Source organism: Zosterops lateralis (genome assembly GCF_965231275.1).
Source record: "Zosterops lateralis genome assembly, chromosome: 27".
Classification (NCBI taxonomy): Eukaryota; Metazoa; Chordata; class Aves; order Passeriformes; family Zosteropidae; genus Zosterops; species Zosterops lateralis.
The window spans coordinates 2,414,991-2,484,470 of record NC_139787.1 but is presented as its reverse complement, the minus strand read 5'-3'; the positions used below and the strand labels follow the sequence as shown (position 1 = coordinate 2,484,470).

Here is a 69,480-nt window from a genome sequence, read left to right as displayed (position 1 = left end):
CTGGCCATGTCCCTGGCTGTGTCTGTGTGCCTGCCGTGTCCCATGGCCCTGCTGTGTCCCACCTGCCTGTTGGGTGTCCTCCCTGTCCCTGCCATGTCCCCCCATGTCCCTGCCACATCCTCCTGCTCCTGTGCCGTGTCCCGTGCCCCTGTCCCTGTCACGTCCCTGCTGTGTCACCCCTGTCCCAGCCACATCCTCCTGCTCCCGTGCCCTGTCCCCATGCCCGTGTCCCTACCACATCCCTGTTGTGTCCCTTCTGTCTCTGCCATGTTATGTCCCCATGTCCCTGCAGTGCCCCTGTCCCTGCTGTGTCCACTGTCTCTGCCATGTCCCCCTGCCCATGTCCCCCCTCTCTGTGCCAAATCCCTCTGTCCCTGTCACATCCCCCTGTCCCTGCCACATCTCCCAAATCCCTTCCCACACCTGTCCCCTCCCGTGTTCCTGCCTACACCTGTCCCCTATGTTCCTACCTGTCCCCCATGTTCCTACCTGTCCCCCCTGTCCCTGCCCACTCCTGTGCCCCCATGTCCCTGCCCCTGCCTGTCCCCCGTGTCCCCACCCATGCCTGTCCCCGTGTCCCTGCCCCTGCCCGTCCCGGTGCCGCCGTGGCGGGGCCCGGCAGTGCCACATGCCCGGACAGGCCCCGCGGGGCCCGGCTGGGCGTCACCCGTGGGAACCGGCACCGCCGCCTTTGATGCCACCGCCGCCACCGCCACCCGCCCGCGCCCGCACGGGCAGGCCGGGGGCTGGCACCGGGGGTGGCACCGGGGCTGGCACGGGGGGTGGCACTGAGACTGTCACCGGAGGCTGGCACCGGGGCTGGCACTGGGGGGTGTTCACTGGGGGCTGGCACCGGGGGCTGTCCTCAGAGTCTGACACCGGGGCTCACACTGGGACTGTCGCTGGGGCTGACACTGGGGGCTGGCACCAGGAGATGTCACCAGGGGGTGTTCACTGGGAGTTGTCACCAGGGGCTGTCCCTGGGGCTGTCCTCAGGGTCTGACACCGGGGCTGTCCCCAGGGCTGACCCCGCGGTGTCCCCGGGGCTGTCCTCAGAGTTGTCCCCAGGGCTGACCACACAGTGTCCCCAGGACTGTCACTGGGACTGTCCCCAGAGCTGTCCCCAGGGCTGTCACTGGAGCTGTCACTGGGGGCTGTCACCGGGACTGTCCCCAGGACTGACCCCAGGGCTGACCCCACAGTGTCCCCGGGACTGTCACCGGGGCTGACCCCAGGGCTGTCACTGGAGCTGTCACTGGGGCTGTCACTGTGGCTGTCCCCAGGGCTGTCCCCAGGGCTGACCCCGCAGTGTCTCTGGGACTGTCACTGGGCTGTCCCCAGGGCTGTTACTGGAGCTGTCCCCAGGGCTGTCCCCAGGCTGACCCCGTGGTGTCCCCGCAGGGTGGACGCTCCGCTGCCCGCAGGTGTCCGGGCCAAGGGGGACACGCTGCTGTTCCAGCGTCCCCTGGCCGTGGCCGACGCCGGCGACTACGTGTGCCGAGTGTCCAACCGCGTGGCCGCCAAGGAGGCCCGGGCCAACGTCAGCATCCGGGGACGGGCCACAGGTGGGGACACGGCCAGGGGGACACGGCCAGTGGGGGGGGGAAAGAGGGGACAGGGTGAGGGGAGTGATGGGCCTGGTTCCTCCATCTGTCTGTGTCTGTTCATCTGACCTGTACACTTTCCACCCATCCATCTGTCTGTCCATCCGTCCATCCATCCATCCATCCATCCATCCATCCATCACTCATACACCCATCCATCCGTCTGTTCATCTGACCATCCCCTTGTCCACCCATCCATCTGTGTATCCATCCGTCCATCTGTCCACTCATTCATGCACTCATCTCTCCATCTGTCATCGACCCATCCCTCTGTCCATCCACCTATCTGTCCACTCATCTGTCCATCCGTCTGTCCATTCATTCATCTACTCATCCACCCACCCGTCCATCCATTCATCTGTCTGTCCATTCATCCACCCACCCATCTGTATGTCCACCTATCTGCCCATTCATCCACCTGTCCAACCACCCATCTGTCCGTCTGTCCATGTACCCACTCGTCCATCTGTCCATCCACCCACCCAACCCTTCATCCTCCCGTCTGTCCGTCCCTCCACTCCTCCCATCCTGTGCCCGTCCCACCCCCGTCCATCCCTCTTCCACGCCCGTCCACTCATCGTGTGCTCATCCACCTGTTTTACTCACGGCTGCTCACCCGCCCTTCCGGCCACTCATCCACCTCTCTGTCACCTCACCCGCCCTTCTGTCCCCTCCCCAGCCCTTCCGTCACCTCACCCGCCCTTCCGTCCCCTCAGCCACCTTCCTGTCCACTCATCTACCTGTCTGTCACCTCACCTGTCCCTCTGTGCCCTCACCTGTCCCTCTGTCCCCTCACCTGCCCTTCTGTGCCCTCACCTGCCCTTCTGTGCCCTCATCCACCCTTCTGTCCCCTCACCTGCCCTTCTGTCCTCTCACCCATCTGGTCATGCCTCTAAATTCCTGCTTATCCATCCGTCCATCCATCCATCCATCCATCCATCCATCCATCCATCCATCCATCCATCCATCCATCTGGCACTTCTCGTTGTCCTTCCCCACCCACTGTCCATGGACTTGTCCATCCATAGACTTGTCCCTCTGTCCATCTGTCCATCTGCCCACCCCTGGATGTATTTATCAGTCCATCCATCCATGGATTCATCGTCCATCTGTCCATCCATGGATTCATCCATGTATGGATGCCATTGTCCGCCTGTCCATCCATGGACTTGTCCATCCATCTATCCATCTGTCCATCCATCCATCATCCATCTGTCCGTCCATCCGTCCATCCATGTCCACCCACGTCCTATCTCCCCCACTGCTTCCCTTCTCCCCTTGGGTTGTCCCTCTCTTTGGGTTGTCCCCCCAACCCCCTTGGGGTGTCTCCCTGACCCTCTTTGGGGTGTATCCCCCTTTTGGGTGTCCCCCTGACCCTTTTTGAGGTCTGCTGTCTCCTTGGGGTGTCCCCCTGACCCTCTTTGGGGTGTCTCCCACTTTAGGGTGACCCTCTGACCCTTTTTGAGGTCTCCCTCATCTTTGGGATGTCCCCTGACCCCTTTGAAGTATCTCCTGTCTTTGTGGTGTCCTCCTGACCCTCTTTGGGAGGTTTCCCCCACTTTGGGGTGTCCCCCTGATCCTTTTTGGAATTTTCCCCTGCTTTGGGGGTCCCCTGACCCTCTTTGGGAGGTTTCTCCCTTTTGAGGTCTCCCCCTCTCTTTGAGGTGTCCCCTGACCCCTTTGGGATGTTCCCCAATCCCTTTGGGGTCTCCTCCTTTTGGGGTATCCCCTAACCCCTGTGTGTTGTCCCCCCAGTTTGGGGTGTCCCACTGACCGCTTTGGGATCTCCCCTTGTTTGGGGTGTCCCCTGACCCCGTGGGGTGTCCCCTCCTTTTTGGGGTGTCCTCTGACCCCTTTGGGGTGTCCCCTGACCCCCACGGGGCGCCCCCTGACCCCTTTGGGGTGCCCCTGGCAGAGGACACGGTGCGCCGCGTGGACCTGGTGTCGGCCTCGGTGGTGGTGGTCGGGGTCATCGCCGCCGTCCTGCTCTGCGTCCTCGTCATCGTCGTGGTGGTCATGACCCTGTACCACAAACGCAAGACACAGCGCATCTCCGAGAAGTAGTAAGGGAGGGGACACGGGGGCACGGGGACACTGGGGACATGGGGACCACTGGGGGACATGGGGGGACATTGGGGGACACAGGTACGTGGAGGGACATGGGGACACAAGGGACATGGTGGCATGCAGACATGGTGGGACATAGTAGGCATGGGGATATGGAGGTATATGGGGACAGGGGGACATGAGGGACGTGGGGATCATGGGGGTACATGGGGGACATTGGGGCATGGGGTATGGGGGACATGGGAACATGGGGAACATGGCAGACATGGGGATATGGGGGACACAGGGCATGGAGGACATGGGGGGCATGGGAGGATACAGGGGACATGAGTGACGTGGGGACATGGGGTGACATGGGGGCCATGGGGACATCAGGGACAAGGGGGGACATGGGGGATATAGGGGGACATGGAGGACATGGGGACAGGAGTGGATGTGAGGGACACAGGAGATATGGGGACATTGGGGACATGGGGGACAGGAGGACATAGGGGAGATGGGGACATGGGGGACATAGGGGACATGGGGACACGGGGATATGGGGACATGGGGATATGGGGGACACAGGGACATGAAAGGATATGGGGGACATGGGGAGACATGAGAGATATGGGGATATAGGGACATATGGGACTTGGTGGATATAGGGGATATGGGGGGACATGGGGACATGAGGGACATGGGCGACAGGGGTCAACGGGAGACAGGATGGACACAGGGACATGGAGGATGCAGGGGGACACATGGGGATGTAGGGGACACGAGGGGGACAAGGGACAGGCGCGCCGAACATGAGGGACACAGGGAGACAAGGAAGGACACAGGGGACACAGGGATAGGAGTGACACAGGGGATGTGGGAGATGGAGGGGGACATGGGGAGGACACAGAAGGACATGAGGGGACACAAAAGGACACAGGGGAACATGTGGGGCCACAGCAGGGGATGTGGGGCTGAGTGTTCCCTGTGTCCCCAGCGAGGAGGAGCTGACGCTGACCCGGGAGAATTCCATCCGGAGGCTCCACTCCAGCCACAGCAGCGACCCCCGGGCACAGGTGGGGACACGGAGATGGGGGTCCTGGGGGGGGGGCGTGGGATGGGCTTGGGGTGCCCATTAGGGAGGCTTGGAGGGCTGGGGGTGGTGGGTGCCTGTGAGAGGGGCTCAGGGGGCCCGTGGGAGGGGGCTTGGGGGGCTCACAGGGTCAGACTTTGGGGTGTCCATGGCGTGTCCATGGGGTGCCCATATCATGGCCGTGGTCTGTCTGTGGGGTGTCCATGGGGTGAAACTGGGGGATATCCATGGAGCATCCATGGGACGTCCATGCAGTGTCCATTGGATGTCCATGGGGTCAGACTGTGGGGTGTCCATAGGGCTGGATTTTGGGATATCCCTGGGGTGTCCATGGGGTGTCTATGGGGTGTCTATGGGGTCAGACCATGGGGTGTCCATGGAGTGTCTGTGGAGCATCCAGGCAGTGTCCAGGGGTGTCCATGGGGTGCCTGTGGAGTGTCCAGGGGTGTCTGGGCAGTGTCCGGGGGTGTCCAGGAGTGTCCAGGGGTGTCCAGGGGTGTCCAGGGGCGTCCTTGGGGTGCCCTGGGCGCTGACCAGTCTGTTCCAGCTGGAGGAGACGCTGCAGCTGCGGACGGAGAGTCGCCAGGGCAGCCTGAGGGGGGACAGCCTGAGGGGGGACAGCCTCAGGGCAGACAGCCTCAGGGCAGACAGCCTGCGAGGGGACAGCCTGCGTGGCACCAGCATCTGCTCCGCCATGGTGAGACACGGGGGACACAGGGGACATCACAGGGGTCACCACGTTCCTGGGGGTGTCCGTGTCTCCAGTGACACTCCTGTCCCCAGCAGCACCCATGTCCCCACAGTGCCCATGTCACTGGTGATGTCCATGTCCCTGGTGATGTCCACGTCACCTGGTCACCCCCATGACCCCATAGGTGTCCCTGTCCATGCCCTTACTGTGACCAGTGGCCATGTCCCAAGTGATGTCCATGTCCCATGGTGTCCATGTCCCTGCTGGTCCCTGTGTCCCTGTTGATGCCCAGGTTCCCATTGGTGGCCCAAGGTCCTTGGTGACACTCATGTCCCCAGCAGTGCCATGTCCCCAAGGTGCTGCCCATGTCCCTGATGGCACCTGTGTCCCCATCAGCGCCTCTGTCCCCACCAGCACTGTGTCCTCATGGTCCCCATGTCCCCACTGATCTCTGTGTCCCCGCTGATCCCCATGTTCCCATTGGACCCCATGTCCCCCTGGTGCCCATGTCCCCAGCAGTGCCTGTGTCCCTATTGGTCTCCATGTCCCCATTGGTCCCCATGACCCCATTGGTCTCGATGTCCCACTGGTCCCCACGTCTCCATCAGTCCCTATGTCTCCATGGTCCCCACGGTGCCCGTGTCCCCACTGGTTCCCATATTCCCATGTCCCTACTGCTCCCTGTGTCCTGAGTGGTCCCCACATCCCCATGGTCCCTATGTCCCCACAGTCCCCACGGTGCCCATGTCCCCATGGTCCCTATGTCCCCACAGTCCCCATGGTACCCACGTCCCCACTGGTCCCCACGGTTCCCACGTCCCCACTGGTCCCCATGTCCCCACGTCCACGTGTCCCCACCCACCTGTGGGGTGGCAGCCCCGTGATGTGTCCCTTGTCCCCAGAGCGAGGAGCCCGAGGGCCGCAGTTACTCCACGCTCTCCACGGTGCGGGAGATCGAGACGCAGACCGACGTCCCCGTTGTCCCCGTTGTCCCCACACCACCACCGGCGCCCGGCGGGAAGGAGGCCAAGGAGGAGGAGGAGGAGGGGGGCGGCGGGGGGGACCCCATCAAGCAGGCCATGACCCACTTCGTGCAGGAGAACGGCATGCTGCAGGCCAAGCCCAGCTCCAACGGCATCTACATCAACGGCCGCGGCCACCTGGTGTGAGCCGGGCACACCTGGGGACACCTGGGGACACCTGGGGACAGCCAGCCCCACCCCGCGCCCGCCCGGCTCCGCCCCCGCCGCTCCAGTCCCCGGGTGTCACCTCCCTGCTGGTGTGGGGTCAAGGATGGACTTCCCCAGGTGTCACCTCCTCACTGGTGTGGGGCTGGGGACAAGGACAGTGCCCCAGGACTGGCTGCTGTTCCCTGGTGTCACCTGTGTCACCTCCCTGCTGGTGTGGGACTGGGGACAAGGACAGTGCCCCAGGACTGGCTGCTGTCCCCTGGTGTCACCTCCCTGCTGGTGTGGGACTGGGGACAAGGACAGTGCCCCAGGACTGGCTGCGGTCCCCTGGTGTCACCTCCCTGCTGGTGTGGGGTCAAGATGGACTCTGGTCCCCAAGTGTCACCTCCCTGCTGGTGACAAGGACAGTGCCCCAGGACTGTGTCACCTCCCTGCTGGTGTGGGGTCAAGCAAAGACTCTGGTCCTCAGGTGTCACCTCGCTGCTGGTGACAAGGACAGTGCCCCAGGGCTGGCTGCGGTCCCCAAGTGTCACCTCCCTGCTGGTGTGGGGTCAAGGATGGACTTCAGTCCCCAGGTGTCACCTCCCCAGGTGTGGGGCTGGGGACAAGGACAGTGTCCCAGGACTCTGTCACCTCCCTGCTGGTGTGGGGCTGGGGACAAGGACAGAGCCCCAGGACTGGCTGCTGTCCCCTGGTGTCACCTCCCTGCTGGTGTGGGGTCAAGCAAAGACTCTGGTCCCCAAGTGTCACCTCCCTGCTGGCACATGGAGTTGGGGACATCACCAAGCCCCAGGACATTCTTCGGTCCCCAGTTGTCACCTTGCTGCTGGCACAGGCTTGGGGACACACATGGCACCCCTGGACGTGCTCTGGTCCCCAAGTGCCACCTCCCTGCTGGCACAAGGCTGGGGACACCACCGAGCCCCAGGACACTCTCCTGTCCCCAGGTGTCACCTCCCTGCTGGTGTGGGGTCAGGGATGGACTCTGGTCCCCAGGTGCCACCTCGCTGCCATCACAAGCTTGGGGACAAGCCCCAGGACAAGCTCCTGTCCCCAGATGCCACTTCCCTGCTGTCACAGGCCTGGGGACACCACCGAGCCCCAGGACATTCTCTGGTCCCCAAGTGTCCCCTCCCTGCTGGTGTGGGGTCAGGGATGGACTCTGGTCCCCAAGTGCCACCTCCCTGCTTGGGGACAACCCCCAGGACATTCTCCTGTCCCCAGGTGCCACCTAACCCCGGGCTGGGGACACTCGTGGTGACACCGGGGACCCTCCAGGACTCCCCAGACTCCCCAGGACCAAGTGGGGCAGGAGCCCCCGTGTTCCCCAACCCTCCTGGGACTGTGGTGGCCCTGGGGACAGCCGTGTCCCCTCCCCGGGCTGGGTGAGGGGCTGTACAGCCGTGTCCCCTCTGTCCCTGGGCCATGGTGGCCCTGGTGACAGCCGTGTCCCCTGTCTCCCCCAGGCTGTGGTGGCACTGGGGACAGTGGTGTCCCCTCCCTGCGCTGGGTGAGGGGCTGTACAGCCGTGTCCCCTCTGTCCCTGGCTATGGTGGCACTGGTGACAGCCATGTCCCCTCTCCTGGGCTGTGGTGGCCCTGGGGACAGTGGTGGTGGCCCTAGTGGCAGCCATGTCCCCTCTCCTGGGCTGTGGTGGCCCTAGGGACAGCTGTGTCCCCTCTCCCAGGCTGTGGTGGCCCTGGGGACAGTGGTGGTGGCCCTGGTGACAGCCGTGTCCCCTCCCGCCCGGGGGGGGCTGTACAGCCGTGTATAGACCCTGTAAATAAACGACCCGCGGGACTGGGCCCGAGTGTGACAGCCTGGGGACACCGCGGGGGGGACACCGTGGGGACACCGCGGGGACACCGCGGGGACACCGAGACACACAGGGGATACAGTGGTGACATGGGTGATACAGGGGTGACACTGAGACACAGAGGGGACATGGGTAACGTGGGTGATAAGGAGGTGACATGCGGTGACACAGACACATGGGTGACATGGGTGACACGGTGACATGGGTGACGCAGTAACACGGGAGGAACACCAAGACACGTGGGTGACACGGGTAACACAGATGACACATGGGTGACACAGTGACACTTGGGTATCACTGAGACATGTGGGTGACACGGATAACGTGGGTGACATGGGGGTGACATGGGGGTGACATGGAGGTGACACAGACGTGCAGGTGGCACGGGCAGCATGCAGCTGACACAGTGACACATGGGTGGCAGAGGGGTGACACTGAGACATGGCAGTGACAGGGGTGACACAGACACGCAGGTGGCACACAGGTGACCCTGAGATACAGGGGTGACACGGGGTGACACGGAGGTGACACAAGGTGGCGCTGTGGGCACAAGGGAGGAGGGGGCGGGGCTGGGGGGAGCAGGGGAGTGTGCAAGGGTGGGGGAAAGTGTGCAAACCACCACAGGAGTGTGCAAGTGGATGTGCAAAGGAGTGTTCAAGGGAGTGCAAACTGCCACAGCAGTGTGCAAGAGTGTTCAAGGATGTGCAAATTACCACCAGAGTGTGCAAAGGAGTGTGCAAAAGTGTGCAAACCACCACATGAGTGTGCAAGGGGTGTGAACTGCCACAGGAGTGTGCAAGGCTGTGTGAAGAAGGGTGTGAAAGTGTGTGAGAGTGTGCAAGGCCCTGTGGAAGTGTGTGCAAAGGTGTGTGCCAGAGCCTGTGAGTGTGTTATGAGTGTGCAAGTGTGCGTACAAGCCTGGGTGTGCAGGGGCGTGTGCAAGAGCGAGGTGTGAGCATGGTGTGAGCATGCGTGAGGGTGTGTCAGCCTTGCACACGTGTGTGTGTGTCCAGCCCCATCTCCCATGGGCGTGTCCCTTTGCACACTCGTGGTCCCCATGTCCCCTGGCCGTGTCCCTTGCACACACATGTGTTCCCATGTCCCATGGGTGTTCCCTTACACACTCATGTGCCCTCAGGGTGTGTCCTTCCCATGCTCACACATCCTCGGGGCGTGTCCCTTACACACTCACACATCCCCGGGCCATGTTCCTTGCACACTGGCACATCCCCAGGGTGTGTCCCTCGCACACTCACACATCCCCATGGCCTTTCCCTTGCACACTCACACATCCCCAGGCCATGTCCCTTACACACTCACACATCCCCAGGGCGTGTCCCTCACACACCCACATGTCCCTGTGCCCCCAGGGCGTGCCTCTCACACACTCGCACATCCCCAGGGTGCGTCCCTTGCACACTCAGATGTCCCCATGGCCTGTCCCTTGCACACTCGCACATCCCCAGGGCGTGCCCCTTGCACACTCGTGTGCGCAGGCGTCCCCGCCCTCGTCGCGGTTTCGCGGCCACGGGGAGCAGGAAGCGCCTCGAGCGCGGCCTCCGCCTTCCTGCCACCCCGGTGGGGACAGCGCCGGGACCCCCCTGGCGCGGTCCCCGTGTCCCCTCGGCCTCCCCTCATCCCCTGGGCATCCCCTGGGTGTCCCCTGGGTGTCCCCTGGGTGTCCCCATGTCCCTGGCGCTCAAGGCCCGGCAGCGGGCGAGGCGCAAGGGCGGCTCCCGGGAGCGTCTCTTCGGCTGCGACCTCCGCGAGCACCTGCAGCGCTCGGGGCACGACGGTGAGTGCCACCACCACCCTGCCCGGGCCCCCCGAGCCCCCCGGGGACAGCGGGGCCACCCACGGAAGCGGGGAAGGGGCCCCCGGAGGGGACTCGAGGGGGGACTTGCGCCACGCGTTGCGTCACCGGGGCTGCAGGAAGCGCCGCGGCCGCCGAGGCTCGGCCAGGATTTGGGGGGGTTGGAGATTGCTGGGGCTCCAATCTGGGGGGGTGGGCCCGGAGGGGTTGGGGGGTTCTGTTTTTTGGAGTTGGTGAACTCATCTCCGTGGATTTGGTGGCTTCATCCCCATGGATTTGGTGGCCCTGTTCCTTGGGATTTGGTGGCCTCATCCCTGAGGAGTTGGTGGCTTTATCCTTTGGGATTTGGTGGCCTCATCCTTTGGGATTTGGTAGCCCTGTTCCTTGGGATTTGTTGGCCTCATCCCTGTGGATTTGGTGGCTCCATCCTGAGGGATTTGGTGGCCTCATCCCCGAGGATCTGGTGGCCTCATCCCTGTGGATTTGGTGGCCCTGTTCCTCGGGATTTGGTGGCCTCATCCCTACAGATTTTAGCGGCTCCATCCTTTCGGATTTGGTGGCTCTGTCCTTCTGGAGCTGGTGGCTCCATCCTTTGGGATTTAGTGGCCTCATCCCGGTGGAGTTGGTGTCCTCACTTCTTGGGATTTGGTGCTCTAATCCTGTGGGGTTGGTCGCTCCATCCCTTGGGATTTTGTGGCTCCATCCTTTGGCCTTTATGGCCTCATTCCTGTGGAACCGGTGATCCCGATGTGGAGTTGGTGCCCCCATCCCTGGCTGCTCTGTGGCCTTGTCCCGAGGAGCCGATGGCCCCACTGCGGCTCCACCCCTGTGGAATTGGTGGCCCCAGCCCTGGAGTTGGTGGCCCAAGACCAATGCAGGGACCCTGTGGAGACATCTGGGGAGGGGTTGGCTGAGGTTCTCCCCATCCCGGGGGCTGGTGGGGCCGAGGCTGGGCCCAGGTGGGAGATGCTGGATTCGGGATTTGGGTTTGGGCCCAGGTGGGTGATGCTGGATTCAGGATTTAGGCCGGGCCCAGGTGGGCGATGCCAGATCCAGGCTTTGGGTTTGGGCCCAGGTGGGTGTTGGTGGATCAGGGCCAGGCCCAGGTGGGAGATGCTGGATCCAGGATTTAGGCCAGGCTTGGGTGGGTGATGCTGGGTCTGGGATCTGGGCTGGGCTCAGCTGGGCGATGCTGGATCCAGGATTTGGGCTGAGCTCCGGTGGGCAATGCCAGATCCAGGATTTGGATCCAGGCCCAAGTGGGTGTTGGTGGATCCGAGTCTGGGGCTGGGTCCAGTGGGCTCTGGTGGCTCCAGGACCAGCTGAGCTTTGTCAGATCTGGGCTCAGTTGGATGCTCTTGTATCTGGGATCAGATTCTGTCGGATCCAGGCTCAGCTGGGCTGTTAGATCCAGGATCAGTTGGGCTCTGGAATCCAGGCTCAGTTGGGCTCTGGTGGATCCAGGATCAGTTGGGTCCTGTCAGATCCAGGCTCAGTGGAACCCTGTCAGGTCTGGGCTCAGTCAGGCTCTGCTTGTTCTGAGCCTGGTCAGCCCCTGTGGGATCTGGGATCAGTGGGACCCTGATGGATCCAGGATCACTGGAACTCTGTGGGATCTGGGCTCACTCAGACCCTGGTGGATCTGGGATCACTCGGACCCCTGGGATTTGGGGTCACTCAGGCTCTGGTGGATCCAGGATCACTGGGACCCTGTGGGAGCCAGCATCACTCAGACCCCATAGGATCTGGGATCACTGGGGCCCTGTGGGATCCAGGCTCAGTGGGACCCTGTGGGATCTGGGTTCTGATGGATCTGGACTGGGTCAGACCCCATGGGATCTGGGCTCAGTGGGACCCTGGCAGATCCAGGACCCTCACGGTGACCCTGGTGGATCTGGGACCCTCCCCGGGCCCCCGGTGGGTCCGGGATGCTCAGTGGGACCCCGGTGGATCCGGGATGCTCACTGTGACCCCGGTGGATCGGGACCCTCTCTGGGCCCCCGGTGGATCCGGACCCTCACTGGGACCCTGGTGGGTCTGGACCCTCACTGTGACCCCGGTGGGTCCGGGATGCTCAGTGGGACCCCGGTGGATCGGGACCCTCCCCGGGCCCCCGTGGTCACTCCGGGGCTGTCCCGCAGTGCCGCAGGTTCTCCGCAGCTGTACCGAGTTCGTGGAGCAGCACGGGGTGGTCGATGGCATCTACCGCCTGTCCGGGGTCTCCTCCAACATCCAGCGGCTCCGGTCAGCGGGAACGGGAACGGGGATGGGAACGGGAATGGGAACGGGAATGGGAACGGGAACGGGAATGGGGATGGGGATGGGGCTGGGAACGGGGATGGGGATGGGGATGGGAATGGGAATGGGAATGGGAATGGGAATGGGAACGGGAACGGGAATGGGAACGGGAACGGGAATGGGAACGGCAGCGGGATGGGGCAGGGGGCGGGAATGGGAACAGGAACGGGAACGGGAATGGGAACCGGGGAGGGAACGGGAATGGGAATGGGAGCGGGGGTGGGAACGGGAACGGGAACGGGGGTGGGAATGGGAATGGGAACAGGAATGGGGCAGGGGGTGGGAATGGGAATGGCAGCGGGATGAGGCAGGGAGTGGGAAGGGGAACGGGAAGGGGAACGGGAATGGCAGTGGGATGGGGCGGGGATCGCGATCGGGAACGGGAACGGGCATGGGCAGGGATCGGGATGGGGCAGGGATTGGGATCGGAAACGGGAATGGGCGGGGATCGGGATGGGCAAGGATCGGGATCAGGAACGGGAACGGGGATGGGGCAGGAATTTGGATGGGGCAGGGATAAGAATCGGGATGGAGCCGGGATCGAGAACAGGGATGAGGCAGGGATCGGGATCAGGGATGGGCGGGGATCGGGAGCGGGATGGGAATGGGGCAGGGATTGGGGCGGGACTGGGGTCGGATGGGAATACGGCAGAATCGGGACAGGGACGGAGCGGGGATCAGGACTGGGATTGGGGCGGAAGTCGGAATGGGGACGAGGCAGGGATTGGGGCGGGAACGGGGACAGGGCAGGGATCGGGATAGAGATGGGCCGGGGATTGGGGTGGGAATGGAGATGGGGCAGGGATCAGGATCGGAATCGGGATAGGCACGGGAACGGGAATGGGCAGGGATTGGGGCGGGACTGGGGTCGGATGGGAACAGGGCGGGATCGGGACAGGGATGGAGCGGGGGGTCAGGACTGGGATGGGAACGGGGTTGGGAATCGGGATCAGCATCGGGGCGGAGCGGGGAACGGGGCGGGATGGGGCCGAGGTCGGGATTGGGGTGGGAATGGGGTGGAGACTGGGATGGAGAGATGGGATCAGTGGGGTCAGTGGGATCAGTGGGATCAGTGGGATCAATGGGGTCAATGGGGTCAGTGGGATCAATGGGGTCAATGGGGTCAATGGGATCAGTGGGATCAGTGGGGTCAGTGGGATCAGTGGGATCAGTGGGATCAATGGGGTCAGTGGGATCAGTGGGGTCAATGGGATCAGTGGGGTCAGTGGGATCAGTGGGATCAGTGGGAGCAGTGGGATCAGTGGGATCAATGGGGTCAGTGGGATCAGTGGGGTCAATGGGATCAGTGGGATCAGTGGGGTCAGTGGGATGGGGGTGGAGACTGGAGCATTCCGGGACTGGAAGGGAGAGGAGGGAGGGGACAGCAGTGGGATGGGGAAAGGTGGCAGCGGGGACGGGACCGGACTCGGGTGACAGGGCCGGGGGGGGGGGGGGGGAGGGGCCACAGGACCCCCCCCAAGTCCTCCCCTCCCCCCCCCTGCCGGGCCGCCGGATCCAGACCCCTCCCCCCTCCCCGGCCCCTTCCCCCGCTCCTTTCCTTCCCTTTTCCCCCCTTTTTTTTGGTTTTGGGGTTTTCCTGCCTGTTCCCTTTCACTCTCCCGGGTTTGGGGCAGTTTTTTCCCTCTTTTGCTCCTTTCCCTGAGTCCTGAGGGAACCCAGAACTGCCGGTGTCCCCCGTGTCCCCAACATCTCAATGTCCCCAACACCCCCAATGTCCCCAGTGTCCCCCTGTCCCCAGGATCCCCCTACCCCATCATTCCCCACATCCTCGGTGTCCCTGGCACATCCCCCTTTTCCTGTCACCTGGGGTCCCCCCCCCTTTTCCTGTCACCGGGGTGTCCCCTCATCCCTGTCCCACTGGCCCCATCCTCCAGGGAGGGTGGCCCTGCCATCCCCATGTCCCCCTGTCCCGTGTCTCATTTGTTCACATGTCCCCCTTGTCCCAGTGTTCCCATATCCCTGTGTCCCTGTGTCCCTAAATCCCCATGACTGCCCATCCCAGTGTCCCACAGCCCCATATCCCACAGCCCTTATCCCACACCCCATATCCCACAGCCCTTATCCCACACCCCATATTCCATATCCCACATCCCACATTCTATATCCCATGTCCCACATCCCATATCCCCAATCACATATCCTAATCCCATATGACATAATCCCAATTCCAATTGCAGTCAACAGTTTGAGGTGCAGCACAGCCCAGGCCCCAATCCCAATGCCAAATCCCTGATCCCAAATCTCGTATCCCATTCCAGTCAGGAGTTCGAGGCGCAGCACAGCCCAGACCCCAGTCCCATGTTCCCAATCCCATATCCCCAATCCCAATCCCAGTCAGGAGTCTGAGTCCCAGTGCAGCCCGGACCTTGATCCCATATTCCACATCCCATACCCTATACCCCATATCCCACACCCCAATCCCATATCCCCCCGCAGTCAGGAGTTCGAGTCTCAGTGGAGCCCGGACCCTAGTCCCATATTCCCATATTCCCATATTCCATATTCCATATCCCATACCCCATACCCCATATCCCCCCACAGTCAGGAGTTTGAGTTGCAGCGCAGCCCGGACCCCAATCCCATATCCCATACCCCAATCCCATATCCCGTACCCCAATCCCACACCCCATACCCCAATCCCATATCCCACACTCCAATCCCATATCCCCCCACAGTCAGGAGTTCGAGTCCCAGCGCAGCCCGGACCCCAATCCCATATCCTGTTACCCCAATCCCAATCCCATATCCCACACTCCAATCCCATATCCCAATCCCCCCGCAGTCAGGAGTTCAAGTCTCAGCGCAGCCCAGACCCCGATCCCATACCCCATACTCCAATCCCATATCTCATACCCCATACCCCAATCCCAATTGCATACCGCATACCCCAATCCCCTATTCCCCCCTCAGTCAGGAGTTCGAGTCCCAGCGCAGCCCGGACCTGTCTCGGGACGTTTACCTGCAGGACGTTCACTGTGTCAGCTCCCTGTGCAAGGCCTACTGCCGGGAGCTGCCCAACCCGCTGCTCACATACCAGCTCTACGACAAGTTCGCCGTGAGTGCCCGCCCCGGGTGTCCCCGGGTGTCCCCGGGTGTCCCCAGTGTCCCCGGGTGTCCTCAGGTGTCCCCGGGTGTCCCCAGTGTCCCCAGGTGTCCCCAAGTGTCCCCAGTGTCCCCAGTGTCCCCGGGTGTCCCCAGAGCCTCGCGGGTGGCCGTGTCACCGTGCTGTCCCCGCAGGACGCGGTGGCGCTGCAGATGGAGGAGGCTCGGCTGGTGAAGATCAAGGAGGTGCTCAAGGAGCTGCCGGTGCCCCACTACAGGTGACGGGTGGGGACATCCCCGCGGGTGGCGGTGTCCCCTCCACGGGTGGCGGTGTCTTCTCGGTGGGTGGCGCTGTCCCCGCGGTGCCGGCGGTGTCCCCTCGGCAGGTGGAGGTGTCCCCTCGGCAGGGGGCGGTGTCCCCTCTGGGGGTGCGGTGGCTGAGGTGTCCCCAGTGTCCCCTCCGCGAGTGTCAGTGTCTGTCCACGGGTGGCGGTGTCCCCTCGGCAGTGGCTGAGGTGTCCCCGGTGTCCCCTCGGCATTGGTAGTGCTGAGGTGTCCGGTGTCCCCTCTGAGCTGTCCCATGTCCCCTCAGCGGTGGCTGAGGTGTCCTCGGTGTCCCCTCTGAGGTGTCCCGTGTCCCCTCTGAACTGTCCGGTGTCCCCTCTGAGGTGTCTCCGTGTCCCCCCTGAGCTGTCCCCATGTCCCCCCTGAGCTGTCCCCATGTCCCCCCTGACCTGTCCCGTGTCCCCGCAGGACTCTGGAGTTCCTGATGCGGCACCTGCTGCGCATGGCCGGGCACAGCGGCCGCACCAACATGCACGCGCGGAACCTGGCCATCGTCTGGGCCCCCAACCTGCTGCGGTGAGGGACACTGTCCCCGGGCTGTCACTGTCACCTGTGTCACTGCTGGTGCTGTCACCCTCAGCCTGGTCACCCTCAGCCCCATCACTGTCAGTCCTGTCACCCTCAGCCCTGTCACCCTCAGTGCTGATTCCCTAGGCCTGTCACCCTCAGCTCTGTCACCCTCAGAGCTGTCACTGCCAGCCCCATCACTGTCAGTCCTTTCCCCCTCTTGTCACCCTCTGTGCTGTCACAACCAGCCCTGTCCCTGCTGGCCCCTGATCCCATTCTCCAGACTTGTTGCCACCATGCCCATCCCTGCCATCCCGCTGTCACCCCACTGTCCCCAGCACCCCCTGACACCATAACGCCCTGTCCCTGCCATCCCTGTCCCCACCATCCCAGTGTTCCCACCACCCCTGTCCCTGCTGTCCCACTGTCACCCCAGTGTCCCCACCACCCCTGTCCCTGCTGTCCCACTGTCACCCCAGTGTCCCTGGCATTCCCTGATCCCATTCCTCTGTCCCTGCCAAACTTGTCACCACTGCCCAAATGTCCCCAATATGTCCCTTGTCCCCACCATCCCCCTGTCCCCATCATCCCTCTGACCCCATTCCCCCATTCTGACCATCCCAACATCCCCGCACCCCAAAGTGACCCCACATGTCCCCCGCTGTCCCCCAACCCCGAGATGACCCCACTGTCCCCCCCACCCCGAGGTGACCCCATGTATCCCCTGCTGTCCCTCTTACCCCGAGGTGACCCCACTGTCCCCCCCGCCCCGAGGTGACCCCGCGTGTCCCCCGCTGTCCCCAGGTCGAGGGACATCGAGGCCGCGGGGTTCAATGGCACGGCGGCGTTCATGGAGGTGCGCGTTCAGTCCATCGTGGTGGAGTTCATCCTCACACACGTGGAGCAGCTCTTCGGGGACGCCCCGCTCCCGGGTACGGGACAGCGGGGACAGTGGGGACAGCACGGGGACAGCGAGGGGACAGCGCAGAGACAGAGGGGGGCCACTATGGGGACAGTGGGAACAGGGCGGACACTGCGGGGACACTGTGGGGACAGCATGGGGACACTGTGGGGACAGCGGGGACACTGCAGGGACAGTGCGGGGACAGCGGGAACAGCGGGGACGATGGGGACTGTGGGGACAGCGGGGACGATGGGGACTGTGGGGACAATGAGGACATTGTGGGGACAGCGGACACAGCGGGGGGACACAGTGGGGACAGCGGAGACAGCGGGGACAGCAGGGACACTGCGGGGACACTGCAGGGACAGCGGGGAGTGCATGGGGACAGTGCGGAAAGCGCGGACACTGCAGGGACAGTGGGAACAGTGGGGACAGTGGGGACACTGCGGGAACAGCGCGGGAACAGCGCGGGAACGGTGGGGACAGTGGGGAGACTGCAGGGACAGCAGGGACATGGACACCACGATTTAGGGGGGCTCCAGGTGGGGAATTCCCTGACATTCCCTGAGCCCAGGCTGGGGCTCTCTGAGGTGACACTGTCACATTTTGGGGTCTCAGGTGGGGACTGTCCCTGTCACTTGCTGCTCCTGCTCGGGAGTGTCCCCAGGTGACACTGAGGTGACACTGAGGTGACACTGAGGTCACATTTTGGGGTCCCAGGTGGGGACAGTCCCCATCGCTTGCTGCTCCTGCCTGGGAGTGTCCCCAGGTGACACAGAGGTGACATTAAGGTGACATTGCGGTGACACTGGTGTGACCCTGTCCCATTTTGGGGTCCCAGCTGGGTACAGTCCCCATTGCTTACTGCTCCTGCCTGGGGGGGTGTCTTAGTTTGAAAAGACAGGAGTCTGTAAAGGAAGGCAAAAGCCTTTTGTGAAGTGGGAAAGGTAAACCCCCTCCCTCCCTCTGAATTACCACAATTTCAAAATAAAAAAAAACAGCTCTCAGGCAAAGGTATGGGAATGGGAATAATAGTTATTTACTAGAAAAAACTAAAATAGAAAAAAAAACAACAAATGTAATTAGTACAAACAAAACTACTGATACAGTCAGAAAACCTGACACCCTGAGGAGTCAGGGTGTTGGTAAAAGTCTAGTTGGATGGTGGCTGTGCCTCCTGCAGTGGCAGATGAAATGCTGCTGAAGCAGAGATTCTGTAGAAGGGTATAGTTCTCTGTGAAGGTCTGGTGATAGAGTAGATGGGCCCGGTCCTCCTCTGAGAATCCAGCAGGGAAGAAGCTGCTTCTCTGGGAATCCAGCGAAGATGGCTGCTCCTCTGGGAATCCAGTGAAGAAAAACTGGGCCGATGGCATAGACCAAGCTTATTTTATGCAGGTAGGAATGCTTGGTTCCTCCTTCTGGGTGGAGCATCTCACAATGGGATGATGTACCTTATCAGTCATGCAGTGAGTCACTTAATGGCCCATTAGCAGGAGGCATCTCCCCGGAGGGAGACATTGTTCTTGGAAGAGATAAGATAACTGCCCCCCACCTTCAACAGATGGCAAATAGAATACATTCTTATCTCACAAATCCAGGACATTATCTACCCCTTATTCTATTTCCATCTGCATCACAATGAAATCTTACATCCATTTCTCACTTAAGACTAGGTTTCCTTGTGGTACACAACGGGTTTCTCCATCTTTTTGCATTACCCACCAAGTATAACCAGGTCCTTGAGCAAAAACAATCCCACGGATGGGTTTGTCTCTGCCTGAGGTGGGATTAATCCAAACAGTTTTTCCTAAAATACCTTTCATATGTACCACAGGGACTTTATCTCTATCTACTGTGTGCACGGGTTCAGACTGGGCAGGACTAGCTCGATTGATGGACCTTCGGGTGTTGACTATCTAGGTTGCTTTTGCCAGGTTCATTTCTCAGTTTCTAAAAGTTCCACCACCAAGTGCCTTCAGGGTGGTCTTAAGGAGTCCGTTGCACTGTTCAACTTTGCCGGCAGCTGGAGCATGATAGGGAATATGATATATCCATTTGATACCATGTTCTCTGGCTCAGGTGTTGATAAGGCTGTTCTTGAAATGGGTTTCGTTGTCTGACTCTATTCTCTCAGGGGTGCCATGTCTCCACAGGACTTGCTTTTCTAGGCCTAAGATGGTGTTCTGGGCGGTGGCATGAGGCACAGGGTAGGTCTCTAGCCATCCAGTGGTGGCTTCCACCATGGTCAGCACGTAGCGCTTGCCTTGGCGTGTCTGGGGCAGTGTGATGTAGTCTATCTGCCAGGCCTCCCCATACTTGTACTTGGACCACTGTCCACCATACCATAGGGGCTTCACCCGCTTGGCTTGTTTGATGGCAGCACACGTCTCACAGTCATGGATAACCTGAGAAATGCTGTTTATGGTTAGGTCTACTCTTCGGTCTCGTGCCCACTTGTAGGTGGCATCTCTGCCCTGATGACCTGATGCATCATGGGCCTATCGAGCCAGGAACAACTCCCCCTTATGGTGCCAATCTAGGTCTATCTTTGACACTTCTATTCTTGCTGCCTGATCTACTTGCTCGTTGTTTCGGTGCTCCTCATTAGCCCGACTTTTGGGGACATGGGCATCTACATGACGGACTTTCACTGTTAGTTTCTCCACCCGAGAGGCAATGTCTTTCCATATATCAGCAGCTCAGATGGGTTTTCCTCTGCGCTGCCAGTTGGCCTTTCTCCACCTTCCCAGCCACCCCCACAGAGCATTGGCTACCATCTACGAATCGGTGTAAAGGTAGAGCTTTGGCCACTTCTCCCTTTTAGCAATGTCTAGGGCTAGCTGAACAGCCTTGAGCTCAGCGAGTTGGCTCGATCCACTTTCTTCTTCGGTAGCTTGTGCAACTTGTCGTGTGGGGCTTCATACAGCTGCTTTCCACTTTCGGTTTATCCCTACGATGCGACAAGAACTGTCAGTGAAAAGAGCGTAGCATGTTTCCTCTGCTGGTAGTTGGTTATATGGTGGCGCTTCTTCAGCCTTTGTCACTTGTTCCTGTTCTTTATCATCAGTGAGACCGAAGTTTTCACCTTTCGGCCAGTTCGTAATTATCTCCAAAATCCCAGGGCGATTCGGATTTTCAATACGGGCACGCTGGGTGATAAGGGCAATCCATTTGCTTCATGTAGCATCAGTGGCATGGTGGGTAGTGGGAACCTTTCTTTTGAACATCCAGCCTAGCACCGGGAGTCGGGGTGCCAGGAGGAGTTGTGCTTTTGTGCCAATTACCTCCGAGGCGGCTTGAACTCCTTCATAGGCAGCCAAGATTTCTTTCTCTGTTGGGGTGTAGTTGGCTTCGGACCCTTTGTAACCTCGGCTCCAGAATCCCAAGGGTCGGCCTTGAGTTTCACCAGGCACCTTTTGCCAAAGGCTCCAGGACAAGCCATTGTTCCCGGCTGCAGAGTAGAGCACGTTCTTCACTTCTGGTCCCGTCCTGACTGGGCCAAGGGCTACCGCATGAGCAATCTCTTGCTTGATCTGGGTGAAGGCTTGCTGCTGTTCAGGGCCCTAGTGGAAATCGTTCTTCTTGCGGGTAACTAGGTAGAGAGGGCTCACAATTTGGCTATACTCGGGAATGTGCATTTTCCAAAATCCTATGGCACCCAGGAAAGCTTGTGTTTCCTTTTTGCTGGTCGGTGGAGACATCGCCGTGATCTTGTTGATGACCTCAGTGGGAATTTGGCGGCGTCCATTTTGCCATTTCACTCTAAGGAACTGGATCTTTCGGGCAGGTCTTTTGACTTTGCTCTTCTTAATGGTGAAACCGGCTTTCAGGAGAATCTGGATGATTTTTTCTCCTTTCTCAAACACCTCTGCCACTGTGCTCCCCCACACAATGATGTCATCGATGTATTGCAGGTGTTCTGGAGCCTCACCCTTCTCCAGTGCAGTCTGGATCAGTTCATGGCAGATGGTGGGGCTGTGTTTCTACCCCTGGGGCAGTCGGTTTTAGGTGTACTGCACACCTTTCTACGTGAAAGCAAACTGAGGCCTGCATTCTGCTGCCAGAGGAATGGAGAAAAACGCGTTAGCAATGTCAATAGTGGCATACTACTTTGCTGCTTTGGACTCCAGCTTGTACTGGAGTTCCAGCATGTCCGGCACGGCAGCGCTCAGCGGTGGAGTCACTTCATTCAAGCCACGGTAGTCCACAGTCAATCTCCATTCTCTGTCGGATTTGCGCACAGGCCAGATGGGGCTGTTGAAGGGTGAGTGAGTTTTGCTGACTACTCCTTGGCTCTCTAGCTCACGAATTATCCGGTGGATGGGGATTACAGCATCTTGATCTGTCCGATATTGCCGGCGGTGCACTGTCGAGGTCGCAATTGGCACACGTTGCTCTTCCACCCTCAGGAGTCCTACTGCAGACGGGTTCTCTGATAATCTAGGCAAGGTGTTCAACTGCTTAATGTTCTCTGCCTCTACAGCAGCTATTCCAAAAGCCCACCTGAGTCCTTTTGGGTTTTTGTAATAGCCGTTCCGGAGAAAGTCTATGCCTAGAATACATGGAGCGTCTGGGCCGGTCACAATAGAATGTTTCTTCCACTCCTTCCCGGTCAGGCTCACCTCGGCCTCCACCAGGGTTAGTTGCTGAGATCCCCTTGTCACACCAGCAATGGAAACAGCCTCTGCCCCCACCTGTCCCGATGGTATTAAAGTACACTGCGCACCAGTATCAACTAAAGCATTATATTTTTGTGGCTCTGATGTGCCAGGCTATCGGATCCACACTGTCTAGAAGATCTGGTTTTCTCGTGCCTCTCCCTGGCTAGAGACAGGGCACCTCTAACACTGGTTATTATTCCCTTCTTGGGCATACATACTAGAGGTTTTTTCAAGGGGATCTGACACATCATACTCGGCAGCTCGGTCATGGGAGGTCGAGGCTACCTTCACTTTGGTGGAAGTTCTTTGGTTAGAGTTTCCCTCTTTGAGCTGACGCACTCGTGCTGCCAGGACAGAGGTGGGTTTCCCATCCCACTTACCCATGTCTTCCCCATGGTCACGCAGGAAGAACTACAAATTGGCCCTTGGGGTGTACCCTCTGTTTCTAGCTGGGGAATGTTGGGCACTGAATTTGGGGCTTGTAACTCGCACAGGGGCTGCATAAACTTTCTTCATCTCCTCCCTCATCTCCTCTTTGAACTCCTTAATCACAGCTGAGATATGAGCCTGCATTGGGCTATTGATCATGCTCTCATAATTCCTCAGCTTGTTGGCAACAGAACCCACGGTCTCTCGGTTAGTATTTGCATTAATTGTTGCAATAAAAGTGGTGTATTGAGATGGCCCAAGGTTTGTTAGGCTCCACAGCATTTGCTCTGTGCACCTGACTTTGTCGGGGTCATTGTCATGCTGTCCATCCCTCCCGAAGAGTACCTCTAATATTGCTACTTCCCTCAGCTGTTGGATCCTTTCCTCAAGGGTCTTCCAGCGCATCTTATGGTGGTGCTCTTGCATTCTTTCCCTGTGGACAAACCTCTCTTTGACACTCATTAAAAGCCGCTCCCAGAGAGAAAGAGACTTTGGCTTCTTTACAAAAATCTGATCCATACCTGAGTCCTGGGTCAAGGGTCCCAAGTTCTTTGCCTCACCACCATCTAGTTGCACGCCTGTACTCATAAGATTCCAGACTCGGAGTAACTAGGTAGTATAAGCCTCACGTCCCTGTCGCACAATGTCTTTGTGCAGGTTACGGAGACTTTCGCACCTCAGGGACTCGGTGATGATTGCAACCTCTGGCTCCTCTGTGGGTTGTGAGGTTTCTTCATTCTTATCTTTATCTGGGTGCTCAGCTTTCATCTTAGACCTCCTTGTTTCTACTGGGGCAACTGCTGCTGGCTGTGACTGCCTTTGTGGTTCGGCTGGACCTTGGACAGTTGTAACACCTGTGGGTTCCACTGCTGTACTATTTGGCTGTCTTTTTTGAAGGCAAAGTGAGGGTTTCTCAATAGCTGGGGAAATGCACTCCTTCAGCATCTGACTCATCTCCTTAACCAGAACCCCCACCCAATCTGGGTGGTTCATTTCTGAGACAGACTGTGGGGCAGGGTCAGGCTCTGGAACAGCAGCATCTCTAGTCTCTGGGGCAGGTGTCAGGGTAGTTCTCCATGTTAATCTTCCCTTATCTCTGAGTGCTAAATATAACAGGCATATCAACAACACCACCCATTGTATGACATCATTAGCATTTAGAGTGGATCTTAACCCTTCAAAAACTGGTGGAGCAGACCCAAAAAGATGGTTAAAAGGTTGGGAGAAAATCTCCCCTGGTGTCATTTCTTCACAATAGGTACCATTATTAAGGTAACCCCAAAAACACACAGTTAGTGTATGATAGCTCTGAATCCATGTACCTGCCTTCCAGAGGAACTTAAAGATCCATGAATTCCTCACCTTATTAACCCATAAGCCAAACTGGATAACAGCCACAGTAGCCTTAGTTATAGGACCCATATCTAGATAAGGGCCTGCAAATGGGAGAAATACAGCCACGATCACGTGCCACCCAAACCAAGGTAAGCTAGACCACATGGTGACACTCAAAGATGTTTCTATATCAGTACACACAATTAGATTACTTAAGAACTATTATTCCCTTTTTCCTTTCAATGCCCTCGAGCCCCACGTTGGGCGCCAAGATCTGTCTTAGTTTGAAAAGACAGGAGTCTGTAAAGGAAGGCAAAAGCCTTTTGTGAAGTGGGAAAGGTAAACCCCCTCCCTCCCTCCGAATTACCACAATTTCAAAATAAAAAAAAACAGCTCTCAGGCAAAGGTATGGGAATGGGAATAATAGTTATTTACTAGAAAAAACTAAAATAGAAAAAAAAACAACAAATGTAATTAGTACAAACAAAACTACTGATACAGTCAGAAAACCTGACACCCTGAGGAGTCAGGGTGTTGGTAAAAGTCCAGTTGGATGGTGGCTGTGCCTCCTGCAGTGGCAGATGAAATGCTGCTGAAGCAGAGATCCTGTAGAAGGGTATAGTTCTCTGTGAAGGTCTGGTGATAGAGTAGATGGGCCCGGTCCTCCTCTGAGAATCCAGCAGGGAAGAAGCTGCTTCTCTGGGAATCCAGCGAAGATGGCTGCTCCTCTGGGAATCCAGTGAAGAAAAACTGGGCCGATGGCTTAGACCAAGCTTATTTTATGCAGGTAGGAATGCTTGGTTCCTCCTTCTGGGTGGAGCATCTCACAATGGGATGATGTACCTTATCAGTCATGCAGTGAGTCACTTAATGGCCCATTAGCAGGAGGCATCTCCCCGGAGGGAGACATTGTTCTTGGAAGAGATAAGATAACTGCCCCCCACCTCCAACAGATGGCAAATAGAATACATTCTTATCTCACAAATCCAGGACAGGGGGTTTGGGTGACACAGAGGTGACACAGAGGTGACACTGGGGTGACCCTAAGGTGACACTTGGGTGACACTGAGGTGACCCTATCCTGTTTTGGGTTCCCAGCTGGGGACAGTGCCCATCGCCCGCTGCTCCTGCCCGGGGGTGTCCCCCCTCTGAGCCACGGGGACGGCCCCCCCCAGATGCGGCCCTACCACACCATCATCGAGCTCGGCGAGCACAGGTACGGCCCCCACACCTGGGCACAGGTACGGCCCCACACCTGGGCACAGATACGGCCCCCACACCTGGGCACAGATACAGCCCCACACCTGGGCACAGGTACGGCCCCACACCTGGGCACAGGTACGGCCCCCACACCTGGGCACAGGGACAGGGGACACTGGGGCACAGGTACGGCCCCACACCTGGGCACAGGTACGGCCCCACACCTGGGCACAGGTACGGCCCCCACACCTGGGCACAGGGACAGGGGACACTGGGGCACAGGTACGGCCCCACACCTGGGCACAGGTACGGCCCCACACCTGGGCACAGGTACGGCCCCCACACCTGGGCACAGGTACGGCTCCACACCTGGGCACAGGTACGGCCCCCCACACCTGGGCATGGGGGGGACAGGGACAGGAGACACCTGGGCACAGGTACGGCCCCCCACACCTGGGCATGGGGGGGACAGGGACAGGAGACACCTGGGCACAGGTACGGCCCCCCACACCTGGGCACAGGGACAGGGGACACCTGGGCACAGCGGGGACAGGGACAGGGGACACCTGGGCACAGGTGGGACAGGGACAGGTGACAGCCCCGCCCCACCCCAAGGACTCCCAGGGACCCTCAAATCCTGGGCCTGGCTCAGGTGGCCCCAACTCACCGTGATGCAGGTGTCGCCCCAGGTGTGCCAGTGTGTGCTCAGATGTCCCTCAGGTGTCCTCAGGTGTGTCCCAGGTGTATCCCAGGTGTGTCTACGTGTGCCCAGTTGTATCCCAGGTACCCTCAGGTATATCCCAGGTACCCACAGGTGTATCCCAGTTGTATCCCAGGTGCCCCTAGGTGCATCCAGGTGTCTCCAGGTGTATCCCAGGTGTAGCCCAGGTGTATCCCAGTTGCTCCCAGGTGTATCCCAGCTGCCCCAAGGTGTATCCCAGGTGTCCCCAGGAGGGCCCAGGTGTATCCCAGGTGTCCCCACAGGAGCAAGGGCTCCCTGAAGGCCAAGAAGTGGAGATCCATCTTCAACCTGGGCCGCTCGGGGCATGAGGCCAAGCGGAAGCTGGGGAAGGCGGAGGAGAAAGGTGGGAATTGGGGGGGGGGGGGGGGGGTGGGGTGATCCTGGGGATTGGGGGACCCCAGGAATTGGGGGGATCTCAGGGACTGGGGGGATCCTGGAGATTGGGGGATCCCAGGAACTGGAGGGATCCCAGGGATTGGGAGGATCCCAGGGGTTGGGGGGGATTCCAAGGATTGGGGGATCTCAGGGATTGGGGGGCTCCTGGGGATTGGGGGATCCCGGGGATTGGGGAATCCCAGGGACTGGGGGGTTCCCAGGGGTTGGGGGGGATCTCAGGGATCAGGGGGTTCCCAGGGATTGGGGGATCCGTGTCCCCAAATCCCCCAACGCCGCGGTGCCGTTCCCAGAGAAGGGCGGGAAGGTCACCCTGCGGCCGGCCAAGAGCATGGACTCGCTCAGCTCCGGCCCCCCCGGAGCCCCCGGTAAGGGGGACCCCCTGACCCCATGGGAGTGTCCCTTTGGTCCTTTGGGATTGTCCCTTTGGTCCTTTGGGATTGTCCCTTTGACCCCTCGGGAACTGTCCCTCTGACCCCTCAGGATTGTCCCTGACCCCTCGGAGGGATCTTTGGGCCAGGGCAGGAATGGGGGGAGTAGGGATGGGATGGGACTCTGGGATCCCACAGGGACCCTGACCCTTCCCTTGGGGTTCTGGGATCCCCTCCTGACCCTGACCCTTCCCCTGCACCCCGAGATCCCCCTCTTGGACCCCGGGATCCCCCCACACCCCAGGACCCCCCCCCATACCCCGGGATCCCCCCACACCCCAGAATCCCCCCCACACCCCAGAATCCCCCCCCCACACCCCGGGATCCCCCCACACCCCGGGACCCCCCACACCCCGGGATCCCCCCGCTCCCCGGGATCCCCCCACACCCCAGGACCCCCCACACCCCGGGACCCCCTCACACCCCGGGATCCCCCCCACACCCCAGAATCCCCCCCGCACCCCAGAATCCCCCCCCCACACCCCGGGATCCCCCCACACCCCGGGATCCCCCATTCCCCGGGAACCCCCCACACTCCAGGATCCCCCCACACCCCAGGACCCCCCACACCCCGGGACCCCCTCACACCCCGGGATCCCCCCCACACCCCGGGATCCCCCCGCTCCCCGGGACTCCCCACACCCCGGGATCCCCCATTCCCCAGGATCCCCCACACCCCGGGATCCCCCCACACCTCGGGATCCTCCCACACCCCAGAATCCCCCCCACACCCCGGGATCCCCCCACACCCCGGGACCTCCCCCACACCCCGGGATCCCCCCACACCCCAGAATCCCCCCCACACCCCGGGATCCCCCCACACCCCGGGACCCCCCCACACCCGGCCCCCCAGTCCCCGGGCCGCTCCGGACGCGCCCCTCCGCAGGCGCGGACGCCGCCCGGCTGCTCCCGAAGCTGTCGGTGAAGCTGCGGCCGCAGCGCCAGCTCAGCTCGGACGCGACCCCCGCGCTGCCGGAGCCGCCCCCGGAGCTGGACGAGAGCCTGGAGGAGTCGCTGGAGGCGGCGGCCGAGAGCAGCACGCACTCGGAGCCCACCACCCCCAAAGCCCCCCGGGCGGGCCCGGCGGTCTGCGGCCGCTCCCGCGCCGAGAGATGCGCGGGGCTGCACATCTCGGGCCCCTTCTCGGTCACCGTCCCGTTCCACATCACCTCCAACCTGTCCCGCCTCACCCGGGGGCTGCCCTGCCCCGCGCTCCAGCGGGAGGCGCCCCCCGGCAGCGCCCCCGAGCCCGCCCGCGACCCCCGGCCCCGCTCCGGTGAGACCCCGGCCTGGGACCCCCCCGCGGGGTGCGGGGACAGCGGGATAGAGGACAACGGGATCGGGGGGAGACAGGGATTGGAGGGAGACAGGGATTGGGGGGAGACAGGGATTGGGGGGACACCGGGATCGGGGGGACACAAGGATGGGGGAACACTGGGATGGGAGGGACACCGGTATTAGAGGGACACCGGGATCGGGGGGGACACGAGGTTAAAGGGACACCGGGATCGCGAGGACACCGGGATTAGAGGGACACCGGGATCGGGGGACATCAGGATCAGGGAGACACCGGGATCGGCGAGGAGATCGATATCAGAGGGAAACCGGGGTCGGGGGGACACCAGGATCAGAGGGGAGACCGGGATCGGTGAGACCCCGGGATCAAGTGGGATCCTGCTATCGGATTGGGAGGGATGCCGGGATAGGGGGGACACCGGGATCAGAGGGACCCCGGGATCGGGGGACACCGCGATCGAGCGGGACCCCGCTCTGGAGCGCTGCCGGTTTCCCCGCAGGGGACGCGGAGCAGACCCGGCTCTCCCTGGAGCTCCGCGACTCCTTCGCCTTCCTGGACGGCCCCGAGACGTGGCTGGAGGGCGGCGGGGACGGGGAGGGGGCGGCGCGGAGCCCCGGGGCCGGGGACGGGACCGCCGGGACCGGGGATGGGACCGCCAGGATCGAGGATGGGACAGCCAGGATTGAAGATGGGACCGCCGGGATTGAAGATGGGACCGCCGGGACCGGGGATAGGACAGCCGGGATCGAGGATGGCCCTGGGATCGAGGATGGGATCCCCGGGATGGAGGATGAGACCTTCGGGATCGAAGATGGGACGCCCGGGATCGAAGATGGGACCCTCGGGATGGAGGATGGGACCATCGGGATCGAGGACGGGACCATCGGGGTCGAGGATGGGACCCCCGGAATCGAGGAAGAGCTCCCGGCCGTGGAGGAGGGGATGGAGAGCGGGTTCATGAACGTGAGCACCCGGCGGAATTCCCGGGATTTGGGGACGGGGTGGGGCCGGTGGGGGCGGGAGGAGGGGGTGGGATCCATGGGGTGGGGTGGGATGAGATGGGATCCAGGGGATGGGATGGAATCCATGGGATGGGATCAATGAGATCCATGGGATGGGATCCATGGGATGGGATGGGATGGACGGGGGGCACACACCCTTGGGGTCCTGGCTGTGCCTGGGGGTCCCACCCCTGTCCCCCCCCCAGCCAGGTGAGCGCTGGGCGGAGCAGCCGGACAGTTACCTGTCCATCGAGGAGTGCACGGAGCAGGACATGTTCTTCCTGGCCCCCGGCGCCTCCGACCGCGACTCCGACTCCGACGAGGCTTTCCTGAGCGCCCACGACGAGCTCAGCCCCCTGGGGACCCCCGAGGGACCCCCGGGCGGGGGGACGGAGACCCCGGAGACCCTGGAGATTCCAGAGATCCCGGTGATCCCAGAGATCTCAGACACCCCAGAGATCCCCAAAGTCCTGGAGGTTTCAGAGATCCCAGAAATTCCAGAGATCCCAGAAATCCCAGAGGGTCTGGCCCAAACCCCCCTGGAGAAGGAGGGTCCGGGAGTGGGGGACCCCCCCCGGGACCCCCCTGGGGAAGGGGCTGCAGGGGGAGATCCCGGCCCCAGGACTGGGCTGTGGGGTGAGGGAGGGCTCGGGGGTCCCGCTGGCAATGGGGGAGCAGACGGATCCCGGGGTTCAGTGGGGTGTCCCCCAGCCCCGCCCCTGGCAGAGCCCCCCCGGGAGCCCCCCGAGCCCCCAACCCCTGGGGCTGTTCCCGAGGGGATCCCGGAAGGGGCCCATGTCACCCCCGGGGTCACCCCGACCTCTCGCTCCACCTCACCCCCTGGAGCTCCCCCCGAAAACCTGGACCAGCCCCCCAAAAACCTGGAGCCCCCCAGGCCCTCGGAGCCCCCCAGATCCCTGGAGCTGATCCCAGATGAGTCCCCGAGACCCCCAAAGTTGATCCAAGATGAACCCCCCAAAAACCTGGAGCCGATCTGGGATGAGCCCCCCATAATCCCGGAGCTGACCCACGCTGATCCCCCCAAATCCCTGGAGCTGATCCAGGAGAAGCCCCCCGGAAACCTGGAGCCCCCCAGACCCCTGGAGCCGACCTGGGATGAGCCCCCCAGAGTGCCAGAGACCCCCAAACCCCCAAAGACCCCCGAACCCTCCAAGCCGATTTTGGATGAGCCCCTCAAATCCCTGGAGCCCCCCAAACCCCCGGGGCTGATCCAGGATGAGCCCCCCCGGTCCTTGGAGCCCCCCAGAGCCCCGGGGGTGATCTGGAATGGGCCCCCCAAATGCCTGGGGCCGACCCAGGATAAATCCCCCTGGCACCCAGAGCCCCCCAGACCCCTGGAGCTGACCCAGGATAAATCCCCCTGGCACCCAGAGCCCCCCAAACCCCTGGAGCCGACCCAGGACGAGCCCCCCAGATTCCCAGAGCCCCCCGGACCCCTAGACCCGATCTGGGGTGAGACCCCCGGACCCCTGAAAGCCATCCAGGGTGACACCCCCCAATCCTGGGACCTGCCTGGACCCCCAAATCTGACCTGGGACGGGCGCCCCAAATCCCTGGAGCTGATCCTGCCCGACGCCCCCAAACCCAAGGACACCCCCAGACCCCTGGAGCTGATCCTGCCCGACCCCCCCAAACCCAGGGACACCCCCAGACCCCTGGAGCTGATCCAGGGCGAATCCCCCAAATCCCAAAACCCCCCCGGGCCCCCAAAACTGATCTGGGACGACCCCCCGAAATACCTGGAGCCGATCCTGGGTGACCCCCCAAAGTCCTGGGACCCCTCGAGACCCCCAAATCTGACCTGGGACGGGCGCCCCAAATCACTGGGGCCGATCCTGGCTGAGCCCCCCAAATCCTGGGACACCCCCAGACCCCTGGAGCCGATCCTGGCTGAGCCCCCCAAATCCTGGGACACCCCCAGACCCCTGGAGCCGATCCTGGCTGAGCCCCCCAAGTCCTGGGACACCCCCAGACCCCTGGAGCCGATCCTGGCTGAGCCCCCCAAATCCTGGGACACCCCCAGACCCCTGGAGCCGATCCTGGCTGAGCCCCCCAAGTCCTGGGACACCCCCAGACCCCCAAATCTGACCTGGGACGAGCGCCCCAAATCCCTGGAGCTGATCCTGCCTGAGCCCCCCAAACCCCAGGACCCCTCGGGACCCCCAAATCTGGCCCGGGACGGGCGCCCCAAATCGCTGGGGCCGCTCCCCGCCCCGCGCAGCTCCCGCCGCCCCCTCCCCAATTTGGGGGTGCAGGTGCTGCTGGCCCGGGCCGTGCCCGTGGTGCCCCCCAAGCCCCACTTCGCCCGCGCCCTCCGGGACCCCCTGGGAGCCCCACAAATACCCCCGGGAGCCCCCCAGATCCCCCTGGGAGCCCCACAAATCCCCCTGGGAGCCCCACAAATACCCCCGGGAGCCCCCCAGATCCCCCTGGGAGCCCCACAAATCCCCCTGGGAGCCCCACAAATACCCCCGGGAGCCCCCCAGATCCCCCTGGGAGCCCCCCAAACACCCCCGGGAGCCCCCCAGATCCCCCTGGGAGCCCCACAAATACCCCCGGGAGCCCCCCAGATTCCCCTGGGAGCCCCACAAATACCCCCGGGAGCCCCCCAGATCCCCCTGGGAGCCCCCCAGACTCCCCCAGGACACCCCCAAATCCCCCTGGGAGCCCCCCAGATCCCTCTGGGAGCCCCCCAGATCACCATGGGATCCCCCCAGACTCCCCCAGGACCCCCCGGGATCCCCCTAAATCACCCCAGGACCCCTTGGGACCCCCCCAGATCCTCCCGGGACCCTCGAGTGCAGCCCTGGGTGGGGGGGGAGCACTGAGGGCGGGCAGGGCCCCCCCCAGAGCAGAGTGCAAATAAATGGCAATAAAATTATAATAAATAATAATAATGAGAATGGCAATAAGGTGATAATTCCAGCGTGAGAGATGCTGGTTGGTTTTTAGTGTTTATTTATTTATTTTATTTTGGTTTATTTTTATTTAATTTTTAATTTTTAATTTAATATTTTACATTATTTTTAATTATTTTTATTTTTTAACCTTTTAATTTTATTTTTAATTTTAATTTTGGTTTATATTTTATTGATTTATTTATTTTCTTATTGAATTTCTTATGACTTTATTTTAATTTTAATTTTTTAAATTTAATTTCATTCTATTTTATTTCATGTCTTAATTTCATTTCTTTTATTTTGTGTTATTTGATTTCATTTTAATTTATTTTGCTTTTATTTAATTTTATTTAATTTTATTTTCTCCTATCTTCTTTTGGTTTTATATTTTAAAATTTATTTCTTTTAATTTTTATTTCACTTTATTTTACCTCATTTCATTTTACTTAATTTCATTTATTTCATTTCAATTCATTCAATTTTATTTTACTACATTACTTATTTATTTGTTCATTTATTTTTATTCCAACTGCTTTCCCACAAATTGAGCCCCAACTACCAAAACTCTTTTCCTCATTCTGAGTTTGAATTTCACAGTTTCGGTCTTACAGATCCCACCCCAAAGCTAAAAAACCTTTTTATTATCTAGAATTTATATATTAAATATATATTAAAATTAGAGACCATTGTTTAAGACAATTTGGCATAATAATACAAATACTAAATACTGTATATTTAATATGTATAATACAAGTAATTTTTTAATGATAATGTAAACACTTTATTTTAATAATATAGATATTATAATAACACCATATAATAATATTTTTATATTATTTTCTATTTTTAATATTTTATTATTTATGTGCCCATTACATTCTACACTTTTATAACTTTTTGTTCTTTATTTCAGAGTTGGGTTTTGCCAAATCCAACCCAAAACTAAACTTTTTTTTTGCTATTTTTAATTAAGGAATTATTCAGAAGTAGCATCATTGTATGCAAATATATGCAAATACACAATTTGAATACCATGAATAATAACTACATAAATTAAAGTATAGATGCATATCGTTATGTATCTATGTAAAAATAATATAAATATTATCTTTAAGTTATTATATATTATAATATATTTGCATCTAATTAACAACTGACCTTTAATGAGGCCAAGAATTGGATTTTTCTGGTCAAGAGTTGGAAAGTGACACCAAAAATGGCCTTTTTAAATTGAACTTTTTACATATTTGGGGACATTTGGGGACATTGGGACAGGGGACCACTGAGGATAAAGAACATGGGGACATGGGGACAAGGGGACGTTGGGGACATTGGGAAAAGAGGATGTGGGGACATAAGGACAAGGGGACATGAGGACATTAGGGATATTGGGATATTGGGACATGGGGACACTGGAGACATTGGGGACATTGGGAAAAGGGGAAAGGAGACATGGGAAATTGGGATGTGGGGACAGGAGGACATGGGGACATTGGGACAAGGAAAATGGGGACATTGGTGTTACTGGGACATTGGGGACATTGGGGACATTGGGAATACAGGGAGATTGGGAGAGGGGGACATGGGAACACTGAGGTACAGGGACAGGGGGACACTGGGGACACAGAGACATTGGGGACACAGGACACAGAGAAATGGGGACATGGGGACCTGGGTACACAGAGATACAGGGACATGGAGACACAGGGACATGGGGACAGGGGGACATTGGGGACATAGAAACATTGGAGACATAGGGACAAAGGACACAGGGAAATGGAGACATAGGGACATCTGAACATTGGGACAGGGAGATATCGGGGTACTGGGATGTGGAGATGGAGGAAACGGGGACATTGGGACAGGGAGAAATGGGGACGTGGGTACGCAGACATACAGGGACATGGAAACACAGGGACTTGAGGACATGGGTCCCAACACAGGAACACGAGGACACGGCACACGGGGACAGGGGACACTGAGGGGACACTGGAGGGGACACTGAGGGGACACAAGCCCAGCACCAAACCCGGGCCTTTGTTTACACCGCCGCCATCTTTGCCCGCAACATGGCGGCGCCCACAGCGGCCTCACGGCGGGGGCGGCCCGGGCTCTCCGGGCGCAGCTCCCAAACCCCTCCGGGACCGACGCGCCGGGCGGGGGTTCCGCAGCCTCGAGAGGGTCCAGCCCCGTCCCCGCGCCCCTTTCACTGCCCTCACCGACCGCCGCCCTCTCCCAACATGGCGCCGCCCTCACCCAAGATGGCGGCGGGGGCAGCGGAAGCCTCGCCGTGTAAGATGGCGCCGCGCGCGGCCCCGCGCGCTAAGATGGCGGCCGGCGGCGAGGGCGGCCCTGCCCTCACCCAAGATGGCGGCCCCGCGCTGCCCGGAGCGGCGCCCCGGCCCAAGATGGCGGCGCGAAGCCGGGCCGGGGCCGCGTGAGGGGGGAACTTCCGCCCGCGCCCAAGATGGCGGCGCGGCGGCGCCGTGCGCATGTGCGGGGCCCATGGCGAGACAAGGGGCCGAAGGCGCGCAGGGCCCGAGGCCGAGAGGTACCGGGGGGGCCCGGGGGGTCCCGGGGGGCGAACCGCGCCGGGAACGGGGACACGGCGACCCCGGGACGGCCCCGGCCGCGGGGGAGGGAGCGGCCGCGCCCGGCGGGCCCGCGGGGAGGGGCGGGGGGGGTGACCCCCCCCTCGGGCTCGCGCAGCGGGTTGTCACCGTCACCCCCGGCCGTGTCCCCTCCCCCCGGTCGGTTCCGAGCCCCGCCGTGTGCCGGTGTCACCGCCCTGCGTGTCCTGCCCCCCTCCTCCGCTTTGTCACCCCGGGCTGTCCCCCCCGCCCCGCCGTGCCCGTGTCGCCCCCGCTGCGTCCCCTCCCCCCGCTTTGTCACCCCTTTGGTGTCCCCTCCCCTGTCCCCCCCCCCCTCCCCCCCGCTTTGTGTGTCCCCGTTCTGTCGCTGTCACCCCTTTGCTGTCACCCCCCCACCCGGTGTCCGCCCCTTCCCCCCCGGGTCTGTCACCCCCCTTGTGTCACCCCCGCCCTGTCACTGTCACCCTCCTTGTGTCACCCCCCTTTGTGTGTCCCCGCTCTGTCACCCCCTTCCTGCCCCCCCCGTCCCCCCAGCTCTGTCACTGTCACCCCTCGGCAGTTTTGTCACTCCCCTTCATCTCCCCCCCCCTCCCCCCCGCCAACGTTGTGTCCCTCCCCGGGGTTTGTCACTGTCACCCCTCTTTGTGTCCCCCCCTCCTCTAAATGTCCCCTCACTCTGTCCCCCCATAACCCTCATTCCTGTCCCCCTGTCACCCCCATCTGTCACCCTCCCCCAGTGACCCCAAACTTGTCACCTCCCCTGGTGTCCCCCCCCCGTTTCCCCCGTCCCGGGGGAGGTGACAAGGGACAATTGTCCCTCCCCCCAGGGTGACAGGAGGGGGGGCCGTGGTGTCACTGCCACCGCTCGGGGTGTCCCCAGCCCAGGTGACAGCGGGGACACTGAGGGTGTCCCTGCTGGGGGGAGGTTACGGCCACCAGAGTGTCACCCTGGGGGAGCTGGTGGGTTTGGGGACAAACCGTGTGGATTTGGGGACAAATCATGTCAGTTTAGGGTCAAGTCATGTGGGTTTAGGGACAGATCATGTGGGTTTGGGGACAGATCATGTGGGTTTGGGGACAGGTCATGTGGGTTTGGGACAAATCATGTGGGTTTAGGGACAAATCATGTGGGTTTAGGGACAGGTCAGGTGGATTTGGGAGAAATCATGTGGGTTTAGGGTCAAGTCATGTGGGTTTAGGGACAAATGTGGGTTTGGGGACAAGTCATGTGGGTTTAAGACAAATCATGTGGGTTTAGGACAAATCATGTGGGTTTGGGGATAGGTCAGGTGGATTTGGGACAAATCATGTGGGTTTGGGGACAAATCATGTGGGTTTGGGGACAGGTCAGGTGGGTTTAGGGACAAATCATGTGGGTTTGGGGACATGTTGTCACCTGGGCTGGAAGGGGAGAGTGAGGGGACACCTGGAAATGTGGCTGTGGCTGGTCACAAGTGTCCCTTGCTGGTGGCCAGTGGTCAGTTGTGGTGGCCAGTGGTCAGTTGTGGTGGCTGGTCACAGTGGCCACTGTCCTGCTGTGGTGACCAATGTCCCATGGTGGTGGCCGGTGTCTGGTCAAGGTGGCTGGTGTCCCATCCCGGTGTCCCACCCCAGTGTCCCATCCCAGTGTCCCATCCTGGTTCTGTCTCCATGTCCCAGTTCCTGTTCCCGTTCCTGACCCCCTGTGAGCCCATGTCCCTGTCGTGTCCCCATCCCAGTGTCCCTGTCCCCATCCCAATCTCCCTGTCCCCATCCCAGTGTCCCTGACGCCCCTGTCTCTGGCCTCCCTGTGTCCCTGTCCCCATGTCCCTGTCCCTGACCTGTATCCCCACCCCTGACCCCCCCTTGTCCCTATATGCCTGTTCCCGTGTCCCTGTCCCCATGGATATGTCCCTGTCCCCCTGTGTCTGTATCCCAGTATCCCTGGGTGTCCCTGTATCCCTGTACCCCCATATCCCATGTCCCAATGTCCCCATGTCCCTGACACCAGTGTCCCAATATCCTGGTGTCCCAATGTCCCTGACCCCAGTGTCCTTGTATCCCAGTGTCCCTATGTCCCTGGCCTCAGTGCCCCAATATCCTGATGTCCCTATATCCCAGTGTCCTGATGTCCCTGACCCCCGTGTCCCTATATCTGGTGTCCTGTTATCCCAGTGTCCCTGTATCCTGTTATCCCTGTGTCCCTAACCCTGGTGTCCCTGACCCCGGTGTCCCTGTATCCCAATGTCTGTATATCCCAATGTCCTAATGTCTCTGACTCCGGTGTCCCTATATCCCAGTGTCCCCAGCCCGACATCCCTGTGTCCTCATGTCCCTGTGTCCCCATGTCCTGATGTCCCTGACCACAGTGTCCCTATGTCCTGGTGTCCCTGTGTCCCGATGTCCCAGTGTCCGACTGTCCCCATGTCCTGCTGTCCCTGTGTGCTGGTGTCCCTGTCTCCCATTGTCCCTAACCCTGCTGTCCCTCACCCTGATGTCCCTTGTGTCCCTGTGTCCCTGGCCCTGCTCTCCCTCTGTCTCCATGTCCCTGTGTCTCCATGTGCCACTGTCCCTGTGTCCCCATGTCCCCGTGTCTGTGTCCCTTCTGTCCCTGACCCCACTGTCCCTGTGTCCCACTGTCCCTATGTCTCTCTGTCCCTTTGTCTCACTGTCCCTGACCCTGCTGTCCCTGCTGTCTCCATGTCCCCATGTCCCCGTGTCTGTGTCCCTGCTGTCCCTGACCCCACTATCCCTGTGTCCTGCTGTCCCCGTGTCCCCATGTCCCTGTGTCTCCACTGTCTCTGACCCCACTGTCCCTGCTGTCTCCATGTCCTGCTGTCCCTGACTCCGCTGTCCCCATGTCCCTGTCCCCATGTCCCTGTGTCCCCATGTCCCTGTCCCTAACCCCACTGTCCCCATGTCCTGCTGTCCCTGACCCAGTGTCCTCGCTGTCCCCATATCCCCGTCCCCGTGTCCCCATGTCCCCGTGTCCCTGTCCCTGACCCCACTGTCCCCATGTCCTGCTGTCCCTGACCCAGTGTCCTCGCTGTCCCCATGTCCCTGTCCCCATGTCCCCGCTGCCCCTGACCCCACTGTCCCCATGTCCCCATGTCCTGCTGTCCCTGACCCAGTGTCCTCGCTGTCCCCATGTCCCTGTCCCCGTGTCCCTGTCCCTGACGCTGTGTCCCCGCAGGGCTCTGAAGGCCGTGAGGCTGCTCCGCTCCCGCCCCACTGATGCCCGAGGGAGCCGAGCCATGAAGGGGTGAGTGGGACCCCAAAACTCCCCTGGGACCCCCAAAATCTGACCTGGAATCCCAAAATATGATCTGGGACCCCCAGATCTGCTCTAGGACCCCAAAACTCACGTGGGACCCCAAAATCTGCTCAGGGACCCCAAAACTCACCTGGGACCTCCCAAAATGGCAACAGGACACCCCCAAATCTGACCCAGGACCCCAAAAATCTGACCTGGGACTCCCCTAAACTGCCCCAGGATCTCCAAGTCTCACCTGGAACCCCCCAAAACTGCCCTGAGACCCCCAAATCTGACTGGGGACCCCTCAAAATTACCCAGGATCTTCCAGAACTGGCCAGAGACACCCATGAAATGGCCCCAGACCCCCAAAGCCACTTTAGGACAACCCAAATCCAATCTGGGACCCCCAAAATGGCTCCAAGACCCCCTAAAACTGCCTTAAAACTCCCCCAAATCTGCCCTTGGACCCCCCAGAACTGCCCCAGAACCCCTTAAACAGCCCCAGGATACCCCAAAACTGCTCCAGAACCTCCAGATCTGATCTGAGACCCCCAAAAACTGCCCCAGGAGCCCTTAAACAGCCCAGGACCCCCAAAAACTGCCCCAGGACCCCTTGAACAGCCCCAGCATCCCCCAAAACTGCCCAGGAGCCCTTTAATGGCCCTTGGATCCACCCAAATTTACCCCAGGAGCCCCCAAAACTGCCCCAGGATCCCCCAAAACTGCCCCAGGAACCCTTGAACAGCCCAGGACCCCCAAAAACTGCCCCAGGAACCCTTGAACAGCCCCAGGATCCCCCAAAACTGCCCCAGGAACCCTTGAACAGCCCCAGGACCTCCCAAAACTACCCCAGGACCCCCCAACTCTGATCTGGAACCCCAAAATGTCCCCGAGACCCCTCAAACAGCCCCAAGACCCCTCCCTCAAATCATCAAAGGGATCCCTCCCCTGCTCTGGGACCCCCCAAACTGCCCCATGGGGGGCACACACGAGGGGTGGGTGATTGGGGGTGTCCCAGATTTGGGGTTTGGGGGTTTTGGGGGCTCAGGGACCCCCCTGACTGTGGTGTCCCCCCCACCCCACCCCACCCCAGGCAGCAAAAAGCAGCCGAGACGGAGGAGGGGACGGTGCAGATCCAGGAAGGTGAGGGGGGACCCCGGGACTGGGGTCTGGGGGGGATTTGGGGGGGTTTGGGGGTCTTTGGGGGGGGATTTGAGGCAGTTTTGGGGTCTTTGGGGGGGATTCGTGGGCCTGTGGGAGGATTTTATGGGTTTTTTTGGGGGGTTATGGGGGATTTGGGGAGGTTTTGGGGGATTATGGGGGATTTTTTTTTTTTTTTGCTGGGGGTTTATGAGGGGGCTCAGAGGGCTTATGGGGGATTTTGGGGAGCTGTGGGGGCATTAGGGGTTATGGGGGATTTGGGGTGGTTTGGGGGTCTTTGGGGGGGATTTGGGGCAGTTTTGGGGTCTGTGGGGGGATTTGGGGGGCTGTGGGAGGATTTTATGTTTTTTTGGGGGGGTTATGGGGGATTTGGGGAGGTTTTGGGGTCTTTGGGGGGGATTTGGGGGGCTGTGGGAAGATTTTATTGGTTTTTGGGGGGTGTTACGGGGGATTTGGGGAGGTTTTGGGGTCTTTGGGTGAGTTATGGGGGGATTATGGGTTTTATTGGGCAGTTTTATGGAGGAGCTCAGAGGGGTTATGGGGGGTTATGGGGGATTTTGAGGAGCTATGGGGGGGTTGGGGGTGTTATGGGGGATTAGGGGAGGTTTTGGGGTCTTTGGGGGGATTTGGGGGGGCTGTGGGAGGATTTTGTGGTTTTTTTGGTGGGAGGGGTTATGGGGGATTTGAGGAGCTTTGGGGGTCTTTGGGGGGGTTTCAGGGGGCTGTCATGAGATTTTATGGGGTTTTGGGGGGGTTGTGGGGCAATTATGAGGAGTTTTTGTGGTTTATGGGGGGGCTCAGAGGGGTTATGGGGGATTTTGGGGAGGTTAGGGGTTTGGGGGGAGGTTTATTGGGGATTAGGGGAGGTTTTGGGGTCTTGGGGGAAGTTATGGGGGGATATTGGGTTTTTGGGGGGGTTATGGGGGATTTGGGGAGGTTTTGGGCGTTTTGGGTGAGCTATAGGGGGATATTGGGGTTTCTTGGGGGGTTTTAGGTGAATTATGGGGGATATCGGGGGGTTTGGGGGGACTGTGGGGTTTTTTGGGGGTTTGTTGGGTGGGCTCGGAGGGGTTATGGGGGTTGGGGGGTTTGTGTGAAGATTAGGGGAGGTTTTGGGGTCTTTGGGGGAACTATGGAGGGGATTAGGGGGTTTATGGGGGATTTATTGGGGGATTAGTGGAGATTTTGGGGTCTTTGAGGGGACATTGGGGTTTTGGGGGGATATTTTGTGGTTTTTTGTGGTTTATGGGGGGCTCAGAGGGATTATGGGAGGGTAATGGGAGATTTTGGGGAGCTATGGGGGATTTTGGGAGGTTTTGGGGTGTTTGGGGGTTTTGGAGGGCTGTGGGGGATTTTTTTTTGGGGGGGGTTGTGGGGGAGTTACAGGGTTTTCTTGGAGTTTATGGGGGGGTTCAAAGGGGTTTTGGGGTTGTTGAGTGAGTTATGGGAGGTTACAGGGTCTGTGGGGGTCATGGGATCTGTGGTGGGGTTATGGGGTCTGTGGGAGGTTACGGGGTCTGTGAGGGGTTAGGGGGTCTGTGGGGGGTTATGGGGTCTGTGAGGGGTTAGGGGGTCTGTGGGGGGTTATGGGGTCTGTGGGGGGGTTATGGGGTCTGTGGGGGGTTATGGGGTCTGTGGGAGGTTACGGGGTCTGTGGGGGGGTTATGGGGTCTGTGGGAGGTTATGGGGTCTGTGGGAGGTTACGGGGTCTGTGGGGGGTTATGGGGTCTGTGGGGGGGTTAGGGGGTCTGTGGGGGGTTATGGGGTCTGTGGGGGGTTATGGGGTCTGTGGGGGGGTTAGGGGGTCTGTGGGGGGTTATGGGGTCTGTGGGGGGGTTAGGGGGTCTGTGGGGGGTTATGGGGTCTGTGGGGGGGTTATGGGGTCTGTGGGGGGTTATGGGGTCTGTGGGGGGGTTATGGGGTTTGTGGGGGGTTATGGGGTGCTGTGGGGGGTTATGGGGTGCTGGAGGGGCTATGGGGAAGTTCAGGGGGTTCTGGGGGTCTTTGGCTTTGGGGGAGGCTCATGGGGGGTTATGGGGTCTGTGGGGGATTATGGGGGACCTTTGGGGTTTGTGAGGGGGCTGTGAAGGGGTTGGGGGGGTGATCTTCCTCATCCTCCCCATTCCCATGTCCCCTCCCCATTTGGGGTGCCCCTCCCCAGTTTTGGGGTGCCCTCTCCCTATTTTGGGGCATGTCCCCCCAATTTTGGGTGCCCCTTCCATATTTTGGGGTGTGTCCCCTCTATCCCATGTCCCTCCTCCCAGTTTGGGGTGTGCCTCCTCTCCAATTTTGGGTGTCCCTCCCCATTTTGGGTGCTCCCTGCTGAATTTCAGGTGCCCCCCCAATCCCGTGGGCTCCCCCCCATCCCATCCCCCTCCCCATTTTGGGTGCCCCTCTCCAATTTTTGGGTGCCCCTCCCAATTTTTGGGGCGCCCCTCCAAAATTTGGGTGCCCCCGCCCATTTTGGGGTGTGTCCCCCCAATTTGGGTGTCCCTTTCCCAGTTTAGGTGCTCCCTCCCCCAATTTGTGTCCCCCCTCCCCAATTTTGGGTGCCCCTCCCAATTTTCTGTTCCTCCCAATTTTTGGGTTCCTCCTCCCCAATTTTTGGGTTCCCCCTGCCCATTTTGGGTCCCCCCTCCCAATTTTGGGTCCCCCCTCCCCAGTTTTGGGTGCCCCTCCCCAATTTGGGTCCCCCGCTCCAAATGTTCGATGCCTCCTGCCCAATTTCAGGTGCCCCCCAATGCCGTGGGCTCCCCCACAATCCCATCCCCCTCCCCAATTTTGGGTTGCCCCCAGTCCCACGCCCCTCCACCCAATTTTGGGGTTCCCCCTGCCCATGTTGTCCCCCAGGCTCGGTGGCCACCGGGGAGGACCCCACCAGCGTGGCCATCGCCAGCATCCAGTCGGCCGCCACCTTCCCCGACCCCGGCGTCAAGTATGTCTTCAGGACCGAGGGCGGCGGCACACAGGTACCGCACCTGGGGCACCTGGGGACACCTGGGATACACCTGGGGCACCTGGGGGGATCCTGGGTACACCTTAGATACACCTGGGGGGATCCTGGGTACACCTGGGCACAGCCAGGATATACCTGGGCGTGCTTGGGGGAACCTGGTGGGGCTTGGGGGGAACTTGGGGTACACCTGGGATACACGTGGGGCACCTGGGGTACACCTGGGGGGCAGCTGAATACAGCTAGATACACCTGGGCACACCTGGGATACACCTGGGGGGATCCTGGGTACACCTGGGGGCACGCAGGTACCACACCTGGGATATACTGGGCACACCTGGAGCACCTGGGGGGATCCTGGGTACACCTGGGCACACCTGGGGGGATTCTGGGGGCACCTGGGATACACCTGGAGACACCTGGAGTGACACTGGGGTGGCTCTGGGGAAGTCTCTGTGTCACACCTGTGTGAGCTCTTCTGATCCAGGTGGTGACACCTGGGCCCTGAGAGGACACTCAGGGGACACCCAGGGGACACTGGGAGCGGGTTTGGGGTCTCTGCGTCACACCTGAGTGTCCCACCTGTCCCAGGTGATGCCCCAGGTGATCCAGATGGTGACAGACACCTGCCCCAACTTGGAGCTCACCTGGAGGACTTTGGGGGGGGCACTGGGGGAGTTTGGGGTCTCTGTCTCACCTGTTCCAGGTGATGTACCTGGATCACCCAGGTGGTGACACCGAGGGGGTCTCTGTCTCACCTGTGCAGGTGATGTACTGGGTGATCCAGGTGGTGACACTGGGGGGTGTGGGGTCTCTGTCTCACCTGTATCTCACCTGTCCCAGGTGATTTACCTGGATCACCCAGGTGGTGACTCTGAGGGGTTTGGGGTCTCTGTCTCACCTGTGTCTCACCTGTCCCAGGTGATGTACCGGGTGATCCAGGTGGCTGATGGGCAGCTGGATGCGCAGACCGAGGGCACCAGTGCCATCAGCGGCTACCCGGCCACACAGTCCATGACTCAGGTGTGTCACCTGGCCACGCCCCTGCCACACCCACTGCCACACCCACTGTCCCCATCATCCCTGTGCCCCACACATGACAGAGGTGTGTGTTACCTGGCCACGCCCCTGCCACACCCACTGCCACACCCACTGTCCCCATCATCCCTGTGCCCCACACATGACACAGGTGTGTGTTACCTGGCCACGCCCCTGCCACACCCACTGCCACACCCGCTGTTGCCATCTTCCCTGTCTGACCACTCAGTCCATGACTCAGGTGTGTCACCTGGCCACGCCCACTGCCACACCCACTGCCACACTCCCTTGTGTCACCTGTTCCCCACCCAGTCCATGACACAGGTGTGTCACCTGGCCACGCCCACTGCCACACCTGCTGTCCCCATTGTCCCCATCCTTGTCTCACCACTCAGTCTATGGCCCAGGTGTGTCACCTGGCCACACCCCCCCACCACACCCCCCTCCATGCCCTGCCACCACCCTGGGCCTCACCTGTGCCCCACCCAGTCCATGGCCCAGGTGTGTCACAGGGCCACACCCCCCTGTTCTATCCCACCCGTGTCACCTGTGCCCCACCCAGGGGTGACTCGGGTGTGTCACGGGGCCACACCCCTCATCCCACCTGTGCAGCAGGTGGTGATCCAGGTGCACTGAGGGGAGTGGCTGTCCTTGTGACACCTGTGCCCCTGGGGCTCTGTGTCTCACCTGTGCTCTGTGTCTCACCTGTGCCCTGGGGCTCACCTGTGCCCTGGGGCTCACCTGTGTCACCTGTGCCCCACCCAGTCCCTGACCCAGGTGTACTGTGTCCCCATCCCATGTGTCACCCTCACCTGCCTCACCTGTGCCTCACCTGTCTCACTTTTCCCACCTGTGCCAGGTGATGATCCAGGTGCATTGTGGGGTCTGGCTGTCCCCATCCCACCTGGGCTGCTGGGGTTCACTTGTGTCCTTGTGTCACCTGTGTCTCAACTGTCCCACTCCTGCTCACGTGCCTCACCTGTGCCCCTCTGTCCCACCTGTGTCTCACCTGTGCCGTGTCCCACCTGTGCCTCACCTGTCCCACCTGTCTCTCACTTGTCCCACCTGCCTCTCACCTGTCCCTCACTTGTGTCTCACTTGTCCTACATGTCTGACCTATGTTCCACCTTTCCCACCTGTCTCACCTGTCCCATTTGTGTCTCACCGTTCTCATCTGTCCCACCTGTGCTTCACTTGTGTCTCACTTGTCCCACCTGTGTCCCACCTGTCCCACCTGTGTCCTGCCTGTCCCTCACCTGTGCTTCACCTGTGTCATTTGTCCCACATGTCCAGCCTGTGTTCCATCTCTCACTTGTCTCACCTGCCTCACCTGCCCCTGCCCTGGCCCTCATCTGTCCCTCACTTGTCCCACCTGTCCCTTTCCTTGGCCTCACCTGTGTCTCACTTGTCCCGTGTGTGTCTGACCTGTGTCCCACCTGTGCCACACCTGTCCCTCACCTGTCTCACCTGTGTATCACCTGTCCCTCATGTGTCCCACTTGTCTCACTTGACCCATCTATGTCTCACCTGTCCCTCACCTATCCTTCATCTATGTTTCATTTATCCATCACCTATCCCTCACTTGTCCCACCTGTCCCTCAGCTGTGCCTCACTTGTCCCACCTGTGTCCCACCTGTGTCCCACCTGTGTCCCACCTGTGTCCCACCTCTCCCTCACCTGTCCCACCTCTCCCTCGCCTGTCCCCATGTCCCCCCCGTCTCACCTGTCCTTCACCTGCCTCACCTGTCTCACCTGTGTCCCACCTGTCTCTCACCTGTCTCACTTATCCTTGCTCTATCCCTCACTCGTCCCTCACGTGTCCCACCTGGGTCCTGTCTCACTTGACCTATTTATGCCTCGTGTCCCACCTGTGTCACCTGTCCCCCACCTGTTTCACCTATCCCTCACCTGTCCCAACTGTCTCACCTATCCCTCACCTGTGTCCCACCTGGGTGGGTTTGGGGGACACCTGGATAGGTTTGTATCCCACCTGTCCCCCACCTATCCCTCACCTGTCCCACCTGTCTCACCTGTCTCACCTGTCTCTCCCACCTGTCCAGGCGGTGATCCAGGGCGCGTTCACCAGCGAGGACGCCGTGGAGACGGAGGCGGCGCCCAGCGAGACCCACTACACCACCTACTTCCCTGCCACAGGTGTGGGGGACGGCACCGCCACCGCCGCCACCGCCGTGGTCACCACCCAGAGCTCCGAGGGGCTGCTGGGACAGCCCACGCCCACAGGTGGGCACGGGACACCTGGATGGGTGTGGGGACACCTGGGCGGGGTTTGGGGACACCTGAATTGAGTGGTCACCACCCAGAGCTCTGAGGGGCTGCTGGGACAGCCCATGCCCACAGGTGGGCATGGGACACCTGGGCGGGTTGTGGAGACACCTGGGTGGGGTTTGGGGACATCTAAATGAGGTTTGGGGACACTTGGGTGAGGTTTGGGACTCACCTGTCCCAGTTTCGGGGCATCTGAATGGGCTTTAGGGACACCTGGATTGGAATTGAGGACACCTGAATTGGGATTGGGGTCTCACCTATGTAATTGGGGTCTCACCTGTGGGATTTTGGTCTCGCCTGTGATATTTGGGGTCTCACCTGTGCTGTTTGGGGCTGCAGGGCAGTTTTTCGTGATGATGTCACCACAGGAGGTGCTCCCGGGGGGGGCCCAGCGCTCCATCGCCCCCCGCGCACACCCCTACTCCCCGTGAGTACCTGGGCACACCTGGGACAGCTGGGATACACCTGGGATACACCTGGGGGCAGCTGGGATACACCTGGACACACCTGGGGATAGCTGAGGACACACCTGGGGACAGCTGAGGACACACCTGGGGACAGCTGGGGACACACCTGGGGACAGCTGGGGTACACCTGGGACACACCTGGGATGTACCCAAGGACACCTGGACATGCTGAGGCACACCTGGGGACACCTGGACACACCCAAAAACACCTGGGGCAAACCTGGGACACACCTGGGCACACCTGGGACACACCTGGGCACACCTGGGATACACCCAGGCATACCTGGGTGCACCCAGGCCACACCTGTGCCCACCTGTGCCCCTCTCCACAGGAAGTCGGAGGCTCCCCGAGCCACACGGGACGAGAAGCGCCGGGCACAGCACAACGAAGGTACCGGGACCCCAAAGGGGCACCCCAACCCCAAAGGGTCACCTCGGGGTCATCCTGACCCCAAAGCATCACCCTGGCCCCGAGGGGTCATCCCAGGGGTCACCCTGGCCCCAAAGGATCACCCCAACCCCGAGGGGTCATCCTGGGGTCACCCCAACCCCAAAGGGTCATCTCAGGGTCAACCTGACCCCAAAGGGTCATCCTGACCTCACAGGGTCACCCCGGCCCCAAAGGGTCACCCTGATCCCGAGGGTCACCCTGACTCCAGAGTGTCACCCTGACCCCAAAGGATCATTCCCATCCCGGGGGCCACCCCAATTCCCAATTCCTCCAGTCCTCCATTCCCAGTCCCTCAACCCCAACTGGGAATCCCCCATTCCCAATTCCGCCATCTCCAATCCCCCATTCCCCCTGGGAATTCCTGTTCCCAATCTCCCATTCCCAGTCCCCCAATCCCCCATTCCCATTGGGAATTCCCAGTTCCCCATTCCCAGTCTCCAAATCTCCCATTCCCAATCTTCCATTCCCAGTCCCTCAATCCCCCATTCCCATCAGGAATTCCCAATTTCCCATTCCCATTAGGAATCCCCATTCTCAATTCCCCCATTCCCACTGGGAATTCCGCCATTCCCAATCCCCCATTCCTACTCCCCCATTCCCGTTGGGAATTCCCCCGTTCCCATTGGGAATCCCCATTCCCAGTCCCTCATTCTCACTCCCCATTCCCATTGGGAATTCCCCATTCCCACTCCCCCATTCCCATTGGGAATTCCCTGTTCCCATTGGGAATTCCCTGTTCCCATTGGGAATTCCCTGTTCCTAGTGGAGCGCCGGCGCCGGGACAAGATCAACAACTGGATCGTGCAGCTCTCCAAGATCATCCCGGACTGCTCCATGGAGAACACCAAATCTGGACAGGTCCCTTCCTCCCCAAACCCGGGACTGACCCCAAAAACAGGGGACTGACCCCAAACCCCGGGACTGACCCCAAACCCTGGCACTGACTGACCCCAAACCCCGGGGAGTGACCCTAAACCCCCGGGAACTGACCCCAAAGCCTGGGACTGACCCCAAACCCCGGGACTGACCCCAAACCCCGGCACTGACCCCAAACCCCGGGACTGACCCCAAACACTGGGAGTGACCCCAAACCCTGAGACTGACCCCAACCCCTGGCACTGACTGACCCCAAACCCCGGGACTGACTGACCCCAAACCCCAGGGACTGACCCCAAACCCGGGCACTGACCCCAAACCCCAGGGACTGACCCCAAACCCGGGCACTGACCCCAAACCCTGGCACTGACCCCAAACCCCTTTTCCTGACCCCACACCCTGGGGACTGACCCCAAACCCGGTTCTGACCCCAAACCTGGGCACTGACCCCAAACCCCTTTTCCTGACCCCACACCCTGGGGACTGACCCCAAACCCGGTTCTGACCCCAGACCTGGGCACTGACCCCAAACCCCTTTTCCTGACCCCAAACCCGGGGACTGACTGACCCCAAACCCTTTTTCCTGACCCCAAACCTGGGCACTGACCCCAAACCCCTTTTCCTGACCCCAAACCCGGGCACTGACCCCAAACCCCGTGACTGACCCCAAACCCGGGTTGCAGAGCAAGGGCGGGATCCTGTCCAAGGCCTGCGACTACATCCAGGAGCTGCGGCAGAGCAACCTGAGACTGAGCGAGGAGCTGCAGGGCCTGGACCAGCTGCAGATGGACAACGAGGTCCTGCGGCAGCAGGTGCGACACTGGGACCGACTGGGATGGGACTGGGACACACTGTGAGGGACTGGGAACAGGATTGGGATCATTGGGATGGAGTTGGGGTCATTGAGATCATTGGGATCAGGCCTGGAGCAGCTGCAGATGGACAAGGTCCTGCAGGAACAGGTGGGACACTGGGATGGACTGAGAACACTGGGAATGGGATTTGGGTTACTGGGATCATTGGGGTGGGATGTGGGTCATTGGGATTGGGTTGGGATGGGACTAGAGTCATTGGGATCAGTGGGATCAGGGCTGGACCAGCTGCAGATGGACAACAAGGTCCTGCGGCAGCAGGTGGGACACTGGGATGGACTGGGATGGGACTGCAAATGGGATTGGGGTCATTGGGGTGAGATTGGGGTCATTGGGATCAGGGCTGGACCAGATGGACAACGAGGTCCTGCAACAGCAGGTGGGACACACTGGGAACACTGGGATGGGACTGGGAGCACTGGGAATGGGATTGGGGTCATTGGGATGGGATTGGGATCAATGGGATCGGACCTGGACCAGCTGCAGATGGACAGTGAGGTCCAGCGGCAGCAAGTGAGACTGGGACCAACTGGGATGGACTGGGCAGGACTAGGAACGCAATTGGGGTCATTGGGATGGACCAAGAATGGGACTGGGATCATGGGAATGGGACTGGGGTCATTGGGATCAGGGCTGGACCAGCTGCAGATGGACAGTGGGGTCCTGCACCAGCAGGTGGGACACTGGGACAACCGGGATGGACTGGGAACAGAGTTGGGATCATTGGGATGGGATTGGGGTCATTTGGATCATTGGGATCAGGGCTGGACCAGCAGATGGACAACAAGGTCCTGCACCAGCAGGTGAGACGGACTGGGAACGGGATTGGGATGGAGTGGGAATGGGATTCGGGTCATTTGGATGGGATTGTGGTCACTGGGGTCAATGGGATCAGGGCTGGACCAGCTGCAGGTGGACAACAAGGTCCTGTGCCAGCAGGTGGGACACTGGGCTGGACTGGGATGGACCAGGAATGGGACTGGGGTCATTGGGATGGGACTGGGGTCATTGGGATGGGATTGAGGTCAATGGGGTTGGGGCTGGACCAGCTGCAGATGGACGACGAGATCCAGCGCCAACAGGTGGGACCAACTGGGAGCACTGGGATGGGGACTGGGGTCATTGGGATCATTGGGGTGGGATTGGGGTCCTTGGGATGAGACTGGGGTCACTGGGATGGGATTGGGAATGGGATTGGGATCGTTGGGATCAATGGGATCAGGCCTGGACCAGCTGCATATGGACAACGAGGTCCTGCAGCAGCAGGTGGGACCAACTGGGAGCACTGGGATGGACTGGGACGGACTGGGAATGGGGTAGCGGTCATTGGGATGGACTGGGAACAGGATTGGGGTCACTGGGATCAGTGGGATCAGGGCTGGAGCAGCTGCAGACAGACGAGGTCCTGCCCAGCGGGTGGGACCAACTGGGAGCACTGGGAGCACTGGGGGATATTTTGGGGTCCAGGGGGATATTTTGGGGTCCAGGGGGATATTTTGGGGTGTGGGGAGGGTCTGACCCCCCAAACCCCCCCATCCAAATCCGTGTGGAGGAGCCAAAGAACCCTTGGGGTTACTGGGGGTTACTGGGCTGTACTGGGAGCACTGGGGGGGAAATTTGAAGTCACTGGGAGGTATTTTGGGGTCCTGGGGGTGTCTGACCCCCCCAAAATCCCCGTGGAGGAGCTGAAGAACAAGAACTGGCTGCTGTGGGTTTGGGTTACTGGGCTGTACTGGGAGTGCAGTGGGGGATATTTTGGGGTGCAGGGAGATATTTTGGGGTCTCTGACCCCCCTGACCCCCCCACACGCAGGTGGAGAAGCTGAAGAACAAGAACCTGCTGTGGGTTTGGGTTACTGGGCTGTACTGGGCTGTACTGGGAGCACACTGGGGGGTATTTTGGGGTGCAGGGGGATATTTTGGGGTGCCTGACCCCCCCCGACCCCTCTGGGACCTGTCCAAACGCAGGTGGAGGAGCTGAAGAACAAGAACCTGCTGCTGCGGGCGCAGCTGCGCCAGCACGGGCTGGAGATCGTCATCAAGAACGACACCCACTGACCCCCCAGTGCACCCCCGGGACCCCCAAACCTTCATCATTCACCCCCCGCACCCAAAACCCCCCCCCCGAATCCCCAAAAATCCCCCCCGGCAGCCCCTCCCCCCCCGCGCTCGGATCTGCCCCTCCCCCCTCCCCAAATCATGACCGTGTGACCCCTCCCCCACCCCCCCCTCCCCCCCCGCGTGCTCTGGGGGGGCTCCGAGACCCCCTCCCCTCCCCCACCCCCAGAATTCCCCAAAATTCCTCAAATTCGCCCCAAAATCCCCTTCCAGTGCCGCCCCTCCCCCCACGCTCTCGGCCCGGTGGGCGCCGGCCCCTCCCCCACCCCCAGGGAACCCCCCCTTAAAAATTTTGGGACCCCTCCCCCCCCTAAAATTGCCCCTCCCCCCAAAAAAGGGGATTTGGGGTCCCCCCTCCCCTCCCCCCCGGCCCTGGGGGGGTTGGGGTGTTGGGGGAGGGGATTTGGGGGGATTTTGGGGGGATTTTTGGGGTGTTGGGACCCCCCTCCCCCTCACTCCCCTCCCCCACCCCCCCTTTTCCCCCTCCCCCCCCTCGCGGGGTTTTGGGAAAAAAAAAAAAATTTTTTTTTTTTTTTTAAACTCTCGGAATTGCAAAAAAAACCAAACAAAAAAAAAAAGAAACAAAAAAAAAAGAAACAAAAAAAAGCAAAGTGGAAAAAGAAATAAAAAATAGGGATTTGTTTGTTTTAGGTCCTCCAGGTTCTTCCCGACCCCAAAACGGCCCTGAATCCCCCAAAGGGACCCCAAAATTCCCTTGAAAGCCCTAAAGGGACCCCAAAATTCTCCTGAATACCTTAAAGGGACCCCAAAATTGCCCTAAATTCCCCCTGGGGCCCTAAAGTTCCCCTGAATTCTTCAAAGGGACCCAAAAATTCCCTTGAAACCCCTAAAGAGACCCCAAATTTCCCTTGAAAGCCCTAAAGGGATCCCAAAATTCCCTTGAAACTCCTAACAGGTCCTCAAAATCCTCCTGAATCCTTTAAGGGACCCCAAAATTCCCTTGAAACCCCAAAGGGACCCCAGAGTTCTCCTGAATCCCCTAAAGGACCCCAAAATCCTCCTGAATCCTTTAAGGGACCCCAAAATTCCCTTAAAACCCCCAAAGGGAACCCAAAACTACCCTGAAACCCCTAAAGGGACCCCAAAGGTCCCTTGAATTCCCTAAAGGGACCCCAAAATTGCCCTAAATTTCCCAAAGGGACCCCAAAATTTGCTTGAAACCCCTAAAGAGACCCCAAAACTCCCCTGAATTCCTCCAGGAACCCCAAAATTCTCCTGAATCCACCCAGTGAACCCCAAAATTCTAAAAAAAAAAAAAAAAAACCAAAAAAAACCTGAAAAAATCCTGATTCCATCAAGGAAACCCAAAATTGCCAGAAATTCCCCCAGAGGGACCCCAAAGCTCCCCCAAATCCCCTAAAGGGACCCTAAAGCTCCCCTGGATCCACCCAGGGAACCCCAAAATTTTCCCACATTCCTTCAGGGACACTAAAAAAATCCTGATTCCCACCTGGGAACCCCAAAATTGCCGGGAATTCCCCCAAAGGGACCCCAAAATTCCCCTGAATCTCCCAAAGGGCCCCAAAAATCTCCCAAATTACCTCAGAGGGGTCACTGGGGGGGTCACTGGTGGTCACTGGGGGGTCACTGGTGGTCATTGAAGGGTCACTGAGGGGGTCACTGGTGGTCACTGGTGGTCACAGAGGGGTCACTGGTGGTCACTGGTGGTCACTGGTGGTCACAGAGGGGTCACTGGTGGTCACTGGGGGGGTCACTGGTGGTCACAGAGGGGTCACTGGTGGTCATTGAAGGGTCACTGAGGGGGTCACTGGGGGGTCACTGGGGGGGGTCACTGGTGGTCACTGGTGGTCACTGGTGGTCACAGAGGGGTCACTGGTGGTCACTGGGGGGTCACTGGTGGTCACTGGGGGGGTCACTGGGGGGGTCACTGGGGGGTCACTGGGGGGGGTCACTGGTGGTCACTGGGGGGTCACTGGGGGGGTCACTGGTGGTCACTGGGGGGTCACTGGTGGTCATTGAAGGGTCACTGAGGGGGTCACTGGTGGTCACTGGTGGTCACAGAGGGGTCACTGGTGGTCACTGGGGGGGTCACTGGGGGGGTCACTGGGGGGGTCACTGGGGGGTCACTGGGGGGGGTCACTGGTGGTCACTGGGGGGGTCACTGGGGGGGTCACTGGGGGGTCACTGAGGAGTCACTGGGGGGTCACTGGGGGGTCACTGGTGGTCACAGGGGGTCACAGGGGGTCACTGGGGGTCACTGGGGGGTCACTGGTCCGAACTGGGAGCCCCGGGCGGGCCCTCAGCGCCCCCTACCGGCCGAGCTCGCCCGGTCGCCATGGCAACTGCAGCTCCAGGCCCCGCCCCCCGAGCGCTCCCATTGGCCAGAAGTTGCGGCACGCTCCCCCATTGGTCGCCGCTCCCCGCCCGTCCCTTCAACCAATCAAACCAGAGGGGCGGGACCAGCTCGGCCAATCAGCGAGCGCCGCTTTGAACTGACGGGCGGGAGAACCAACAAAGGCGCGGAGGGGGCGTGGCCTAGAAGCACCTGGCGGGGTGGGCGTGTCCCCCCGCCCTGTGGGTGTGGCGGGGGCGGGGCCTGGCGGGGCGGGGGGGGCGCACCTGGCGCGGGGCGGCGGCGCCATGGCGGGAGCGGAGCGGGGACACCGCCAGAGCCTCCCCCCGAGCCTCCTGCTGCTGCTGCTGCTGCTGGGGGGGATCGGTGAGTGAGGGGCGGGGGTGGGGAGGGGGCCTGGAACCGCGGGGGGGGGGCGGGGAATGGGGAGGGGGTGAGGGGGAATCGGAGCGGGAACTGGGGAGGGGGCGCGTGAAACCGGGAGGGGGGGGGGATTGGGGAGGGGGCCCGGAGAACCGGGCGGGGAGGGGGGGAGCGGAGGATGGGAATTGGGGAGGGGGCTCAGGGAACCGGAGGGGGTGGATTGAGGAGGGGGCCTGGGAACCGGGGAGGGGGCGGGGGTTGGGGAGGGGGCGCCTGAAACCGAGGGGAAAAGACGGAAATGGGGAGGGGGTTCGGGGAGCGGGCAGGGGGCGAGGATTTGGGAGGGGACCCCGGGAACCGGGGGGCTGCGGGAGGTACCGGGGGAGGCTCGGGAAATGGGGAGGGGTCGCTCCCGGGGGGCCGTGGGGGCCGGGCGGTACCGGGGGAGGGGTCTGGGGTGTCGGGGGGGTCAGGGGTCACCGAGGGGGGGTCAGGGGGGGGTCAGGGGTCCCCGGGGGGGTCAGGGGTCACCGGGGGGGGCGTCGGGGGGGGTCAGGGGTCCTGGGGGGAGTCAGGGGTCCCCGGGGCAGGTCCCGGGGGGTCCCACGTGGCGGTGCCGGCCCCGGGGGCTGCTCGGGGGCCGTGCCGGTACCGGGAGGGTTTGAGGGGGGGGCTGAGGCGATGGGGACCCCCGATGGGCTCTGGGCGGTGCCGGGACCGGGGGGGTCTCGGTGGGTCCGTTCCGGGGCAGTTCCCGGTTCGGGGTCACCGCGGGCGGGAACAGCGGCCCCGGGACCCCCGGAGACCCCCCGGGCACCGGGACCCCCGAACTGCGCCGGGACCGGGCGGGCGGCCCAGGGATTTGGGGGGTCCCGACACCCCCGGACCCCGAATTTGGGGGGTTTGGGGGGTTTGGGGGATCGGGGGTCCCGGGGCTCCGGCGGCGCGTCCGGCCCGGGAGTGGCGGGGGCGGGGGGGCCTTTCCTGCCCCTCCATTGTGTCCAACAGTCCCGGGATTAACCCGATCCCGCCCGGGCCGGGCCCGCCCTGGGCCGGGATTGACTCGGGCCGCTTCATTGGCCCCAAACCGGGTCGGGACTGACCCAATCCCCGTTTATTTGGACCCCAGGCGGGCCGGGATTAACCCAGTCCTGGTTAATTTGGCCCCAAACCGGGTCGGGACTGACCCCATCCCAAAGGTTTTACCTAAACCAGGTTGAGACTGACCCAGTCCCGGTTTGTTTGGACCCAAAAGGGGCCGGGGCTGGTCCAGTCCCGGGTTATTTGGCCCCAAAGCGGGTCGGGACTGACCCGGTCCCACCCGCGGTTCTGGTTCAGGTCGGGGTTTACCCGGTCCCGGTAATTCGGACCCAAAGCGGGTCGGGATTGACCCAAACCCGGCGGATCGAGGCCGGTCCTGACCCGGATCCCATCCCGGGGTGATCCCGGGGGATGTTCCCGTCCTGTTGTTGTTTATTCCCCAAATCCACCCAAACCATCCCCAAATCCCCTCCCGGAGCCGCCCCAGGCCGGGCTCCCACGGCACTCCCACACCCAAAATCCTCATTTTCCCACTTTTTTTCCCGTTTTTTCCCCCCAAATCCCAATTTTTCTGCCCTTTTTCCTCCCAAATCCTGTGGGGTTTTTCCCCCATCCCTCCCCCGCCCCCAATCCCAATTTTCCCCCTGAATCACCAATTTTTTTCCCTCTCAAATCCCGATTTTTTTCCCCCAAAATCTCGATTTTTCCCCCCCAAATCCCGATTTTTCCCCCAAAATCCTGATTTTTCCCCTGCAAATCCTGACTTTTACCCCAAAAACCAGATTTTTCCCTTCAAATCCCGATTTTTCCCCCAAACCCCATTTTTCCCCCCGCCAAATGCAGATTTTTTTTCCCCCAAATCCCATTTTTTCCCCCCCAAATCCCATTTTTCCCCCCCAAATCCCATTTCCCCCCGTTCCCGGTTTCCCGCCCGGTTTCGCTTGGCAGCCGCGGGGGGACAAAGGTGGCGCGGGCGGTGGCGGCCCGGGCGTCACCGGCGACATTCCCGGGGACATTCCCGGTGCCGGTCCCGCCTGGGATGAGTCACCGCCGCCAAACCCGGCCCGGGGGTGTCCCGGGACAGGGGGGGGGGACACCGGGGGGACACCGGGGGGACACCGGGGGGACATGGGGGTGTCCCCGTGCCCAGCTCGGGGAATTGCGGCATTCCCGGGCCGGTTTCCTGCGAAACTGGGCAGAAACTGGGCAGGGCGGGACCGGGACGTGCCCGGACGGGATTTTCCGGCTCCCGGTGACCCTGCCCGGGGCTCCTGGTGATCCCGGTGACCCTGCCCAGGGCTCCCGGTGACCCTGCCCGGGGCTCCTGGTGACCTCCCGGGGGTCCCGGTGACCCTGCCCGGGGCTCCTGGTGATACCGGTGACCCTGCCCGGGACTCCCGGTGACCCTGCCCGGGGCTCCCGGTGACCCTGTCCGGGGCTCCTGGTGACCTCCCGGGGCTCCTGGTGATCCCAATGATCCCAGGGCTCCTGGTGACCTCCTGGGGCTCCCAGTGACTGTGTCCAGGGCTCCCGGTGATCCCAGTGACCTCCCAGGGCTCCCAATGCTCATGGTGACTTTACCCGATGACCCTGCCCGGGGGTCCTGGTGATCCTGGTGACCGTGCCCGGGGGTCCCGGGTCTCCCAGTGACTGTGCCCAATGCTCCTGGTGACCCTGTCGGGGGCTCCTGGTGACCCTGCCTGGGGCTCCCAGTGATCTCCCAGAGTTCCTGGTGATCTCCTGGTGACTGTGCCTGGGGCTTCTGGTGACCCTGCCCAGGGGTCCCGATGACCCTCCCGGGGCTCTCGGTGACCTCCTGGTGACCTCCCGGGGCTCCCAGTGGTCCTGGTGACCCTGGTGACCCTGCCCAGGGCTCCTGGTGACCCTGGTGACCCTGCCCAGGGCTCCTGGTGACCTCCCGGGGCTCCTGGTGACCCTGGTGACCCTGCCCAGGGCTCCTGGTGACCTCCCAGTGACCCTGCCCGGGGCTCCTGGTGATCCTGGTGACTGTGCCTGGGGCTCCCGGTGACCTCCCGGGGCTCCCGGTGACGTCCCGGTGTCTCAGCCCCCGTTTCCCTCGGCAGCTGCGCTGGCCGGAGCCCAGGTGACCACAGAGGACAGGGAGGTGCCCGAGCACAAACGTGAGTGTCCCCAGTGTCCCCAATGTCCCCACGGTGTCACCCGGCCCCGTCACCCCCCAGGGATGCAGCAGAGCCAGCCCGGACCTGGGGGAGGGGCTGCACCTGGGGGGTTTGGGGGGTCAGTTTGGGGTCAGCCGGGATTGGGTGGTCTCGTTTTGGGGTGATCCCAGTTCAGGGTGATCCCGGTTTGGGGGTCACCCTGGTTTGGAGTGGTTCTGGTTTGGGTGATTCTTGTTTTGGGATCATCCTGGTTTGGGGTGATCCCAATTCAGGGTGATCCTGGTTTGGGGTGATCCTGGTTTGGTTGATCTCAGGTTTGGGGTCAGCCTGGTTTGTGTGATCCCGGTTTGGATGATTCTGGGTTTGGGATCATCCTGCCTTGGAGTGATCTTGGTTTCAGGGTGATCCTTGTTCAGGATGATCCTGGTTTGAGATGATCCCAGCCTGGGCTGATCCCAGTTGAGGATGGGGTGATCCTGGTCATGAGGGATCCTGGGTTTGGGTAATCCCAGTTCAGGGTCAGCGTAGTTCAGGGTCATTCCAGTTCGGAGTGATGCCAATTTGGGATGATCCCAGTTCTGGCTGATCCCAGTTCAAGGTGATCCTGGTTTGGGGATGGTCCCGGTTCAGGGTTAGCCCAGTTTGGGATGATCCCAGTTCTGGCTGATCCCAGTTCAAGGTGATCCTGGTTTGGGGATGGTCCCGGTTCAGGGTTAGCCCAGTTTGGAGTGTCCTGGTTTGGGATGATCCCAGTTCTGCCTGATCCCAGTTTTGGAGAATCCTGGTTGGGAGGGATCCCTGTTTGGGCTCATTCCAGTTCAGTATGATCCTGGTTTTGGGTGATCCCAGTTTGGGAGTGAATTGGTTTAAAATTGTCCCAGTTTTGGGGTAATGCCAGTTCAGGCTGATCCCAGTTTTGAGCTGATCCCAGTTTTGAGCTGATCCCAGTTCTGGCTGGTCCCGGTTCAGGCTGATTCCAGTTTTGGTCTGATCCCAGTTTTGGTCTGATCCCAGTTCAGATTGATCCCAGTTTGGGCTGATCTCAGTTTTAGGCTGATCTCAGTTTTAGGCTGATCCCAGTTTTGGGCTCTGATAACAAACCCCTCAGATAAACCCTCTCAGCTCTGCTGGAGTCACTCAGTTCTGGGTGGAGATAAAACCAGACTGGGAGGGGAGATAAGAGGATGTGAAAGTGATGACGGAGCTGGAGAAACAGGTGGAGAAAGGGATAGAAAAGGGAACCACGGTGGGTTTTGGGCAGTTTGGGGTTTTTTTTCAGAAAACATGTAACAAAAGCAGCAGCACCTGCCCCAAAAGGTCAAGACTGGTGACCTTGAACATCCCCAGGGACCCCTTGGGTGACTCCAGGGCCACCAAAGGGTTCCCAGGGGGAGCAGAGCCCTGTGAGTGAGTCCTGGATCAGATAAGGAGCAGATTTAATGAATGTTTATTGTGATAATTAATTAACACCTGGGGCAGCCTCAGCTGGGCCAGGACAGGGAGAGGCCCCGGCGGGTCCTGAGCAGGGACAGGAGCCCGGGTTTAACGGTTCTGGTCCGGTGGGAAGTTCATGGTCCAGCTGGTTTGGGGTCAGGGGGTCCTGGCTTGGGCTGAGCCCAGTTCAGGGTGATCCTGGTTTGGGCTGATCCCAGGTCTGGGCTGATCCTGGCTCTGGCTGATCTCAGTTTTGGGCTGATTCCAGTTTGGGCTGATCCCATTCCAGGCTGATCCCAATTTTGACTCACCCCTGTCTTGGCTGATCCCTGTTCCAGTCCCGTTCTGGGCTAATTCTGGTTCTGCCCAATCCTGTTTTGGCCAGTCCTGTTCTGGGCTGATCCTGGTTTTGGCTGACCCCACTCTGGGTTGATCCCAGTTCTGGCTGACCCCGGTTCCGGGCTGGTCCTGGTTCTGTCTGACCCTGGTCCTGGTCCTGTCGCTGGTTCTATCTGACCCTGGTTCTGTCTGACCCCAGTTCTGGTCCAGTTCTGTCTGACCCGGTTCTGTCCCTGGTTCTGTCTGACCCTGGTTCAGTCTGATCCTCGTCCCGGTTCTGTCTGACCCTGGTTCTGTCTGGTCCCAGTTCTGCCCTGGTTCTGCCCCTGTTCTGACCCTGTTCTGTCCTGGTTCCGTCCCGGTTCCGACCCTGTTCTGTCCCGCTTCTGTCTGTCCCGGTTCTGACCGATTTCTGACCAATTTCTGACCCTGTTCTGCCCCAGTTCTGTCCCGGTTCGGACCTGGTTCCGACTCTGTTCTGTCTGGCTTCTGTCTGTCCCAGTTCTGACCCTGTTCTCTCCGGGTTCTGACCCTGTTCTGCCCCGTTTCTGACCCTGTTCTGCCCCGGTTCTGACCCTGTTCTGCCCCGGTTCTGACCCTGTTCTGCCCTGGTTCTGACCCTGTTCCGACCCTGTTCCAGCTCCTTTTCTGCCCCGGTTCTGCCCCGTTTCTGTCCCGGTTCTGACCCGTTCTGTTCCTCCCCAGCGGTGGAGATCCCGTGCTCGGCGTTCCGCTCGGGCAGCAGCCCCCGCATCGAGTGGAAGTTCCAGAAAGGCTCTTCCCTGGTGCTCATCTACTACGGGGGAGAGCTCACGGGTATGGGGGGACACAGGGGACAGCAGGGGACAGGGAGGGGACAGTGGGGACAGCAGGGGACAGGGAGGGGACAGTGGGGACAGCAGGGGACACTGGGGACATTAGGGATACATTGGGGACGTTGGGGACATGAGGGGACAGCAGGAGGACAGTGGGGACAGCAAGGGGACAGAGGGGGCAGTGGGGGACACAGGGGACATCAGGGTGACATTGGGGACAGCAGAGACAGCAGGAGACAGTGGAGACAGCGGGGACACTGTGGGGCATTGGGAGACAGCAGAGGACATTGGGGGGCAGTGGAGGGGACATCAGGGGACATCAGAGGATGTTGGGGACATCAGGGGACAAGGAGGGGACAGCAGGGACATTGGGGACAGTGGGGGCATTGGGGGAGAGCAGGGACATTGGGGGGTCCTGTGGGGACACTGGAGTGTCCATGAGCCCATGGGGACGTTGTGAGTGTCCATGGGGACATGGAGGTGTCACTGTGGGGTCCCAGCCTTGTGTCCTGCAGAGCTGGACTGGGGGGACACTGGGGTGTCCTTACAGTGTCCCTGTGGTGTCCCAGCTCCGTGTCCCTGTGGGACTGTGGGGTGACTCTGTGGGGCCATGGGGGTGTCCCTGCCGTGTCCCATCTTGGTGTCCCCAGAGCCGTACTGGGGTGTCCCTGTGGGTGTGTGGGGTGCCCCTATGGGTCTGTGCGGTGTCCCTGTGGTGTCCCCACAGTGTCTCTGGGGTGTCCCCCTGGTGCCCCCGCAGTGGCCCTGCAGTGTCCCCACCATGTCCCCTCTCCCTGTCCCCAGAGCTGTACCAGGATGGGTCTGTGGGGTGTCCCCGTGGTGTCCCCATAGTGTCCCTCGGTGTCCCCAGAGCTGTACTGGGATGGTTCTGTGGGTCCCTGTGGTGTCCCTTTGGGTCCCTGTGGTGTCCCCACGGTGTCCCCCAGTGTCCCCACGGTGTCCCCCTGTCCCCAGAGCCGTACCGGGAGCGGGTGCAGTTCTCCCGCACGTCCATCCGGTTCCAGTCGGTGACACGGGAGGACAGCGGCCGCTACATCTGCGAGGTGGTGGGGGACGGCAGCCAGATCGCCAAGTCTGAGGTCAACCTCATCGTGCAGGGTGAGCCGCGCTGGCCCGGCTGGACACCGGCCCCTGGACACTGTCCCCTGGCCCCAGCCCCGACACTGTCCCCATCTCTGTCCCCTGGCCCCAGTGCTGACACTGTCCCCAGCCCTGACACTGTCCCCTGGCCACTGTCCCCTGTCCCCAGCCCTGACACTGTCCCCTGGCCACTGTCCACTGTCCCCAGCCCTGACACTGTCCCCTGGCCACTGTCCCCTGTCCCCAGCCCTGACACTGTCCCCTGGCCACTGTCCACTGTCCCCAGCCCTGACACTGTCCCCTGGCCACTGTCCCCTGTCCCCAGCCCCGACACTGTCCCCTGGCCCCGGCCCTGACTCTGTCCCCAGTCCTGTCCCTGTCCTTGGCCCCAGCCCTGTCCCCAGCCCTGTCGTTGTCCCCTGTCCCCATTCCTGCCACTGTCCCCTGTCCCCAGCCCTGGTCTTGTCCTCTGGCCCCAGCCCTGCCCTTGACCCTTGTCCCCATTCCTGTCCCTGTCCTTGGCCCCAGCCCTGGCATTGTCCTTGTCCTCATCCCTGACATTGTCCCCTGGCCACATTCCTGTCCCCATTCCTGTCCCCAGCCCTGACACTGTCCCCTGGCCCTAGTCCTGTCCCTGTCCTTGGCCCCATCCCTGTCCCCATGCCTGGCCTTGTCCCTTGTCCCCGTTCCTGTCCCCATCCTTGGTTCCATCCTTGTCCCTATCCCTGTCCTCGACCTTGTCCCTGGCCATGTCCTTGTCCCCATCCCTGTCCTAGTCCCCAGCCTTGTCCCTGTCCCCTCCCAGCCCAGGATTTATTGTCCCCACATTCCCTGGGGACACCCAGCCCTGGGGAGGGACACTGTCCCCGTGGGGAGGAATAGACACTGGGGGGTACTGGGAGGGCACTGGGCCATACTGGGAGGGCACTGGATTGTACTGGGAGGGCACTGGGCCATACTGGGAGGGCACTGGATTGTACTGGGAGGGCACTGGGCCATACTGGGAGGGCACTGGATTGTACTGGGAGGGTACTGGGCCATACTGGGAGGGCACTGGGTGATACTGGGAGCACTGGCAGCCCCTGTCCCCGTGCTGTGGGGACCTGTCCCGTGTCTGGGTGGCTCCGGGTGGTGCTGTCCCTGTCACTGTCCCTGCCCTGTGACACAGTGACTCTGGGCCATCCCTGTCCCTGTCCCGTGTCATGGTGACTCCGGGCAGTGCTGTCCCTGTCACTGTCCCTGCCCTTGTCCCTGGAGTGACTCTGGGCAGTACCAGTCCCTGTCCCTGTCTCTGGGGTGGCTCTGGGTGGTCCTGGTCACTGTCCCTGCCCTTGTCCCTGGGGTGACTCTGGTCACTGTCCCCGTCCCTGCCCCCATGGCAGCTCCAAGCAGTCCCTTGTGCCCATCCCTGTCCTTGTCTCCATGCCTGTCCCTGGGGTGGCTCTGCGTGGTCCCTGTCCCGTGTCACAGTGACTGGGCGGTGCTGTCCCTGTCAGTGTCCCTGTCCCTGTCAGTGTCCCTGTCCCCGTGGTGGCTCTGGGCTGTCAGTGTCCCTGTCCCGCAGTGCCCCCCAGGAAGCCGCTGGCCCGTGTCCCCAGCTCTGTCACCGTGGGTGCCCTGTCCCTGTCCCCATCAGTGTCCCTGTCCCCATCAGTGTCCCTGTCCCGCAGTGCCCCCCGGGAAGCCGCTGGCCCATGTCCCCAGCTCTGTCACCGTGGGTGCCCTGTCCCTGTCCCCATCAGTGTCCCTGTCCCGCAGTGCCCCCCGGGAAGCCGCTGGCCCATGTCCCCAGCTCTGTCACCGTGGGTGCCCTGTCCCTGTCCCCATCAGTGTCCCTGTCCCGCAGTGCCCCCCGGGAAGCCGCTGGCCCATGTCCCCAGCTCTGTCACCGTGGGTGCCCGCGCTGTCCTGCGCTGCTCCGAGGCCCAGGGCTCCCCCCCGCCCACCTTCCGCTGGTACAAGGATGGCACCGAGCTGCCCCAGGACCCCAAATCCAGCGCCGCCTTCCGCAACTCCTCCTACAGCCTGGACCCCAAAACGGGGGAGCTGGTCAGTGCCCGGGGTCCTCCTGCCCCTTGTCTCCCTGCTTTCACTGCCCCTTTGCCCTCTTTTCATCTCCTTTTCCTGCCCCTTTTCCCTCCTTTCATCTCCCTTTTCCTGCCCCTCGCCCTCATTTCCTGCCTCTGTTCCCTCTTTTCCTGCCCTTTTCCTGCCCTTTCCCTCTCTCTCTCTCTTTCACCTTTTCCTGCCTCTTTTCCCTCTTTTCTTCTCCCTTTTCCTCTCCCTTTTCCTCTCCCTTTTCCTCTCCTTTTCCTCTCCTTTTCCTCTCCTTTTCCTCTCCTTTTCCTCTCCTTTTCCTGCCCTTTTCTGTCCGTTTTCCTCTCCCTCATTTCCTGCCCCTTGTCCCCTCACTTTCACCTTTCCCTGCCCCTTTCCCCCTTTTCCTGCCTTTTTTTCCCTCTTTTCCTCTCCCTTTCTCCCTTTTTCTGCCCTTTTCCTGTTCATTTCCCTCTGTTTGTCTCCATTTCCCATTTTCCTGCCCTTTTGCCTGTTTTCCTCACCTTTTCCCGCCTGTGTTCCTCCCTTTCTCTCCCTTTCCCCATTTTCTGCCCCTGTTCATTTTTTGCTCTCCTTTTCCTGTCCCCTTTTCCTGTCCCCTTTTCCCTCTTTTCCTTTCCCTTTCCCCCATTTCTTGCACCTTTTCATTTTCCTCTCCCTTTCCCCTTTTCCTGTCCCTTTTCCCTGTTTCCCTCACTTTTCCCCCATCCCCCCTTTCCTCCCTTTTCTCTACATTTCTCTTCCTTTCTCCTTTTTCTGTCCCTTTCCTGTTTTCCCATCCCTTTCCCTAGAAATTTTCTATTTCTCCCCATCTTCCCCCATTAACCTCCCTTTTTTCCCCATTTCCCCTCATTTCCCCCCATTTCCTCCCATTATTTTCCCCCATTTCCTCGCCCTTTTTTCCCAATTTCCCCCATTATTTTTCTCCCATTTTTCCCCATTTCCCCCCATTTTTCCCTGTTTCCCCCCATTTCCCCCTATTTCCTCCCCCATTTCCATTATATTCCCCAATTTCTCCCTCCATTCCCCCCTCTTTTTTCCCAGTTTCCCTCATTATTTCCCCTCATTTTTTCCCCATTCACCCCCGCTTTTATCCCAATTTCCCCCATTAATTTTCTCCAATTTCTCCCCCCATTATTTCCCCCATTATTTCCGTGACCCTTTTTCCCTGCGCAGGTGTTTGAGCCGGTGGGGGGCTGGGACACGGGCGATTATCACTGCGAGGCCTCCAACAGCGTGGGCACCCCCCAGAAATCCGATGTGTTCCGCATGGAAGCCAGTGAGGAGCCGCCCCAAATCCCATCCCGGCTTCTCCCAACCCTTTATCCCCCTTAAATCCCATTCCCTTTATCCCACCCCAATCCCGTTCCCACCTCCCCCGTCCCTTTGTCCCCTTTATCCCGGCCCTGTGAGGAGTGGCCCCAAATCCCGTTCCCTTTATCCCATCCCAATCCCATTCCCTTTATCCCAACCCTTTATCCCGCCCCAAATCCCATTTCTGCCTCTCCCTTCCCCTTATCCCGGCCCTGTGAGGAGCGGCCTCTACCCCATCCCTTTATCCCACCCCAATCCTGTTCCCGCCTCTCCCATCCCTGTATCCCCTTTAAATCCCATTCCCTTTATCCCGTCCTGTTATCCTGCCCCAATCCCATTTCTGCCTCTCCCATCCCTTTATCCCACCAAAATCCCATTCCTGCTCCTCCTGACCCTTTATCCCCTTTAAATCCCATTCCCACCTTCCCCATCCCTTTATCCCACCCCAATCCCTTTCCCACCTCTCCCTTCCCCTTTATCCCACCCCAATCCCATTCCCGCCTCCCCCGTCCCTTTGTCCCTTTATCTCGTCCCTTTATCTTGCCCCATGGACCTTTGGAGCAGGCCCCGCCCCCTTTATCGCCCCGTTAATTATGTTAATGAGCCCCGGGGATGTGGAATGAGGGAGGAACCGCAGGGAATGGGGGATCCCAGCCCCACAGGGAGGTGGGAATGCTGGAATTCCTGATGGGATCCAATCCCTGATGGGATCCAGGCCCCCTCCAGGTGGATCTGACCCCAGTCCCAACTCTGTTTGGGTTTGGGAGTCCCAAAATTCCCTCTGGGATCTTCTTCCTGATCTCTCCAGTCTGATCCAGCCCCAGTCCCAGCCCTGTTTGGAGCTGGAAACCCCAAAATTCCCAGTGGGATCGGCTCACTGTTGGGATCTGGCCACTCTCCGGGTGGATCTGCCCCCAATTCCAGCCCCACCTGGGTCCAGGAACCCCAAAATTCCCTCTGGGATCCACTCCCTGCTGGAATCCAGCCCCACTCCAGGTGGATCCAGCCCCAATCCCAGCCCTGTTTAGAGCCAGGAATCCCTAAATTCCCTCTGGGATCCATTCCCTGCTGGGATCCAGCCCCAATCTCAGCCCTGTTTGGAGCTGGAAACCCCAAAATTCCCACTGGGATCCACTCCCTGCTGGAATCTGGCCCCCTCCAGGTGGATCCAGCCCCGATCCCTGCTCCATTTGAGCCTGGAAACCCCAAAATTCCCGCTGGGATGAGCTCCCTGCCAGGATCCAGCCCCAATCCCAGCCCTGTTTGGATTTGGGAACACCAAAATTCCCACTGGGATCTGGTCCCTGTTGGGATCCAACCCCTCTTCAGGTGGATCTGCCCCCAATCCCAGTGCCACTTGGAGCTGGGAACCCAAAATTCCCACTGGGATCTTCCTCCTAATGGGATCTGGCCCCACTCCAGGTGGATCCAGCCTCAATCCCAGCCCTGTTTGGAGCCAGGAATCCCAAAATTCCCACTGGGATCTGCTCCCTGCCAGGATCCAGCCCCAATCCCAGCCCCGTTTGGATTTGGGACCCCAAAATTCCTCCTGGAATCCTCTTCCTGCTGAGACCCAATCCCAGCTTTATTTGGAGCCGGGCACCCCAAAATCCCCCTGATCCCTCCTGATCTTGTGGGATCCCCCCAGTCCTTCCTGATCCCCCCCAATGCAACGAGATCCCTTAATCCTGTGGGATCCCTCCAATCCTATGGGATCTCCCTGATCTTGTGGGATCCCCCCAAATCCCTCCTGATCCCATGGGATTCCCCATGATCCCGCTAATCCTGTGGGATCCCCCCAATCCCATGAGATCCCCTAATCCCGTGGAATCTCCCTGATCTTGTGGGATCCCCCTGACCCTGAGGGATCCCCCTGATCCTGTGGGATCTCTGCCAACCCCATGGGATCCCCCAATCCTGTGGGATGCCCCCAACCCTGTGGGTTGCCCCTGACCCTGAGGGATCGCCCCAATCCCGTGGGATCCTTCCTGATCCCACGGGATCCTCCCAATCCCGTGGGATCTCTGCTGATCCTGTGGGATCCCCCCAATCCCGTGGGATCCCCTGATCCCGTGGGATCCTGTGGGATCCTCCCTGTCCCACAGGTGAGGTGAACGTGGGCGGGATCGTGGCCGCCGTGGTGCTGCTGCTCCTGGTGCTGGGCCTGGCCGGCTTCGGGGTCTGGTTCGCCTACAGCCGAGGATACTTCACCAGTGAGGGACTGGGGGGACTGGGGGGGACTGGGAGGGACTGGGGGGGACTGGGATGGTGTGGGAGGGAGTGGGATGGAATGATATGGAACTGGGAGGGATTGAGGGGCAGGAATGAACTGGGATGGACTGGGAGAGACTGGGGTGACCGAGGGGACTGGGAGGGACTAGGAATGACAAGGAATGGCCCCATGGATCTGGGAATGGACTGGGATGGACTGGGAATGGTCCCATGGACCTGGAAGTGGCCCTGTGTCCAGTGGTCCTGGGAAGGGCCTGGGAATGACCCAAGGAATGACCTGGGATGGACAGGGGTGGACTGGGATGGACTGGAGTGGATTGGGAATGGTCTAGGGATGGATGGAGGTGGGCTGGGATTGGACTGGGATGGTGTGGGAATGGCCCCGTGTCCCTGGGTGTGTCCCCATGTCCCCCACCTTGTCCCAGTCCTGTCCCCCCGTGTCCCCTCCCCTCATCCTCTTATTTTTCCTTTTTTCCAGAAAAAAAAGAGTGAGTGACACCGGAGCCACCTCCTCCTCCTGCTGGGCCATCCCACCCCCAGTGTCCCTTTGGCGTCACCCTGGTGTCCCTCTGGTGTCACCCGGTGTCCCCCCTGTCCCTCGGGGTGTCCCTGGGGGGGACAGAGGGGACACAGTGGGGGTGGCCCATCCCAATATCCCAATCCCGGTTTTCCCACAGCGCCGGCGGGAAGAAGGTGATTTACAGCCAACCCTCACGGCGCAGCGAGGTGAGGACATGGGACAGCCTGGGGACACCATGGGGACACCATGGGGACACTGCAGGGACACCCTGGGGACACTGCAGGGACACCACGGGGACACTGCAGGGAGGGACAGTGCAGGGACACTGTGGGGACACTGTGGGGACACCACAGGGACACCCTGAGGACACTGCGGAGACACCCTGGGGGCACAGCAGGGAGGGACAGTGTAGGGACACTGTGGGGACAGCAGGACCTGCCACTGCCATGGGGGGGTGCACAGCAGGGACAGTGTGGGGACACCCTGGGGACACTGCAGGGACACCACGGGGACACCCTGGGGACACCCTGGAGACAGTGCGGGGACACCACGGGGACACCCTGGGGACACCCTGGAGACAGCGCGGGGACACCATGGGGGCATGCTGGGTACACTGTGGGGACACCCTGGGGACACTGTGGGGAGGGACAGTGCAGGGACACTGTGGGGACAGTGGGATATGCCATTGCCCTGGGAGGGGACACAGCAGGGACACCACAGGGACACCCTGGGGACACCCCTGGGACACTGCAGGGACATTACAGGGAGACTCTGGGGACACCGCGGGAACATCCCAGGGTCACCCTGGGGACACCCTGGGGACACGCCAGGGAAAGCACTGGGACACTGTGGGGACACTGCAGGGACAGCAGGACCTGCCACCCCCCTGGGGTCGACACAGCAGGGACCAGTGTCCCCAGTGTCCCTTGGCAGGGGGGTGGGGATGGGGGGTGGTGGTGTCACCTGTGATGTCCTCACTGATGTCCCCATGTCCCCATTGACGTGCCTTTGTCCCCAGTAATGTCCTAATTAATGTCCCCATTGATGTCCCTGTGTCCCCAGTAATATCCCCTTTAATGTCTCAGTGTCCCCATTAATGCCCCCATTAATATCCCCATGTCCCCACTGATGTCCCCATGTCCCTAGTAATGTCCCCATTAATGTCCCCCCATGGCTGTCTCCATCTATGTCCCCATCCCTGTCAGTGTCCCCCCAATGTGCCATCCATGTCCCCATCAATGTCCCTATGAATGTCCTCTCCCTGTCCTCATCAGTGTCCCCATAGCTGTCCCCTCAATGTCCCATCCCTGTCCCCCTCCCTGTCCCCTCCCTGTCCCCTCACTGTCCCCTCGGTGTCCCCGCAGAGCGAGTTCAAGCAAACCTCCTCATTCCTGGTGTGAAGTCGCCCCCCCTGCCCGGCGCCCCCCAACCCTGGACACTTTTTGGGATTCCCGGAATTCCCGAGGGATTTTCCCGGAATTCCTGCAGGATTTTCCCGGCGGGTTTTTATCCTCACCCGGTGCCTTCACCACCGCTGCTGCCTCTGCAACCTGGGGGGCCTGTGTCCCCTCCTGTCCCCCACTGTCCCCTCTTTATATCGTCCTTTGTCCCCCTCCTTTGTTCCCTCATTGTCCCCCTTTGTCCCCCTCCTTTTTCCCTTCTTGTCCCCCCTTTGTCCCCCTTTGTGTTCCCCTTTGTCCCCCGCATTGTCCCCCTCCTTTGTCCCCCCTTGTCCCCTCCCATTTTCCCCTTGTTCCCCTTTTTGTCCCTCCTTTGTCCCCTGCCTTGTCCTCCTCCATTGTCCCTCCTTGTCCCCTCTTTGTCCCCGGGGGGCTCTGGAGGGGGCGGGGCTGGTGCCACCAGGTGGGGACAGGTGTGTCCCACTGGTCCCAGTGGCCCCCCTGTACTGGGAGTGTGGGGGGGGTACTGGAAATAAACCTGTGTCCTTTACCCGGCCTGGTGACACTGCGGGGACACTGGGGTGACACTGGGGACCAGTGGGGACCATTGGGGAGGACCCTGGGGGGACATTGGAGGGGACACTGGGGACATTGCAGAGAGATACTGGAGTGATGTTGGAGGGGACACTGAGGGGACCCTGGGGACACTGGGGGTGACCCTGGGGACATTGGGAGGGACACCGAAGGAACACTGAGGACAGTGGGGGGGACAGTGAGGGGACCATGGGGACATTGGGGGACACTGGGAGTGACCCTGGGGACATTGGGGGGACACTGGAGGGACCCTGAGGACATTGCGAGGAGACCCTGGAGGGACCTGGGGACATTGTCAGGGGTGGGGGGGACACTGGGGACATTGGAAGAACACTGGGGGGACCCTGGGGACATTGAAGGGACATTGGTGGATCCCTGGGGACACTGGAGACATTTTAAGGAGGTCCCTGGGGACACTGGGGGGACACTGAGTGGGACCCTCAGCACATTGGGGGCTCCCTGGGGACACCACGGAGTGTCCCCGGGGACAATGAGGAGACGTTCTGGGGACATTGGGAGGACATTGTGGGGTCCCTGGGGACATTAGAGGGGTCCCTGGGACACTGGAGGGTCTCTGGGGACATGGAGGGGACATTAGGGGAGTCACTGGGGACATTGAGAGGACATTGCAGGGTCCATGGGGACATTTGGGGGGACACTTTGGGATCCCTGGGGACATTGCGGGGTCCTGGTGGCTGAGGGGACATTGGAGGACAGAGTGGCGACATTGGGGGACACTGGGGACATTGTGGGGAAGGTTTAGGGAGACCCTGGGAGTCACCAGGGGGACATTTGGGGACACATGCGGGGGTTCCTGGGGGGGGGTGGGACATTGGGGGACACTTTGGGGACATTAGGGGGCACAGTGGGGACATTGGAGGAGGCTTAGGGGGACCCTGGGGGCTGAAGGAAACCTTGAGATTCGTTGGGGAACCTCTGGGGGGACATTTGGGGACATTGCAGGGTCCCTGGTGGCTGAGGGGACATTGGGGGACAGAGTAGGGACATTAGAGGGAGCTTTAGAGGGACCTTGGGAGTCACCAGGAAACCCCTGGGGGGACATTTGAGGACCCCTGGGGACATTGTGGGGGGTCCCTGCTGGCTGAGGGGACATCAGGGGACACTGGGGACATTGGGGGAAGTTTAGGGGGACCCCGAGGGACACTGGGGAGGTACCTGGTGACATTGGGGGACCCTTTGGGAGGCACTGGGGACACTGGGGACAGAGTGGGGACATTGCGGGGGTTCCCTGGTGGCTGAGGGGACATCGGGGGGACATCGGGGACACTCTGGGGACACTGGGGACACCCCGCCACGGCAGCAGCCCCGTCCCCACCATCGACGTCACCTTTATTGAACTCCTGCCCCTCCCCCCCCGCCCCAAACCGCGCTCGGGCCCCCCCCGGGGGGGGGAGGGGCGGCCTTGGGGGGGTCCCGCTCCTTCCTCATTATCGACACCTGTAATTAGTGGCACTAATTGCCCCGGCGCGGGGGGGCCGCGTTAATTGCGGGGTCTACGTTAAGCAGCAGCGACGGGCGGGGGGGGGAGGGGACCCCGGCCCGGGGGGAGGGGAGGGGAACACGGTGGCCGATTATCGGTGACACCCCGGGGGACACTCCGGGGGGACCCCCCGACACTGCCCGGAGTGGGGGGGGGGGGGGGGACAGGGAGGGGGTCCAGCGCTTTGGGGGGTCTCGGGGTGGGGTTTGGGGAGGGGTCTCCTGCCTCAGTTTCCCCTGGGAGCGGGGGGAGCAGCGGCCCCCTGGGGACTGGTGGCATCTCCAGGGGTTGGTGGCAATTCTAGGCATCGGTGGCACTTTGGGGCTGGTGTCACCTCCAGGGGTTGGTGACACTTCGGGGCACCAGAGACTGGTGACATCTCCAGAGGTTGGTGACACTTTTGGGACTGGTGGCAGCTCCAGGGGTCGGTGCCACTTTGGGGGCACCAGAGACTTGTGGTGGCAC

General features: G+C 60.6%; 4 protein-coding genes across 4 annotated transcripts in view; all 4 read left to right on the top strand.

Annotated features, from left to right (window-relative positions):
- The window catches only part of NECTIN4 (nectin cell adhesion molecule 4), a gene marked incomplete at its 5' end in the record, with an annotated part of 14,725 nt that extends 8,112 nt beyond the window's left edge, over window positions 1-6,613 (top strand). Inside the window, 5 exons of the mRNA XM_083879124.1 lie at window positions 1,402-1,565; window positions 3,520-3,667; window positions 4,648-4,726; window positions 5,291-5,440; window positions 6,337-6,613. Of these exons, the coding sequence (XP_083735250.1) occupies window positions 1,402-1,565; window positions 3,520-3,667; window positions 4,648-4,726; window positions 5,291-5,440; window positions 6,337-6,603 (808 nt within the window). The 3' untranslated portion in view covers window positions 6,604-6,613. The remainder of the gene's footprint in view (window positions 1-1,401; window positions 1,566-3,519; window positions 3,668-4,647; window positions 4,727-5,290; window positions 5,441-6,336) is intronic.
- A 3,513-nt stretch (window positions 6,614-10,126) lies between these two features.
- ARHGAP30 (Rho GTPase activating protein 30) lies at window positions 10,127-31,708 on the top strand (the record flags this gene model as incomplete). The annotated part of the gene is made up of 14 exons (XM_083878853.1): window positions 10,127-10,235; window positions 12,395-12,497; window positions 15,483-15,627; window positions 15,810-15,892; window positions 16,368-16,475; window positions 17,271-17,398; window positions 24,894-25,011; window positions 25,980-26,080; window positions 26,424-26,498; window positions 27,448-27,837; window positions 28,358-28,821; window positions 29,066-29,419; window positions 29,636-30,332; window positions 31,608-31,708. The coding sequence occupies 14 exons, from the start codon at window positions 10,127-10,129 to the stop codon at window positions 31,706-31,708; spliced, it is 2,976 nt and encodes a 991-aa protein (XP_083734979.1).
- Window positions 31,709-34,275: 2,567 nt separating this feature from the next.
- On the top strand, window positions 34,276-51,365 carry USF1 (upstream transcription factor 1). Its single transcript, XM_083879069.1, has 11 exons — window positions 34,276-34,331; window positions 37,544-37,612; window positions 38,700-38,749; window positions 41,618-41,736; window positions 42,642-42,743; window positions 44,819-44,999; window positions 45,384-45,471; window positions 45,844-45,902; window positions 46,726-46,820; window positions 47,522-47,650; window positions 49,678-51,365. The coding sequence occupies exons 2-11, from the start codon at window positions 37,605-37,607 to the stop codon at window positions 49,765-49,767; spliced, it is 921 nt and encodes a 306-aa protein (XP_083735195.1). The 5' UTR covers window positions 34,276-34,331; window positions 37,544-37,604; the 3' UTR covers window positions 49,768-51,365.
- Window positions 51,366-52,421: 1,056 nt separating this feature from the next.
- F11R (F11 receptor) lies at window positions 52,422-65,264 on the top strand (the record flags this gene model as incomplete). The annotated part of the gene is made up of 8 exons (XM_083878807.1): window positions 52,422-52,528; window positions 55,651-55,707; window positions 58,186-58,296; window positions 59,271-59,414; window positions 61,243-61,445; window positions 62,631-62,733; window positions 64,874-64,981; window positions 65,239-65,264. Exons 1-8 carry the CDS (start codon window positions 52,450-52,452, stop codon window positions 65,262-65,264), a joined length of 831 nt encoding a protein of 276 aa, XP_083734933.1. The 5' UTR covers window positions 52,422-52,449.
- Between the last annotated feature and the right edge of the window lie 4,216 nt (window positions 65,265-69,480).

What these genes read in the sequence shown, in the direction of transcription:
- USF1 (XM_083879069.1), top strand. An exon ending in GGGACAGCCCACGCCCACAG is followed by an intron (nt 45,000 to 45,383) that starts GTGGGCACGGGA and finishes TTGGGGCTGCAG; the next exon opens with GGCAGTTTTTCGTGATGATG. An exon ending in AGAACACCAAATCTGGACAG is followed by an intron (nt 46,821 to 47,521) that starts GTCCCTTCCTCC and finishes CCCGGGTTGCAG; the next exon opens with AGCAAGGGCGGGATCCTGTC.